The 60,948-nt window shown below is 38.7% G+C and overlaps 4 protein-coding genes across 6 annotated transcripts; 2 read left to right on the top strand and 2 right to left on the bottom strand.

Annotated features, from left to right (window-relative positions):
• The first annotated feature begins 9,310 nt into the window (after positions 1-9,310).
• LOC108705565 lies at positions 9,311-17,864 on the top strand. Its single transcript, XM_018242461.2, has 3 exons — positions 9,311-9,777; positions 13,284-13,595; positions 16,983-17,864. The coding sequence occupies exons 1-3, from the start codon at positions 9,640-9,642 to the stop codon at positions 17,133-17,135; spliced, it is 603 nt and encodes a 200-aa protein (XP_018097950.1). The 5' UTR covers positions 9,311-9,639; the 3' UTR covers positions 17,136-17,864.
• A 1,359-nt stretch (positions 17,865-19,223) lies between these two features.
• eif2b1.S (eukaryotic translation initiation factor 2B subunit alpha S homeolog) lies at positions 19,224-28,718 on the top strand. 2 transcript variants are annotated; one of them, XM_018242464.2, is made up of 9 exons: positions 19,226-19,745; positions 22,237-22,338; positions 24,094-24,233; positions 24,740-24,856; positions 25,423-25,532; positions 26,814-26,882; positions 26,965-27,040; positions 27,791-27,916; positions 28,536-28,718. In XM_018242464.2, exons 1-9 carry the CDS (start codon positions 19,733-19,735, stop codon positions 28,683-28,685), a joined length of 903 nt encoding a protein of 300 aa, XP_018097953.1. In that variant the 5' UTR covers positions 19,226-19,732; the 3' UTR covers positions 28,686-28,718. The 2 variants fall into 2 exon arrangements, with proteins under 2 accessions (XP_018097960.1, XP_018097953.1); XM_018242471.2 differs by lacking the exon at positions 24,094-24,233 and having other exon boundaries at positions 19,224-19,745; positions 22,237-22,343.
• Positions 28,719-33,609: 4,891 nt separating this feature from the next.
• ddx55.S (DEAD-box helicase 55 S homeolog) lies at positions 33,610-44,053 on the bottom strand. The gene is given in 14 exon segments (NM_001093139.1): positions 33,610-33,988; positions 34,897-35,186; positions 35,776-35,944; positions 37,101-37,215; positions 38,759-38,851; positions 39,012-39,143; positions 39,226-39,308; positions 39,487-39,676; positions 40,910-41,059; positions 41,409-41,471; positions 41,628-41,719; positions 43,179-43,265; positions 43,390-43,440; positions 43,909-44,053. Coding segments are annotated over 14 exon segments (1,785 nt in total). The 5' UTR covers positions 44,017-44,053; the 3' UTR covers positions 33,610-33,826.
• A 5,338-nt stretch (positions 44,054-49,391) lies between these two features.
• Positions 49,392-58,703, bottom strand: tmed2.S (transmembrane p24 trafficking protein 2 S homeolog). 2 transcript variants are annotated; one of them, XM_018242479.2, is made up of 4 exons: positions 58,351-58,690; positions 56,287-56,479; positions 53,347-53,454; positions 49,392-51,159 (listed from the first exon to the last, which is right to left on the bottom strand). In XM_018242479.2, exons 1-4 carry the CDS (start codon positions 58,528-58,530, stop codon positions 51,035-51,037), a joined length of 606 nt encoding a protein of 201 aa, XP_018097968.1. In that variant the 5' UTR covers positions 58,531-58,690; the 3' UTR covers positions 49,392-51,034. The 2 variants fall into 2 exon arrangements, with proteins under 2 accessions (XP_018097968.1, XP_041436283.1); XM_041580349.1 differs by lacking the exons at positions 49,392-51,159; positions 53,347-53,454 and adding an exon at positions 53,483-54,496 and having other exon boundaries at positions 58,351-58,703.
• Positions 58,704-60,948: the final 2,245 nt, after the last annotated feature.

Consider the following 60,948-nt stretch of genomic DNA (forward strand, 5'->3'; position numbering starts at 1 on the left):
TAAAATTCATTGTGGTAATGTACAGAACCAAAATTAGAAAAAAGTTGTCTCTGTCCAAAGATTTATGGACCTAAATGTATTAAACCCCGATGCTGTAAAAAAAATGCCCAATAAAAAAGTACTACATCTCACACCTGCTGAAATCATGTAGAAGTCAATGGCAGATGTCCAATTTACAATTGGAAGATTTCATGATCTGCGCAGGGTTTTCTAAAATATTCCAATTAATTTGTGGTTTTTGGGCCATAATCTGAAGAAATTGGAATTTTCGGGTGTCAAATCCAGGAAAAAAAAATCATACAATTCGGATTCTTTCCTGATTTTATCAAGTCTTTTCCAGCACCAGATTTTTTTGAGTTCATCTTTTAATAAATATGGTAAAAACATGCACAGGAGTTTGGTCGAAGTGGCTTTAAGAAAATAGTGAGAAATGTTGGGATTTTAGTAAATAACCCCCATAATGTGCAGCATTTATAGCCTTCTTTTTGGTTAAGCTTTAGTTCTCCTTTAACTAGATAACTCTCTTATTTTTAGCAGTCACCTCTTTTGCTTTAGTCCAATAGATGTTTTGCAATAGCAAAGGGTTTGGACATTTAGAAAACCAGAAAGTTTGGATATAAACCCCCCCCCCCCCCAAGAACCGGTAGAAAAAAACTTGAAAATGAAAACATTGAACACAAAACAGAACAGGCTGTGCTTTGACATAAAAACTGTTCTACCCAATATGGGATGTTCTTTACATGATATTTCACATATAAGGTGCACATTATCATGCTGTATGAACAAGGTGTACTCACAGATGAGAGATGTGCTTGAGAGAGAATGGGTTAAATTTGTACCCTGTACCAGAGTAAAACTTGTTCTGAAATTCCACCCTGTTAAAAGAAAAAAAAAAAAAGTATTATTATACATTTAACAATATAATGCATTAGCGAGAAATATATTATATGTAATGCAGACACATATAAGTTGCACAGATGGCATGTAAGATTAGCTGGAACACTGCAATCCTTTTGTTTAATCCCATTCCGGGACCCTGGAATTTGAGGGGGGGGGAGTCTACCATACAGCACACTCTGGGCTCCAGTTACCCTTGGAGCTCAGATCCAAGGTCTGGGGTCTGCTAGATGCTAGTTAATTAAATAAATTTCAGTTTAGTTAAAGGACTAGTAACATAAAATTTTTTTTAAAAAAAAAAACATTAGTATACAACGAAAAAAAAAACACAATGACAAATTAAACTTTGAAATCGCTAAGTCTTTATTAAGAAATAACTTGGCGAAACTCCGCTTGCGCTCCTCTTCAGAAAAGGCGACAGGGTGACGATCCATCATGCAGTGCTCCATTTCTCCTCCCTGGCTGTCTCCTATAAGGAAGACAGGCAGGAGAAGTCGAGCACCCCACGAAGGATCTGCGTTTCTGAAGAGGAGCCCAAGAGGAGTTTCGTTAAGTTATTTCTTAATAAAGACTTAGCGATTTCAAAGTTTAATTTGTCTTTGTGTTTTGTTTTTTTCGTGGTATACTAACAAATTTTTTTAAAAAAAAGTTTGATGATATTGGTCCTTTACGTTCATTCTATTGACTGAAGCTTCAAAAAAACTATTTTTGCAGCTTTGTATCTCCCACGTGTTTTACTTTGGAAAGACAAAACATAATTAAGAATCTCACTGATTTTCGGAATACCTGGTGCTCAAAAAAATATTTGCCACTGAAACTGGTCACATATTACCAAAATATGTGACCAGTTCAAAGTGATATCATATACACTAGCAGTTTATTGCCGCTGAAATGCATGTTCAAGGTAGACCTTGTTCAGACACACAGGCTCACACAAGCAGCATAACACATTGTCAGTGCAGTAAAATCACTGCCGTTGACCCAAACCTAATTGGTTTGACATGATGTGTGCAAATACATTTGATACAGTTCTTCAGTACTACTATTGCACCAACATCTGTCCCTAGTAATAATCTAAGTCAACTTAGGAAATGGACACGTTTCATGGCAGCTTCCCACTGCAACTTCCATGTCTATATTCTCTTTTGAGGCATTATATAAAGCTAATAACATTTTGCTGAAGTCTCAGTATTATCCACATCCCAACATATCGCTGTGTTGACAGAACCACAAGCAAATCTTATACTTGAAATCATAACGTGCTAGGAATAAGCAATAATTGCTTGAAACATCCTATCTTACATGGCTGGAAGTCTTGTCTATATTTACTTATCATTTCTGCACATACTGTATATTTTACTACATTTACTTTGACACCTCAGGAGAAAGTATTCTATATTCATTTTCCTTGTATTTCCTATAAGAGCAAAAAACAGGAGACATGGTGTTTGTTCGATACAACCCCATTTTCAAAAAAGTTGGGACACTGCGTATAATGTAAATAAATAGAATGAGATGATTTGCAAACCATTTAATATTAGATTGGGAATAGGGCAATGATGACATATCAAATGTTAAAAGGATACTGTCATAGGAAAAAAAAATTCAAAATGAATCAGTTAATAGTGCTACTCCAGCAGAATTCTGCACTGAAATCCATTTTTCAATAGAGCAAACAGATTTTTTTTATATTTAATTTTGGAATCTGACATGGGGCTAAACATATTGTTTCCCAGCTGCCCCCAGTAATGTGACTTGTGCTTTGATAAACTTCAATAACTCTTTACTGCTGTACTGCAAGTTGGAGTGATATCACCCCCTCCCTTTTCCCCCACCCAGCAGCCAAACAACAGAACAATGATGACCAGATAATAGCAGCTCCCTAACATAATATAACATAATAACAGCTGCCTGGTAGATCTAAGAACAACACTCAATAGTAAAATCCAGGTCGCACTGTGACACATTCAGTTACATTGAGTAGAAGAAACAACAGCCTGCCAGAAAGCAGTTCCATCCTAAAGTGCTGGCTCTTTCTGAAAGCACATGTCCAGGCAAAATGACCTGAGATGGCTGCCTACACACCAATATTACAACTAAAAAAAATACACTTGCTGGTTTAGGAATTACATTTTATATTGTAGAATGAATTATTTGCAGTGTAGAAATAAAAACCATCATAAACATTATGACAGAATCCCTTTAAAACTAAAATGTTTTTGTCCTATATGAATTCATGGATTGTATGGGGGGTACATTATTGCACATGCCATGGGTAGCTTGAACATTTGGGAAAGCACCATTAATTATGAACAATAAACATAAACTGTGGAATTAGTAAACAAAAAAATAAAATTTACTTATTTAATTGGAGTGCATGCAGAAAGGCAGATAAGCCCTCCATGACCAGAAGAATAGTCACTGTTAGCAGGGCCGTTCCTGCCATGGGGCAAGGTGAGCACCTTGCCTCAGGCGGCAGTGAACGGCCAGTTACAAGGGGCGGCAAAAAGCCGTCTCCTGTAACTTTAAGAGCCGAATTATCTGTTTTTTAGTGCAGAAAGCGTAGTATGCGCTCGCTGCGCTAGCAAAGCAGCCCCTTTTGACCCGCTCCAGTGCTAAACTTTTAAGCGCAAAGCGGGAGAGGGGGGCAGCATTGGGGTTGCTGACTCATGTGGCAGCAGCCCGCGGATTGCCCCTGACCAAGGCAAAGACCCCAACACTGAGTTTTACATTAAGACCTTTTCTGATGATCATTCCCTAGAGGACCTCTGAGAGCTCTGCAAAGTAATAATAAAAGTAAAGTAAGGATCTGTGGCACACTGATCATGTGGATACAAAATAATTAGAATGAAATCAAACCCACCCATTATGACAATTCTTGCTTAGGACATATTTCTTCAAGAATTACAAGTTAAAATAGGCATACTAGCAGTGGTGTGACTATAAAGGAAGCAGAAGGTCTGCTTCCTCTATAGCCACAGTAGTGGATGAAAAATGTTGCATGTGCATCCACAATGGACACGTCACTGGTGACCCGGTCGTAAAGAGGTCTAAAGGCTTGGATTAGACTGAGAGATCACGATACAACACTCTACCAGTCCGCTGATGGGAGCACCAAGATGGGAACTAGCACTCTCACCAACCTATTTACCTGTTAGAATACAGGAGTTCGGAGAACACACGCTGACTACCCACTGGTAAGCCTATAAAATATTTATTATGAACAGCATGTATGTGTGTATTTATTTTACCATCTTGGACAGTGGAGAGTGTTGGAACAAAGCAACGCTTGGTTAACTGAGCGCATGGGTAGCGCTAACATACAGCAACAGTTGAGCGCATTAACAACGGACAATGATCATGTAGATCTAAAAACGGAGAGGGAGAGAGAGAGAGAGAGAGAGAGAAAAGAGAGAGAGAGAAAAATTCTGGTTATTTTAAAAAATGAGCTCATCATCTTCTAGCCAAAGGGAGCTCCCCAAAATATGTATGAGACCTTACTGTCAAAATCTGACATAAACTCTTGCATGAATAGAGACAGATTGCTTATAGAGAGGAATAATGGAAACTAACTTCATAATTTCAGAAACAGTATAGAATTTTGCAATAGTTCCCCTTTAAAAGTATTACCAGAGACCCACACTTATGAAACTAGCAGAACACAACTTCCCAGTGACACTTTATAGGCACGAGGAAGCACAGGTTCAGTTTCTAACTACAGCCAGTTAAGAAAAAATTCACAAAAAGGGGTTGATTTATAAACACATCAAGTCACACAGGCAGTAACTCAGCAATCCAAACATTGTGTTTCATTGTTTTACCCTGCAGCTGGCTGAAGAAAAGCTAATTACTGATTGGGTTCTGTAGGTTACTGCCAAGATGCAAAATTGCCCAGTGTTGATAAATGAGTCCCATGAATCAATGTATGACTCTAATGCAATTGCAGTGCTCAACATTTGCCCAATATGTCTTGAGAGTTCACATACTCAAGGTCGGACTGGCCTACCATAGTACCAAAGGACCTCCCAGTGACCTAGCAGACCCCAGACCAGGTCAATTTCCATGATACCAATTAGTACTGTTGCAGCGAAAGTGGATCATGTGTGTCAGGTTCTCTGATGGTCCCTAGGAGACCCATTCCGACACTGTACTACAGCCCACCAGATACAGAGTCCAATTTATAGCTGTAGCAAAAATAAGGCAATCATCCTATCCTTACTAGGTTAAACTAGCCAATAAACACATTTTGGCATGTGATACAGATCTACTTACAAAATATCTGCACCCATTCACCCAGGTCATTGGCATTAGAGTTGCCTCTCATTGCTATGAGATCATAAAAATTAAAAAATTAAAGCCCCCTATTTGGTAGAGGAGGCTTGTAGGGTCTTACCAGTCTCTGTCTCATCACATGCAAGACAAAGATTTCTAGATGCTTAAAGAAAGAGGGTCACCAGGGAATTATGAAAGGCATTTAAAAACTTAGATAAAAATATCATTTTTAGGATTTTAATCCTCCCAGAAACCGACAAGGGGAGGGACTGCCTGATCAAGATCCTGAACTTATGGCAGGACTCACAAAAGAAACTGACCTTAGCTGTGTGCAGTTTACTTCATTCACTTTTAGAAGACACCCAGAAAAAGAATTCTGCCCAAACAAAACTGGTGTCTTGGAGGAACATTTATTATTCCCAACTGAAAGAAGAAGAAGAGAATAGTTAGAGACACGTAAAAAACACTACTCCACTGAAATGTTTAATTTATCAATGAAGCAATATTGTACTTGAAAAAATAATAATAATTAGTAGCCTAAATATATAAATTGTATTCATGTCTAAGAGGATTATAGGCAAAAATATGTCACTATTCAATCTATTATTGTAAAACGATTTGTCTTTGCATTGACTGGTCTTTGAACACTGCTCTGTGTTGCATACTTACCAGGTTTCCAAAGGTTAATCCCTGTTCTAATGAATGGAGTTGAGCTTCCATTAGCTGCTATTACAGGCTTGCCAACTTGGTATCCTACAAGATGATTTGTCTATAGTTTTTAAAGAGTTTTAAAAATATTCATAAAATAATATTAGCTGTATATTACAGTGTACAACAAAAATAGGGGGCTATGAATAAAAGCAATAAATCTCTATTCAACTATTCACAAACAATATTTCTGACTACCTGGCCTGTAAAAGGATCTTTGCTGACTGGCATTATTGATGCACAGATCTTGCTTTTTCATGACCGTGTGTCCAACGTGGTCCCAGCCTAAGATTTCAACTTGTAAGAAGTCAGTCTGAATGTGGTGGATTTACAAAACCACTATGGTTAAGTGCTAAGATTTCAAGCATTTTATAAAAACTAATTTAGATAACTATAAAATGTGGCTCAGAAGTAATGTAAAAAAAAAAAAAAAAAGCAGTACCAACTTTGGGTATCGTATATACTCGAGTATAAGCCGAGTTTTTCAGCCCCCAAAATATGCTGAAAAACTCTACCTCGGCTTATACTCGGGTCAAGTGCAAAAATGGTCGCCGGCGTCCAAGAATAGTCGCCGGCGTCCAAGAATAGTCGCCGGCGTCCAAGAATAGTCGCCGGCGTCCAAGAATAGTCTCCAAGAATATTCGCCGGTGTCCAAGAATGGTTGAGACGCCGGCACCTCCAATGGGAGCAGAAACCTTCAATTTTTTGATTGAAACTTACCAGAAGCTGCTGCATTTCTCACCCTAGGCTTATACTCGAGTCAATAAGCTTTCCTAGTTTTTGGAGGTAAAATTATGTATCTCGGCTTATACTCGGGACGGCTTATACTCAAGTACATACGGTATATCTCACCTGGATTTCCAGAAAGAACAGCTGCTGACCTGCTTCCATTAAGAAAAATTGCAATGAATCTTTGTGTGAATTGTGCTCCTGAAAGAGACAGATGGCAATATCCCTGTTTATTTTCATGTTAAGTTCTTACTTGTTCAAGAATTTTATTGGGTTTCACATAAACAAGCAAGATTTTAACAGAAGTCCAATGCTGGACTATGAAACAAGTCTATACAGTTTAAGGTGACTAAGGGGCAAATTTACTAAGCGGCGAAAATTCGTCAGGGACGGCTTCGCGGCAGCGCAACACTTTGCCAGGCGAAAATTCGCTCAGACAATGCTAATTCACTAACATGCGAAGTTGCGTCCAGGGCGCCGAAAAGCTGGCTAAGTAGCACTAGCGTTAATTCGGCAAGCAGATCGAAGTTGCGCTACCGTTGGTTAATTTGGATACGCCAGGAAGTTAAAGCGTTATTTGAGACTTAGAAAAATTTTCAACTAAATTTTGAGGAAGTCCTATCTACTCTATTGCACTTTGCCTGGTCTGAGGTGGTGAAGGCAAGTCTGGCGCAAGAGGTAACGTTCAGTAAAATCCGCATCTTATTGAATTTGCACAGTTACGTCCCTTCACCAGAGCGCAACTTCGCCTGCCGATTGAGTGCCTCTTTCGCTAGCGAAGTTACGCTTACACCTGTTAGTAAATTGGCAAAGTACCGAAATGATGTCATGCTGGCTAATTTTAATTTAATAATATGAGCAAAATATAGAAAAGATTGGTAAGTAGTGCCAATAAGTGTACCATTATTAATCAAGAGAGAAAATATCCAAGGCAATTAGTGAAAAAGAGAAAATACTCACAGTTCACCACAATCCACAGATGCAAAAGTCCAAAACAGCAAAAAGTTGTTGAGTTTTCTCCAAAAAGTAAAGACCAAGGTTATAAGTAAAAATTTAAATAATTTATTAGGACATACAGATAACCACCTAACGCGTTTCGTGCCTACTGGGGCACTTACTCACTAGCCTATGAGTAAGTGCCCCAGTAGGCATGAAACACGTTAGGTGGTTTGGTTACCTGTATGCCTATGAGTAAATGCCCCAGTAGGCACGAAATGCATTAGGCGGTTATATGTATGTAAATGATAAATTATTAAAATTTTTACTTTTAACCTTGGTCTTTACTTTTTGGAGAAAACTCACAACTTTTTTCTGTTTTATATATATATAATATATATATATGAGTGACAGTAGCAGGCAGTGCAAGCTGATATAACAAGTGTAGAGAGCCATGGGAAAAGTTTGTCCCACACCTACCCATGACCAGCTAGCTGCCCCACACATCACTAGTAGCTTAGTTAATTTGAAGATAATTAATTACTAGAATTAATACAGCCTTGCTTAATGGATTGACTGAATGCAGCACCAGATATCCATTACAAGAAAATGGCCATGGGAGCTTAGTCACAAGCAAGTCAAATTTACTAGCCTCATTAACTGTGAATTAGAATGTACTAAAGGATGGATTTATTTCCCTTGTTCAAAGAACTGATTGTTCATCTCCCGCAGAGCTATCAGTTACATGCGACGTCACTGACCAGTGAAACCACTTATAGGTTTTTGAAACTACAGGTGTAAGTGATGCACTGCTGCCCCCCCCCCCCCATTGTATTGAGTAAGACAACTGTTTCATGGCTCGCTGCATTCTATCTGGATCTCGTGTGTCCTCCTGAAAATGTATTATCTTCCTGTCTGAGCTCATCAATTATTCTTGCTGGGTTTTTATATCATGTGAAATTAGATACATTACATCAACACTAGGGCATATTTGGAACAGACTAGTCACTGTCATTTCAGTGCATGTATCTATTAATGTTATCTAAGCCTGTTCTTTTTGCTATTCTCATACAGTACAATATATAAGTTTCCAAATTGAAGTTAGTAAAAAACAGAATAAATAGTAATATATGGGGGAGGGGGTTACAAAAGTGGAGTAAAATAGAACTAAAGAATTCATTTGGCATCAATTTGTTGCTACTAAACCTGAACCTAAACAAATGACTAATTCTAATTTTTATTGTAATATTATTGTACTATGTAATGTGTAAATGTCTTATCATGACTTTATATATTGTACATGCAGTATATTGTGAGTCCGTCCCTAAGCTCAGGTAAGTGATAGCAGCACAGAGCTTGTGTAGTGAATCGGCAGAAAAGATGAGGAGCTACTGGGGGCATAAAGAAGATGGGGAGCCAGATCTGCTGCTAAAAGGCTGGGCTGGTACTGGACCCCTAAACATTCCGTGCAGCATTTTTACCCTTACTTTGGTTCTCCTTTAACACCTCTTTTGTGAATCGTCACACTGTGATATAAGGATAGTGATAGGAAAAAAAATTCTGCTTTAGAAACTGTTACAGATATCAGGAGCAACAAGTTAAATATATCACTCATTTTAGGATAACTATTAACAGTCTCTGTGAAGACCAGAGCATGAGAAAACACTGATTAATATTTAGCAGAGATGCACTGAGCACATCAGAGTATCGAGTTCATCCCTTGATGCACGGCTGCTGGGAAAGCTTCAGAAAGAGCCTTCAGTGAATGGTGTAACCCGTGAGATATCCATCTCCTCTGCTTCAGTGGATTTAAATGATTGTTCAACCACCCAATGACTGAGTAAATGTTTGGCCTGAAAATGGGAAAACCAAATCTAACAAGAATTTCCTGGGAGGTGATGCACAATTCAAGAGCTATAAACCAGCCCAGATAGAGTTTCTCACACCCCCACAGGAATAAGAAAAGCCCCAGCCTTCCTTTTTAGAAGTTATTGTGGGCTGGGAGACTTCCAGCTGATTCAGCCATAAGCACACGGAATTGTCACTTTTGCCAAATTAAGCGGTTGTATTTGGTTATCTCTTGCAATTGGACTGGGTATGGATTGTAATCCTAGAGTTTCATTGGCATTTCTGTACAAAAACGACCCGTTTTATTCACTTTGTCTGTCTGATTTAATGAGAGCTCCCCGGGGTGTGAGCAACCAGTTTATGAAAGAGCAAAGGAACCTAACAGAGGTAAGTGCTCTTTCGAATATAAAATATATTATATTATCTATTGGGAAGTTGAGCAAAAATCCATCAGTCCATAGTAAGGGGCAAATGTAGTAAGTTAATATATACAATATATTGATGGTAACTACATGATATGCCATGAGTGTTACATGGACTCATGTACTGGTTTTGGAAACGATACATGTTTTGTGTGTCCTCTCTGAAACCAAGGTACTTTTATATCCAAGAAAAGCTAGCAGACGTTTAGTTTAACATTAATTTACAAAAAAAAACCCAATTAATTTGAAACAAAAACTGCAACACAAAGATCACTGTACCCAAAATATAAATGTCTACACATATAAAAAAACGTTCATTCAAAAATAAGCTTATTTTTTAATCCCCTCTAATAAGATCAACCAGTGGGGGGGGGGGGGGTAATAACTTATGTTAATAAATACATATGATTAATTGTGCAGAATTGTTAAATCCATTCTACAGGTATGGGATCTGTTATCCAAAAACCCCGTTATCCAGAAAGCTCCAAATTACGGAAAGGTCGTCTCCCATGGACTCCAAATAATCCACATTTTAAAAAATGATTTGCTTTTTCTCTGTAATAATAAAAAATTACCTTGTACTTGATCCAAACTAAGATATAATTAATCCTTATTGGAAGCAAAACCAGCCTATTGGGTTTATTTAATGTTTTCATGATTTTCTAGTAGACTGAAGGTATGAAGATCCAAATTTCGGAAAGATCCATTATCTGGAAAATCCCAGAACATTCTGGATAACTGGTCCCATTCCTGTACTATGTTACTGAGAAAATGACAAATTTAACACTGTATTTAACTAGGGGATGTTCTTTCTTAGAACTTTTGTGTTTTTTGTGTTTAGTATCACCCACATACACATGGTTAACCCGTGGAATCAAACAGAAACATTTCCATACTTAAAAGTTCCCAAAAAGGTTTCATTCGTTTTTATTATTTTTATGAATGCCAAAAACAAGTGCAGCTGCTGGAATATTTGAAGTTATGAGGCAATTAACAGTGCACTGCAAGTCATATTTGTGCATTCTATCGATGTGACAACTCAGCTAATTTAAAATTTGGTATATATCAAAAATCCCAGAGAATTTCTAAACTGCTAGACCCCAAAAGCAGGGCTGATTGTGCCATTTCTTTTGATCTGCAAATGTATGTAACCTCTTGTATCCCCCCTTCCTGTGTGGTCCAGCACAACAATGTTGCCTACCATTTACACCTAAATGGTACCAATTACATATTCTATTTACTGTTCTTAATTCAGCTCTACGTTTTCTTTGTTTCTTTTTGCAGTTTACCCAATTTATACTTTGTCCCAATTCTAAAGAAGGAAGGAAGTTTGCAGCACTAAAGGGTATATACACAGTATATAATGTCCAGCTACTTAGAATCACAACTTTATGAAAAAAGTATCCTATTTATATAAAAAAAACCTCTCTCTCTAACTATAGATAGGTCGATATTTAAATTGATTCTTTTAAAAATATTTGGCTATATAGTTTATATAGTAGTTTATATAGTAGATCCATAGTGGGTAAAAGTATAATATAGGATTCAAAGAGCAGTTACTAGTAGCCTCCGGTGAAGCCACAAGAACTTTAACCGTATACTGTAATATACAAAAGTCACCTCTGTTTTACCGAACCTACAGACATTTGCTGTTTACAAATGACAATCCAACACAGGATTTACGGCCATACTGTGCATCCAGTTTTGTCTCAAGTGACTAGCTCTAACATAACATTGTACAGCACTGTGCACCATAAGCCACAGTTTCCCTAGATCAGAACTCACAGTGACCCAAAAGGTGCACAAGATCCTCAATAAAATGCCCCAAAACAAATATTTCGCAATGTGATATGTGTCTATACATTGTTCCTATAGCCCAAACCACCCCATATCTCTCTGTTCCCTCTGTATTATTGCACTGCCACAGCCCTCAGAAGCACCTCACTAACTGCCTTATTGGTGAAATGGCCCAATAAAATTCATGCATATCACTCATCTCCTAAGTAAAGTGCCCCAATAAAGTAATTACCACCCTAAATAGTGGGCAATGGGTCTTCTCTATTCAAAGACCCTGCTGACATGCTAACCCCAGCCCCATTCTCCTTTAAAACTGTAAAATTGTAGTAGTAATTTACAGGGGTAGTTGTGAACCCTACACTGCCCATGCACATCATTTGTTGACCCAGTGCTTACGGTTCCTATAACATTAATCACAGAACACACCAGGGTCACTTTTATCAGGAACCAGGAAACCAACACAGATACAGGGAAAACACACAGTCTACTTGCTGATAGTGCCCAGAACAAATAGACTTAGGGTCTGGCCACACGGGCAGATTCAGAGGGGATTAGTCTCTAGGCGACAAATCTCCTCTTCTTCGCAGCAACTAATCTCCCGGATCTGCCTTCCCCTGGCTAAAATCGCCTGGGGGCAGGCACACGGAGCGCTTTTCCAAGTCGCCCGAAGTTTCCTCGAGAGGCAATTACAGGCGACTTCAGAAAATGAAGCGTTTCATGTGCCTGCCCCCAGGTGATTTACATTTTAGCCGGCAGAGGGCAGGGGAGATTAGTCGCCACGAAGAAGAGGAGATTTGTCACCTGACTAATCTCCCCGAATCTGCCCATGTGGCCAGACCCTTAAGGACCTGCCGCCAAAAGTGTAATAAGCTACCATAGGTGCAATCATTTTCTTTACGAATTAGGAGCATCTGGCTTCTAAGTACACACTAAACAAATATGTAAAAACCTGTGTAATTTTAGAGCTTTTTTCTCATTCAAATAAACTCACATTAAAAAACCCCCACAAATGTTGTTACCTTATTAATAAAACAAAATCAAATATAAAAAAATTCAATTGAATAAAAAACAAATACTTCATATTTGTGAGTTTACAAGCTCAAAAATAAATGCAAAAAGTCAATATGGATAAACAGTTTTGCCTAGGACAAATCCAATTGACTTCAACAAGCTCTCGCAAGCTACATACCAACATTTTACAATGGTATATTTATCAAAGAGTGAAGTTAGCGATCACCCTAGTCCTCTATGTGATTTTGAAAGGCATATTTATCAAAGGGTGAAAGTTCATCCTTTGATAAATACGCTTTCAAAAATCTCATAAAAATGAATGAAGAGAGGTGTTATTTCACTCTAGAGGACTATGGTTATCTCTAACTTCACTTTTTGATAAATATACCCCAAGTCTTTTTTTAAAATTAATAAATACTTGATTTAACATTATAATTCAAGTTTGTGAGTTTTAGCTTAAAAAAACTCTAATTGCGATAAAAAACCTAAATGTAAATATTGATAAACCAGCCCCTAAGTGCTGTAAGCCAAGCGAACTATATTTTGGGCAATTTGGGTTGTACTGGAACTGGAATTATTAGTGGATGTTAACCTAGAATAACTATTTATATTTGCAATGCATTAAAACTATCTGTCCTAAAAATCTCTTTTATTTGTGTTCAGTCATTAAAGCGGATAGATTGTTGTCAAATGAGCAGAATAGGACAACTAAATGAAGAGAAGAGACAGTTTGCGATGCTGATGAAGAGAAGGCTGACCCCTAGAAGCAGCATGCTTGTTTCTCTGCCAAGAGAGAGGGACTCCAAAAGAACCTTCTCAACAAAGACTTTTAGAGACCTGACATCTGGAAAAAGCAGCATTGAAAGCTGTGAAACTGTGTCAACTGTTTCCAGTTACAGGACTGGTTCCACAACTTCAAAAAGCTTGAATAATTTTGAAGGGAAGAAACAGAGAAATCAAACAAGTCATCTCCCTGTGAGTTTCTGTGTTTGTAAAATCATAAATAATGTTTGTGTGTGGGTGTGTCAATGCCATGTAGCAAATACAGGTGCATATTCTAAAGATCTGTTCCTTTTAGAATTTATGTGAACTAACGAGCATGACTAAATTAAGGACATCTATCCCAAGACCATAATATACTGATACGTGAATACTTATAGCATTAGGACAGAGTGCTGTACTGATCAGCCAGGATACCAGGTAAAAGCAAAGTGGGCTCAGTCTGGGTTCCTTGAGTTGCAGGCTTGGATAACAGTTTATCACATTTACACATAGCAGACATTAGATATTAAGGGTTATCAATATTTTTCCTTTCTGGTTAGCCATAAAGTGATTTTGTATTAACTTTGCAGCTACAGTATTGACAAGGCCAATCTAGAACATTTATCAAATTGCATACAGAACTGGGAGAAAATAGTGGCTTATACTGATGATATGATATAACTCTCAGTATATACCTCCACAAAGCTTCCCTGTCTGATGGTAGACCAGGAGACTATTCGCCTGCAATAAATCTTCTCTTTTGCAGGCAGCTAATTTCCTACAAATGCTTTCCCACCGGGAAAATCACTAATGGGAATACATATGTATTGCTTTGTTTTCCCGAAGAAGCCAGAAGTTGCCTCGTGAGGAAACTTTGGACTACTTCAGAAAAACAAAGACAATCATTTTTTCCCATCTGCAATTTATATTATTGTCAGTAGGAAAGCATCTGCAGGGGATTAGTTGCCTACAGTAGAGCATTTATCTCTGACGACTCATCTCAACATGGCACATCTGAATGTGTGCAATAGCCTAAAGGGGTAGTCCAACCTTCAAGGGCACCTATCATCAAATAAATGTATCCTGCACTTGAGCTACATGCTAATAAAGCCCTAGAAGCCTGTACCTCCAGTGGGGGGGGGGGACAATTTTTTTTGACTGTGCCTTTTAAGTTAACTTTTAGTATGCACCAATTGGTGTTCACTTTTTATTAATTGCCTTGTTTTGCTGCCCATTCCAGGTTGCAAATGGGAGTTACTATTGCTATGCAAAGCTACATTTTTATTGTTATTCTTACTTTTGATTACTTATCTTTCTATTGAGGCCTCTCCTGATCATCTTCTAGTCTCTCATTCAAGCCACTGCCTGGTTGTTAGGGTAATTCGGACTCTAGCAACCTGTTGGTTTTACTGATTATTTATAGAAATAGTGTAAATTAATACAGGCGGTGATATTCCTCCTTTAACATTTTGCATTCAGCCAGTATAAAGGGCTTTATCACATATAAAGGATATGGCCCCTGTACACAGCATAAGTGTCCTTTTTGGTGCACTATTGTGACAAATATTTACACTCCTTCATCCACCAAATAGTCTCATATGTACCTTAGGCAATTCAATAAATTTCCACAATGGCAAATGCCTAAAATGTCCAAAATATCTGAAATGCCTTAAGTGGTTCAAACAACAAACTGTAGCACCTACAACAATCCTGAGATAATACTCTATAGTACTTCAGACAATTCTATGGGGCAGATTTACTAAAGGGCGAAGTGACTAACATTGCAGACAATTCGCCAGCGTTACCACTTTCAGGCACTTTGCTGATTTACTAACGGGCGCAGACGTAACTTCACTAGCAAAAGAGACAGACTCTAGCTCTCAATCGCACTCCATCACCAGGCGAATTTTCGTTCTGGCGAATGGACGTTACTCCGCAAATTCACTAAGATGCCGATTTTACTGAACGTTACCTCTTTCACCAGGCTTGCCTTCACCAGCTCAGACCAGGCAAAGTGCATTGGACTGCATAGATCTTCCTCAAACTTCAGATACTTACATCATATTTTTAAAGACGCTGGTGTCTTTTCCTTTTTTCAGAGTGATAGCCTGCAAAAGTCCTTACATATTCTAACTATACAGTGTCCTCATGTGTACGGCATTATAACAACTCTATTTTTTTTATTAAGGTTCCCTGGATTTGTGTAATGTAATGTATTTGCTGCAACATATATGTCCATTCAACTTTATAATTTCCTGGCGTATGCAAATTAGAGCGAAGACCTCTAAGGAAGTTTTGCTAGGCATAATTGAACACTAGCGCATCTTTGCTTTGATTGCCGAAGTAACGCTTGTGAAAATTAGACAGCGTTCTGCGCCCTGGATGCAACTTTGCATTCTAGTAAATTAGTGTTGTCTGAGCGAAGTTTCGCCTGGCGAAGTGTAGCGATGGGTGCGAAGCTGTAGCTGGCGAATTCTCGCAGGTTAGTAAATTTCCCCCTATGACTGTTCACACACAGTTCTTGTACAATGATAATTCTAAGACAACACTTGGGAGCACTTGCATTGGTGTAAAGACAACAAGAGATGTTCTGTATATATATATATATATAAGAACACTCATAAGACTGTAGTTGGTACTGTTTTGTGAGTCAGTTCGAGTCTAGAATTCTGTGTGCACATTCTAGATAAAGACATACAGACACCAGAAATTCAATCTTTTTTTTTTTTTTACGTATAGCATAACAGTGCTTTTGGATTCTATTTATAATTTTGCCAAAAAAGTATTTGCCCAATGCTTTTAACTACCTATATGATCCCCCATGTTCCTCTATGAGGGGGGCTGCCATATTTGTTTAGTGGTCTGTTAGGGGCCGATTCATCAAGCTCGAGTGAAGGATTCGAAGTAAAAAAACGTCGAATTTCGAAGTGTTTTTTGGGCTACTTCGACCATCGAATGGGCTTCTTCGACCACAACTTCGAATCGAAGGATTCGAACTAAAAATCGTTCGACTATTTGACCATTCGATAGTCGAAGTACTGCCTCTTTAAAAAAAACTTCGACCCCCTACTTCGGCAGCTAAAAGCTACCGAAGTCAATGTTAGCCTATGGGGAAGGTCCCCATAGGCTTGCCTAAGTTTTTTTGATCGAAGGATATTCCTTCGATTGTTGGATTTAAATCCTTCGAATCGTTCGATTCGAAGGATTTAATCGTTCGATCGAAGGAATAATCCTTCGATCGTAGCATTTGCGCTAAATCCTTCGACTTCGATATTCGAAGTCGAAGGATTTTAGTTCCTAGTCGAATATCGAGGGTTAATTAACCCTTGATATTCGACCCTTGATGAATCGGCCCCTTAGTATTAGAAACTGTAATGCACAGGTTGAGAATGGACAGTCTGGCAAAACAGTTCAGGAAAATCAAGTAATTACTTACAAAAGCGGCCCTATGAGCGTAAAATGATCAACATAAACTATAGGTAACTTTTAATGAACATTCATATTTTGTGAGTATTCTTTAATAAGTTGCATCAACAGGTTAAGGAACTGTTTTCCAATGCTGTAGGGCTGAAAATGCTAACCCTTTTATGTTTTATCCAGGTACGTAGGGAGTACAGCACCAATATATTACAGGAAAAGAGATGTCAGTATGGAGAGACTGCACAACTCCTTGTAAGAAGCGAGAGCTGCTTCCCTAGACTGCCATCAAAAAATATCAGTGAAGCCTTCCTCACAACCAGGGGAAATTCATGATGTCTACTTGTTTACTTTGTACCAGTATGCGGCAAAACACACACATAACCAACATAGGGGTATATTTATCAAAGAATGAAGTTAGAGATCACCACAGTCCTGTAGAGTGAAATTCCCCCACTCTCCATTCATTTTGATGGGATTTTTAAGAGTATTTATCAATGGGTGAAAGTAAAAATTCTTTTGATAAATACCCCTTTCAAATTTCACTCTAGAGGACTGTAGCGATCTCTAACTTTACTATTTGATATATATACCCTATAGAGTGAAAGAGGAAAAAAATACAGTTGGTTAAACTGTATCGAAAGTGTGCAAATTCATTTCTTGTGTCCTGCTTGTCTTGTACTGGTCAGAATGATCACACAGGGGGTCCTCAGAAGATTTTTTTGGGCAAAATACTGAATTGTCTGACCAGTTTAATTTTTATAGTGGGGGGGTGGGTAACCAATTTATTTGTAATTTTTATTAATGGGGTAGCTCAAAGGTGAACTTTTATTGTGTTATACAATGCCCTAGATATTTGTGCCATACAGTAAGATCCAAGAGGATCATTTTGTTACTTTAAATTAGTTTTATTTACATTTTTATTTGTTGTTATCTTTCTAGTCAGGCCCTCTCCTATTCACCTTCTATTCTGTCATTGAAACTACTGGCTGGTTGCTAAGGTAAATCTGACCGGAGTAAACAGGTGCTATATATCTATACTGAATAAAAAGCCATAAAAAAACATTTCAGAATGTCATTGTTTTTGTTAATTAAAGGTAACACTTTTAAGCTGCCAACCCACAGGCTGAGCGAAAGATTAGAAGAGTAAAATGGTCAATCAAAAAATCCAAACTGCACTAGTACAATTAATAACCCTACACAAGCCTGATTGTTAGGTCAGTGGTTGGCTTGGGTTTCTGTTTAGGCCGCTTTAGTCCTAACAATGGTAGAACAGCTAAACTGTGACAAATGTGCAAAGATGATCATGCTGTATGTGCTAAGCATATGCCTCTTCTGTTGTCCACCTCTCGTCTGGGCCCTGGTTGCCCTGGGGTCCTGGCACAGTTTACTGGGCAGTAGAATTAAACATAAAAATTATTAATTTTACCTGAGAAACTTTTATATCTACCCTGTACTCAAAAATATTTAAAATCCTTTGGGATAAAAAAAACTGCATCTTTTATTACATTAACCTCACCTTTTTGCTATAAGTTCTGCTGTGTTCAGCCATCTTTTATCTGTTGTCTAAACTCAATCTTATGTGCTCAGTGGAGCCTTTGGTTAATATCCCAGTAGGCACAAGTGTGTTGATTGGAGTTGTGGAACACTTCTCCACTTTCCCATTGTGTTTTTGGGCCAAAATCCACCACATGTGATCAAGAGAGGCTGAAGGAATTACTGTGGGCACAGGCCATGTTTTTTCCTATTATGGCTAAAAGTTATCGAAGTTATCTGCCAGATGGGGCTTAAACACTGCAAGATGTCGGTTTTTCATCTACAGCACCTGGTTCAATGTCTAATATACCTACGGTGTCCACCAGCGATGCAATATCTCTTTGGTTTAAAAAAAAAAAAAAAAGTGTATTGTGCTAATGCTTAAAGGAATTAAGTATAAAAATAAAAACTGGGTCAATAGGCTGTGCAAAATAAAGTATGTTTTCAATAGTTAGTTATAAAATAAAAAATTTAATGTATAAAGGCTTGAGTGACTGGATGTCTAACATAATAGCCAGAATACTACTTCCTGCTTTGCAGCTCTCTTGGTTTCTCAGTGACTTAAGGGGGGGCCATATGGGTCATAACTGTTGCTTTTGAATCTAACCAGCATGTGGAAGATCAATTACAAACTCACTGAACAATTATGTCCCATTTGGCCCCCCTTCAAGTCGCTGACTAACTCAAGAGTTAGAGAGCTGAAAAGCAGGAAGTAGTGTTCTGGCTATTATGTTACACATCCAGTCACTCCAGCCTTTATACATTACATTTTTTGCTAACTAACTATATTAGAAACATTTTTTTTATTTTGCACATCTATCCTATCTATCTGCCTATCTATTTATCCAATTTTTTTTTTTTTTTTAACTGAACTTTACAACATATTTAGCAAAAAGACTCTGTTAGCATATGATTCTTCCAAATGAGTCCTGAAGAGTAGAAGGTGCTTTGACCACCTGTCACCATTTCTGTCACTAGCCGGCGGGAGTATTTAGTACAACCCGGAAGTGGAAGGATATTACAGTATCTATATGTGGTGGTAGCTCCTCAGAAAGAGTGCGCACAAGGCTTGGTAGTCAGTGTAATTGTTCTAAAGTCTCCCAACTCCAACCATAGCCTTGTAGTCTTGTCACTGGCTCCCCCACAATTGCAGAGCCACAATCATAACAGTCCCGGCACCTCGAGAACTCGCCAGAAGCCATTGCAACTCTCCCTCTCGCAGAAAAGCATCCGTCGCACTCCGATGACGTCTGTCACGTAAGGGCGTCTTCTTTCACGTCGTCATGCTGAGATTAACTGTGTCCTTGCCAGAGGGTAGCGAGCCGGCGTGGAAAAGCTTTGGGGTGGCAGTATAGCAGCGACTTTCCTTCCCAAGTTAGGAGGGAGCAGACAGAGCCATGAACGAAGAAGGTGAGGACTGGAATCCAGGGTCCCGCCATATAGATACAGACAGGCCTGGCGCCCCAGCAATACACTCACGTAGGAGATGTTCAGGCAAAGCTACATGTAATACAGTGATGAAGTGATCTCCAAACTGTGGGCTCCCAGCTGCCATTGAATCTTCTAACCTGCTGCTGCTGATGATGATGATGATGATGATGATGATGATGGCAGGGGCTCCAGAGCAACAGGCTTGACACACTGGAAATATACGAAATACATCATCTTTATATATAATATATGTCCCAGCTAGTGGAACCAATTGACATGTAGAACTGAATGAGGTCACAACAGTCTCTGATGCGAATGATCCCTTATATTGTACTATAACACTCGTAATCCTCTTGTCAGTATTCTAGCATACAGCTGATAAACTATAATATTATATGGCCATTCTTCTCAGAGTAGTATTTGCTGTCTGTGGAAGCTATTAAGGAGGAATATAGAAAACAGCTGTAGAAATAAACGAGAAAGTGATGAAAGAACACGGTTACTTTAATAGTAGTTTTGATTATAGAGTAGAACAAACATTCAGCGACAGCTATATATCATTTCAGCACAAGCCCAGTGCTGTGCGTTCATAGCCAATTCTGCCATATGTGTTAATAGAGAATTCAATTAAACAGTAGAGACCTGTAAAATAATGTGTGCTTTGTAAAGCTGGCCATAGACGCAACGATCCGATCGTACGAATCGCGGATTCGTACGATTTTCGGACAATGTGTGGAGAGTCCCGACATCAGTTGTTTGGTCGATCGGACAGGTTAGAAAATTTCTGTCGGCTGCCGAAAATATGTCTGCGAGTATTGCCGATCGTACCATTTTCAGTGGGAGACTGTCACTAGCTTTGTCTATCGTACGATTGCTGTCAGGGGCAGAACATCGGCCAATCTGTTCTTTAACTACTTTATTTGGTGGGAATGGTAAGACTTTGATCGGAATGGTTAGTGACAGGTCGGGAGATGGGAAAGTCCGATCGTATGATGATCAGTACGTTCGGATCTTTGCGTCTATGGCCAGCTTTAGGGATAATTAGGAAGAACAACTAAAATGGCAGTACTATCTGCAGAACCTAGCCCTGCCAGTTATAGTTTTTTATAAAGAGGAGCAATGGCCCAGGGTTCCAGACTATAGGGCAGATTTACTAAAGGGCGAAGTGGCCGTCACTACAGAAAATTTGCCAGAATTCACATCCGCAGGGACACCGCCAATTTACTAATTTGCATAGAGGACAATTTACCAGCAAAAGAGACCCTCGCTAGCGCAGTTTCGCGTTCTGTCCCTCAGGTGAATGATTGTTACTTCACTAAAGTATTCTAGTATACTATGCTAAAGTATACTAGTACATGTATGGCATCTGTTATCCAGAATGTTCGGAACCTGGTGTTTTCCAGATAACAGATCTTTCCTGAATTTAGATCTTCATACCTTGTCTACTAGAAAATCATGTAAACAGTAAATAAACTGAATAGGCTGGTTCTGTTTCCAATAAGGATTAATTATATCTTAGTTTGGATCAAGTACAAGGTACTGTTTTATTATTACAGAGAAAAAAGGAAATCAATTTTAAAAATCTGGCTTATTTGATTATAATGGCATCTATGGGAGACAGCCTTTCCAAAATTTGGAACTTTCTGGATAGCGGTTTTCCAGATAACAGATCCTATACCTGTAAACTAGAGTTCACTAAATTCACGTGCAAATTCAAGTGTAAATTTTACTAAATGTTGCCTCTTTCGCCAGAGTTTCCTTCGCCACCTTAGACCAGGCGAAGTGATAAGATGAAGCAACATCCTCCTCAATCTTATGTCAGTGACATCATATCCTGTAAGTCATAAATGTTCTAAAAAATACTGGCTTTTTTTTTCATATTTTAAAGCAGGATTGCCCTCAAAAGCCCTAACTATTAAAGATTTTTGTGTTAAAGAGTTTTTTCCAACCATTTGATGGGCATGCCACATTTGTTTTAGGGTGAGCTCATGTCTAGGGCATTAGAATATCTCTTTTGTCTTTATTTTGCTTCCTTGGACATTTGTAATAATAAGTGGCCACTTCAAGCATTTGCAGCAACATCTCTAATAAAGACATATGTATGACCCTTCCTATTCAAAATGACTTGAATGAAATGCTCACGCTTACAAAATAACGCTAGTTTGCCAGCGTTTGAGATGCAACTTTGCATTTAAATGAATTGGCATAATGGTAGCAAATTTACGCCTGGCGAAGTGTGGCGGATCCTTCGCTGGTGAAATTTCACCCCTTAGTAAATTTGCCCCTATGAATTAGAAGCACTGGGCTTAGGGGAGCCTGACATATTTGCTACCCCTAGTGATTTTGAGTTTTATTGTTCTGGAAAAAAAAAGAAAATATAAGTATCACTTTAACTCATTTGCATCCTTTTATTAATCTCTCTCTCCCTCTCTCGCTCCACCTCCCATTGGTTACATATTATCCTGTGTAGAAATTGTACAATATTTCAAATGTCAACTGCAAGAAGACACCAATGTTGCCACTGCTGTTGCTGCAATCAAAACCCTGCTAGAGTTTCTGAAGAGGGATACAGGTAAGGTAATAATCTTTAGGAACAGTTTTATTCCCAGAAATTAAAAATACTAACTAAGAGATACACAAATACCATGGACAACATATGCATGCTGTGTACCAATGACAACTAGCACAGTGATGCTTGCATTGCACATCCTAGACATGTGGGGGAGACTTCGGCACTTTATCTTGCATGGCTTAAGTCTGCAGTACTCTGTCATATATTAGACTGAAGGGAGTCTTCACCCAAGGTTTTTTGGGTTTTTTTGCATAATAGAAAAAATGTAAGTGTAAGGAGATTTACAACATATATTTGTTACTAAATTTCAAGTTATTTATAAAAATGTTTTAAGCAGTGTCTGTCTGTCTGTCTGTTTATATTCTATGGTTCTGGTTCTGACTACTGAAACTATGTAGCCTGAAGAATAACTGACGATGCTACATTGTTTTAGTAGGCAGCACCAGACACCACAGAGTGATTTATACTGACACAACTACCTTTATAAATAACTTTTAAACCATTAACAATGTTTAATTAACTTATATTGGAATGTTACTTAGGATTGCATTTTCTTTTAGTATGCAAAAAAGTTTTTCTTTGGAGTTCCCCTTTAAAATAACTTTTGTTTATAAAAGGCTTAAGTTGCCCTTTAAAATGCTTTAAACATGTGTTTTGTAAAATGCATGAACGACTTATAGACCATACTTATAGGATCTATTCTTTCTCCATTGCCATATGTTCTCCACTCACTTGCACGTCATGCTGTTTATGTCACATTTAACTGAATCAGTGAAGGAAAAAACTCCTAGATACAAGTAAAATTACTGCTACTGCTACTACTTATTGTAATAGGTTTTGCAATCCATAAAGGTAGACTGTGACCCTCCAAGGTGTAGCTATTTGTAATTGAACAGCACCACTCATGATAAAAATGCCTTTATTGCAGACTTCTGGGCACTGGGGAACCTGCACCACAACTTAAAAGAATAAAAAGGTGTAAGAAGTCGTGCTGATTGCTCTTTCTACACCTCCAAGGTGTAGCTCCCAGGCTGTTTAAAGGGATTCTTTCACTGGAAAAAATGTTTTCAACAATGTGCATCAGTTAATTGCTCTACTTCAGCAGAATCCTGAATTGAAATCCAGAATTTTTTATATTTAATTTTGAAATTTGATGTGATGTGAGCCCGACTTCCGGGCTTCTTTTAGAAGGTCGTGGGCGCTACCCGGGAAAGGAGCGTGCAACGTCGGCCTAAACCCGCCCCACCCGTGGGTATCGGGCCAGCCCACACATAACTAAACCGCTCCCTCTTAAATGCTCCCAGTGGTAGATATGAGAATAACACTCAATAATAAAACATCCATGTCCAGCCATGACTCCTTCAGTTGCATATACAATAGCAGGTGAAACAATAGCTTATCTGATAGCAGTTCCATTATAAAATGCTTGCTCTTTTGGAAAGCACAGGATCAGGCATAATCACCTGAGGTGGTTTCCTACACACCAGTATTGCAATTAAAAAATACACTTATTAATTCAAGGATAACATTTTAGAAAAAATTATTTGCAATGTACACAATATCATTTAGTAATAAAAACTTCACCATAAAAATGATGACAGAATCCCTTTAAGAACTCCATAGATCATAATTTTAGTATTAAAAGGCACTTAGACTGCATGACAAATAATCAGCACTTTGCTACCATAAACTATTGGTCATGTTTTTGTTGAGTCTGCAACATTAGCACAAAAATAATGTACTTCTTCTGTGCAGGTGAAACCATACAAGGTCTCATTGGGAGTTTAAAAGATGCCATTGGCACCTTGTCTAAAGTGGATTCATCGGTTTCTGTTTCTTCTGGTGGGGAATTGTTTTTGAGATTCATAACATTTACTTCTGAATTGGAGCATTCTGTAAGTCACATCCCTATACACATGACTGCACAACAGGCACACTTCTTCCCATCTCACTGTTAACAAATGCTGGTGTATATAGTATGATCATTGTTATAATGGATGGAAAATAGAGGTTTCTCCTATCCTTAGGAATTAGATAGCAGATACAAATTGGCCTTTGAGGAAGAAGTAGGAATCACCTAAATGTTCATTATTATAAATAAAAAAAAATCATAAGTTAATGTAATTTTTTCCTCATATCTCCTTGGGGAGGCACAGGGAACTTTGGGTAAATTACAGTTCTTTAATATAATGTAAATGATTAGTGAAGCAATACCTCTACCAGCCATCTCTTCTTATATGCAGGCAGATATTGGCTCAGCTACTGTTGACATTCCAGTGGCCTGTTATTTTTATAAATGTTTTACGATTTTCTTAGCATCCGTGGGGGTTGGGGGGGTACGTGCTTTTAATTACTTTCTCTAGCCATTAGCGGAAGTTAATTTTTTTATTTTTACCCTCAGGATTATGACAAGTGCAAAAAAATGATGAGTGAAAGAGGAGAACTTTTCCTTAAGAGGATCTCCATGTCCAGGAACAAGATCACAACACTTTGCTGTCCATTTATAAAAGATGGAGCTGTAAGTAAGAGAAGATTATTGATATTGATCCAGCAAGTTGATTCTGAGCTTCATAAAATGTTTATTTTTGCCTGCAGTTTCCTGGTGGAAGTAGTGACATCAATCCAACTGAAAAAAATGTCTCTATGGAAAGTCTATAGGAAATTAGTAGTTAAGATACACCTGCATATTGTTTTGGTACCTAATTCCGTGAAAAATGTATGTAAATAATAATGTTGGAGACTAATGAGAGCTCTGCAGATAAACATACCTGTGGTTTTTGTTTCTTAATAGCCTTAATAAAAGTTAGGTAAAGGGAATGAATATTGTGCCTGTAAATACTTAAATTGTAATCTAAATAAGAGCACATAGCAAGGGCAGGTATGTGTATGTTAGGGGCTACCAAACAATGAAAGGCAAGGCATGATCAATTAGTACAATATATATCAACACTAGGAAAACATTATAATATTAAAATATAAGTAATTTGTTTGCTTTCTGTGTGTTACCCAAAAACCCTATGCAACATCCTGTTTGTAATGTTATTTTAATAACCTCAATCTCTGTCTTTTCTTAATGCTTCTCAGAAAATATTAACACATGCTTACTCTAAAGTGGTCCTGAAAGTCCTGGAAGAAGCTGCTGCAAGTAAGAATTTTAGTGTCTACGTCACAGAATCTCAGCCAGATCTCTCAGGGTAAGGAGGCGGCTACTGCACAAATCTTTCAAACATAGCCTATACCTGTTGACAAGCAAACAATGCCAAGAAAAGTGGGTCAAACTGTGGGCCAGTGTTTTCTATTGGTATACAGATGTGTGTGCTTCAACCACCTCACAAAAGTCCCTTTCGGTCAGAGTGCAGAGCAGTGCACAGACCCTTGCCATGAGCCAAATATACAGCAGAAGAGAGAAAAACTGCAGCACCTCTTGTTTGCAAAATGTGAAAATTTATTTCAATTGGTCAGTAATCAACAGGCAACGTTTCAGGCCTGGTCTTGCCCTTTCTCAAGTGTTTTCTAAAGGTGTCCCCATATGCTTATATGCTGTCAACTAAAATGCTGAATTTTATATGCAAAGGAATTTCATCTACTGTTGTAGATATCATTTTGCCTACTGGAAAAGACTCCTCAATCCCCCATTTTAACAGTGTATGTATGGGCGTTGTCCTAAGCTATTTTCCTTTTGGGGGTCAGAAAAATATTTTTCAGTAGGACAGCTCATCAAGTTTGATCTTAGCTCACATGGCAGTATATGTACTGTAGATGGCATCATTTAAAAGAACAGTTTAGTGTGTACTGGTCCAGTGGCACTGCAATAAAATCCTACGCTGCAAATTTGCTGCCCTCTATCATAAACTATGGTATAAACATTACCTGATGATTTAAAATATGTGACATTTTTAAAAAATTCAAGTGGACCTTTCCCAACATACCCACCTGGAGGTATAACAGGGATACACTGTCTGTATTTTCTGTTATACATCAAGGCAGGCATATCGGAAAGATCCACTCATTTGGCGACACTGTACCCTCATCTAGCCTAGAATTCCGGCACTATATTATACTTCCACCTTTTATAGGGTACCTGTTGGCTAAACATATTATCCCCAACAAAGGATGCGGGTTAATAGAGCGCTTTAAGTGCAGTACTTAGTGCCACATCTCTAATTGTGCTGACTCCTGATCCCACCCATTTGCCCATTTTGTGTTTCATACCTTCTTTATTATTTAAATGGTAAGCTCTAATAACCAGGGTCCTGTCTCCTGTATCAGTTTTTGCATGTAATTTGGATGTTTCATGTATAAACCCTTCTAATATACAGCACAGAAAAATATGTTGCTGCTTTATAAATGTTTTTATTAATAATCTGATAAATCTGTTGGAAACCAGAAAATATTTCAGAGTTATAAGCCCTGCAGTAATCATTAGATGTGGCAATTTGTCTATGACCTCTGTGTTTAATTTTTTTTTTCTTTAGAAAAATCATGGCGGAGGCTTTAAGAAATCGGAATGTTCCAGTAACGCTGATCCTGGATGCTGCTGTTGGGTACGTTTAAAACCAATTGCAGGTACCTAAATGAATGTGGAAACTACGTTTTGGCCTAAGTCATTTTTTTTTTTCTGTTCAGTTACATAATGGAGAAGGTGGATCTGGTTATCGTAGGGGCTGAAGGAGTAGTAGAGAGTGGTGGAATCATTAACAAGGTAAAATGCAACTAAGCTCATTTACTTTCATCTTAAATAGATAAATAATGATCAATAATAACATGGTCAATAAACGGATAAAAATTGCATAAACCACTGCAGCCAAGTCAGCCCACAGCTTCACCTACTTGAGCAAGAGCTGACTACTAGTTGACCTTTAAGGGAAAACTATACCCCCATAATTAATACTTAAGCAACAGATAGTTTATATCAAATTAAGTGGCATATTAAAGAATCTTATCAAACTGGTATATATATTTAAGTAAATATTTCCCTTTTATATCTCTTGCCTTGAACCACCATTTCATGATGGTCTGTGTGCTGCCTCAGAGATCACCTGACCAGAAATACTACAACTCTAACTGTAACAGGAAGAACTGGGGAAGCAAAAGACAGAATTCTGTCTGTTAATTGGCTCATCTGACCTAACATGTATGTTTTGTTTGTGTGCACCGTGAATCCTAGGATCCCAGAGGGCGGCCCTTATTTTTTTTAAAATGGCAATTTTCTATTTATGATTACCCACTGGCACATATTACTAAAAAAGTATATGGTATAAGAAAATGGTTTATTTACATGAAGCAGGGTTTTACATATTAACTGTTTTATGCAATATATATTTATAGAGATCTACATTGGTTGGAGAGTATAGTTTTCCTTTAAATACATGCAATAAGTAGGCATGTTATTAAATGTAATATAATGTCAATTCATTGCTCCATCACCCTGGTTTTATGTTTGTCATCCTAGATCGGAACAAATCAAATGGCGGTATGTGCAAAGGCTCAAAATAAGCCTTTTTATGTTGTGGCAGAAAGTTTTAAGTTTGTTCGACTCTTCCCTCTCAACCAGCGAGATGTTCCAGACAAGTTTAAGGTGATTTTTTTTTACAAGTATTCATAATACCAAAGGCACTGCCTTTAAAGGGGACCTGTCGCCCAGACATACAATGCCATATAATAAAAGTCCTTTTCAATTAGACATGAAACCTAAATTATTGACATCGATACCTGTTAATTTGTTTAAAAATCTCAGCTGTCAATCATATATTGCCTGCCTACTTTCACTTTCCATGCTGCAATTCCAAGCTAAAACTGCAGTCCCTATATTCCCCCTCTAATTGTGTAGCCAGTACATGGGCATCAGGTGCCCCATTCTGGCACATAAACAAGAGTTTGATGCAAAGCTTGTCTTAACACTGTCCACAAAATGGCGCCTTCCGGCTTGATATGATTGTGAATTCCAAAATATAAATTTAAAATAGTGTATAATATAGTAAGTTAAGTTTATTTTATTGGCTAACATTATCAAATAGGATTTGGAATTATTTCTTAGGGTAGCAGGTCCCCTTTAAACCTGATCACCAAGGAGCATCACACTGAAATTAAGCTTAAAATATTCAGACAGGCATATTTCATGCCAAAGTTTTCTTGCTATATCACATTTTAACCGTGTGAGATTGTTATAGAGTTACTAATGCTGTCTTTTCTATTAGTACAAAGCAGACACACAGCAGCAGGACCTTCTGGAGGAGCATCCATGGATTGACTACACCTCCCCCTCCCTGATTACCATGCTTTTTACAGACTTGGGGGTTCTAACCCCATCTGCTATTAGCGATGAACTCATCAAACTATATTTGTAATTTTATAAGCACTATTAAACTACTAAAACACAAGCCTATGTTGTTGTGGATGATTGGTTCCAAATGTAGCCAGTATACATCTAAAAGACAAAATCTGTGTATCGCTGTTCAGCGCTGGCCCGTCCCCATCAAGACTCGCCACACTTATTCTTTGGAAAGCGGCTTTTATTCAGCTTGCATAAGTGATAACAGGCAGTGGGTAAGTGGTGCGAACTAACGCGTTTCGTGCCCTCTCTATTGGCACTTCATCAGAGTTCCGATGCACCACTTACCCACTGCCTGTTATCACTTATGCAAGCTGAATAAAAGCCGCTTTCCAAAGAATAAGTGTGGCGAGTCTTGATGGGGACGGGCCAGCGCTGAACAGCGATACACAGATTTTGTCTTGTAAATGCCGGCTTGGAGCTGCCGGAGTATCGCGAGAGCTGCGGCCGAGACGCCACAAGGAAGGGTGAGCTCCGTTCATTTCATTCACAACCCGTGTTTCTCCAGTATACATCTAAAGAACATATATTGAACTCACTTTCCCTTCCATGCTATAAACAGGGGCATTTCTTTAAAGGAGACATTTTATTTAAAAAACAAGAATGTACCAGTGCATTTTACTCTTTTAGATATGGAAGGAATGTGCTTAAAAATTAGTGTTTCTGGTTATTTTATTGAAAATGTCTGTAAAATCCCTACTAGTCCCACCCATCTGTTCTACTTCTTGCCCACTGGCTGTGCAGGGGAGCCAGTTGCACTCAGCCCACAGCACTGTAGTATAGGAACCAGCAGCTAGACTGACCTGATAGGGAACTGGGCTGTGGGCTTGCAGGGCTGTGATTGGTTATCCCCGTCCTACTGTGCTCCTGCAGTGACTGTCCTCCCCTCATTTGAAACATTTGACAGGGACCAGTGAACATTTATAGGGAGCTCCAATAAAGGGGCTATTTTTAAAGATATTACTTTTTAGCACAGTGTTTAACTAACACCATATATTATTCATAATTGCCTAAAAAAATTGTATTATTCCTTTGTGTTATTCATATGTGTCTTCTAATTGTAACAGTATCACAGGTAACTTTAGATTTCTTTGATCTTCCTGAAGTTGATTATTGGCTGAGTCTTTGCCATTTTGGCTATCCTTCTTTACTCAGATTTTTAAATAGAAACGCACTATAGGTAGCATGCACAAAATTTGCTGCCTTTCCGCCTTAAATTAGGGCCGTAATTGACACCTATAAAATTGTTAAAAAGAAGGGCACATACCCTTGGTAGAATTTTGTTTAAAAGTTTTTGGCTTTATTAGAATAAAATGCACTTACAAAATTGTAGGCATTAGAAGGCTCATCAATTTATAATAAAATCCGCCCAGTGCGTTTTGTTACGATCCGTGACTTTTTCAGGGGCACACAATCAGCAAGAGTCGTGTAAGGGAACACACCCTTCTTTTTAACTATTTTATGGATATACATGAAAAGACAGCACCCGAAGATCAAATGAGTGCAGCTAGACTAAATGCCCATTGTTTATTGGGACTTTTTGGACTATACATCTATTGAATAGACATTTCCCATATTATAACAATTTTGAATTCTGATTATTATTTTTGTTTTGTCTTTTCTTAATTTTATTTGTGGATATTCTTTATAATTAAATTTCATTTTCACTTGTATAAGCCTCACTGAAGCATTACCTTAATATAGATATATATTCTTTCATAATGGAAACCTGTTTTTTCACAGAATGAATGATCTCACTAATTGAACTTCACACTGCTAATCATTTTGAACAAGCCTCAATTAATGATTCAATTACACAGAATCAGCAGCATGCATGTCATGCATGCAAAAATATCATTTCAACCAAAAACAGTGATTAGGTTAGTGATGTCGGACTGCTATTATTCTGAACACAACTGGAAATATTACAGCTGGAGAAAGGACACAATAAGGGGCAGATTTATCAAGGTTTGAACAGTAAATTCAAATTTTAATTTTTCAAGGGGCAGATTTATCAAAGGTCAAGTTGAATTTTCGAGTTTTAAAAATTTGAATTTCAAGCTATTTTTGTGTACTTCGACTAGGGAATAGTCCAAATTCGAATATCAAAATTTATCATGTACTATCTCTTTAAAAATTTGACTTCGACCATTCGCCATCTAAAACTTGCCAAATTGCTATTTTAGCCTATGGGGGACCTCCTAGAACCTATTTGGAGTCAATTGGTGGACTTTGAAAAATAAAGTTTTTTTTGGGGAAAAACTTCGAATCTAATTCGATTGAATGCGCTATTAAATTGATACATACGATTCAAATTCCGGCGAATACGGACCTATTCGATCTAAAAATGACCTATTCGACCAAAAAAAATGTTGGTTGGTCTTTTTGAATTTGAATTTTGAAGTTTTTTCAATTCGAAATTCGACCCTAAGTGTTAGCATTCACACATTCAAATTGTAATCCCTTTATTCAAATGTAAATTTGAATGTGAGATTTATCACACCTTGAACATGGAAACAGTCATAATTCGAATATTCGCCACCTAAACCCTGCCGAGTTCATGTACAAGTCAATGGCAGAGGTCAGTTGAGCCATTTGGAGATGTTAATAGTCTGTCCGTTGTTTTTTTTTTTTTTTCAGAGAAAAACTTGATTCTTATGAATCGAATACGAATCAAACAGAATTCAAGGTCAGAATAATTTGATCGAATATAAGACAATTTTTTCTTAAACAATCTCCAAGTCGAATTGCAAGTATATTTGAATTAAAATTCTAAATTTGACTTTTGATAAACCCTCTTAGTGGGTTGTCCTCTTTCCTTTTTAGAGGAAGAGTAAAGAGTATTCGCTCTTAAACGCACACCAATATAGCGCCATTGACAGGCCTAGAGTCGGCCTTTGAGGAGCTACACAGGGCAGAGATTGGCACAAAACCGTGATTGTATGCATTTTCAAGCCAATCTCTGGTCTGATTAGCTCCCCACAGGCTTACGCTGGGGCTGTCAATGGAGCTACAGGGGGGGGTGTTGGTAAGCAGAAAGACAATTCACTTGGTGTGCCCTTGTCCTTAAAGGTTGTGACTCCACCTGCCCAGGGCTGCATCCCCTGCCTGCTTCCCTCAATTCCCAGTTTCAGAACCAAAGAAGGCAAGGACAGCCCAGAGAAGAAAACCAGAACCTTGAACAGAGGAGAGGCTCCATGCCCCAAGCTTAATGATCAAAATACCCCAGGCATAATGGACCAAACATTAAAATATATAAAACAGAAAGTAACTTAAGTGAACCAATATGCCGATAGCAAAACAATAACTCCTAACCAGTTTAGGAAAAGAGAAAAATATTTATCAGTAAAGTACAAAAATCCCATTTTCTCTTCCCTAGATTTGGGGTACACCGGCACCATAAGTATGTCCTAAAGCAACCCATGAGAGCAGGTTCTAGAAAAGGGCTGCCAAGACAACAGCAACCTGTAGCTCCTTCCTCCCAAAGCTAGTGTTAGCTGAAGCCTGTGTGTGCAAAGCTTGGAGAAGATATAAGTGGCCACTGCACACTTCATCTTCTGATGTTTGGTGTCTTACTGCCAAGGATATTGAGAACAAGTAGGAGGAGTCCGGACATGAATGGCAGCGGTCAGTACTTAACCACATGTACCCTGAAAATGGTGGATCAAACCCATTTTGCCAGGGTTGCCTTGGAGGCACATTAGCTTTGCTTAAGTCCATCCCAAGCCCAGACTGGCCTTCGGGCTGTCTGGGCAAATGCCTGGTGGGCTACTCCATTTGTGTCCCGTTGAAGTGGAGCCAAAGCTGAACAAAAACAAAGACGTTGAAGAGGAAAATGAAGAAGCTGCTGACACCTCGGAGGAAGAAGACAGCCCAGGTATGTTTCCACTGAACTAGTTTTATGGCGAGGCCCTGACCATCAATATTTTTTTTTCAGCTGTATGGGGGGTCCTGACCATCATTTTTTTCCAGTTTTATGGGGGGCCCTGACCACCAATGTTTTTTTTCTTACTTGGGACTGCCAAGGCTCTGGACAAAAGGAAGGCATAATGATTTCCTTGTTTAGGTGGTCGGATACGACCTTGGGAACGAAATTTGAAACCGGCCGTAAGACCACTTTGTACATGTGATAGGCCAGAAAGAGGGACCTGCAGGACAGTGCCACAAGATCAGGCACCTTCCTCGCCAAGGTGATGAGAGTGTCTGTTCCTATTGCCTGGCTTTGTGAAGAACAGTAGAAGTTTTTGATTGCAGCGGAATGCCATGATGAAAGACCTTGGGGTTCGGAGGCTTTACTCCCCTGATCCAAAGTATCGTGTGTAAGAGTCTGCCTGCCAATTTTCCACTCCAATGTGAAGTACCAAGATGGCACCAAAGTGACCTCACACACCAGACGAACAAACAGAATGAAGCTGCAAGCAGATGGTGAAGAAGCAGAAGATCCCTAACAGAGGCAATGATAGGGCAAAATGGAGGGTGTGACAGAGCAGAAGAGGCCCAAAGGCAGGTGGGTGGTGCAGTTCCAGTACTTACCAGTCAGCCCCTTTGATCTCCAATAAAGGCAATACGTTTAGACTAGAGGGGTGGGAATCACCGGCACAAACCTTGGAAAACCGGGAGATTTTGTTTTCATAAACTATTGGAACGTTGCCAGGGCTCTCCCTTCCCCAAAGGGCTGAACCAACAGTATGGGGAAATAAAAGGGTTTTGTGTTTTATGGTTTTGACTATCGACTTGTTTCATCTGTGCCATGCCAACTAAAAAGATGGATCAAGTGTAGAAAGTAAAGCTTATAAAGTATATAAAGAAACAGCATCATTATATTGGTCAAAACAGGGTCACTTTACAACCCACTAAACTTTTTGGGGGAACAAGACCTTAGTACAAGGTTCTCAGGTTATGGGGATCTAAATAAAAAATAATAATAGCCGAGCTAGATAAAATGTATATTTATTTTAAACAAAATGAAATCCGTCCAGAACCATGCCTTTTGTTACTTCAGGAAACACATGGTATGTTTATTTTATGTACAGTTAGATGTCTGCTGTGCTTTAGTGTATCGCAACATACTACATCCCTCTTACGAGGCAATGTAAATGGATTAGCTTTTGTGTACACTACAGATCCACTTTTTTCACTGTGTAAATAAGCATAAGATCAGTTCGAGTCCTCAGATCCTTCTTCAACTTCACTTTTTCCTCCAACTGCTGTCAGCTGTTTCTCAAACTCCTCCTCAGTAATTTTGCCCTTTTTCAGTCTCTTCAATAATCTAGTGTCTTGGAGCAATTCATCCACATCACCCTCATCTATATCGGATCCCTATAAAACACACGTACACACCAATATTTTAAATACAGCGGAACACTGGTTTTACACAGTAAAGATATGTACATATATCAATGTTCATGAAAGCAGAAAATTAAGCAGGTTAAACATAATAATCTATGAATTTACCAAAACGGTTTCTTTAAAATGTATACAGTCTGCAGCAAAAGTGCCATTAGGGTGATGCCTTAGGGTAAGGCCAGACGAGGAGATTCGGGGAGATTTTGTCGCCTGGCGACTTATCGCCACGTCTTTTGCGCGACTATCTCCCCGAACTGCCTCAGCGTTTTTTGCAACTTTGGGCGACCATTGAAAACGCATCGCTGCGTGTGCATTAGCGCAGGCAATTTTGCGCTGTAGCCTATGGGGAAAAAACGCTGAGGCAGTTCGGGAGATAGTTGCGCAAAAGAAGTGGCGATAAGTCGCCAGGCGACAAAACCTCCCCGAATCTCCTCGTCTGGCCTTACTTTTACGCTGAGAGCCCTCTGCAAAGCAACCTCAGCAAGTACTTGAATGTCATTTTGGTCTGCTCATTCAACCTCCACCTTTGCCTCACTGGGACCATTTCTCCACACTCATTTAGCTTCCATTCATCCCCTTTATGACTTATTCTATGTTGGAAGATTTGTATTCAGGGACCTGAAATCTCTCTGCTTTCCACAGATTTTTTGCACCAACCATCATCAGAGTCTCAAAGTGCATCACTTTAACATAGAAAAGGGTACAGGAGGGGTTAAGCCTACGGTGGGGGGTGGAGAGGACGGTACCAGTGAGTCAGACTATCATGGCTCCCCTCAATATGAGGAATCATGCTTATGCCTTTGTAGTACAAGCTACGGTAAAGGTAAGGTAAAATTGACTGGGAGATGGCCTTCGGAGCTGACAAATATCTCAATGTTTACCTCTTCTTTTTTCCGTTTTAGTGCTACTTTCTGTTTCTTTTCCTTCCTGGCTTTCTGCTTGGACCATGCCTTGTTCTTTGCAAAATGTTTCCTGCCTTCGGTCTCCAGTTTTTCTTTTCGCTCTTTCAGCATTTTCTGCCTCTGTTTTTCTCTGTTCTTATCTTTGTATGCAATGGAGTCTGTATCAATTAAGGTGGAAACAAAGTCTGAGAAATTCTTTCCTTTCAATTCCGGCATCCGGGGCATCCTCAGCAGGCCAAATCCTCGGGCGAGAGAAGAAAAATCCAAATCTGAAAGTCAAAATAGGTCAAAATTAAGAATTATTTTGCCATGAGCTACAGCAAGATGTTAGAACCACATGATTAGCTTTGCATTGTGTGAGGGATTTCCAAGCAATGATTTATCTGAACATTTAACAAATACTAATAATTTAATATGGTTGGCTGATAGAATGCAGTAGATCTAAAACCTCATTCCTGCATCTAGTGCAAGTCACCCAATCAGATTATATGGATATGTGTGGCCAATTTAAAACATTTATACTATATACAGGCTGAAAATAAAATTATCAGATTCCAATGGCAAATTGTCTGGCAAATCAAATTCAGCAGCAGTGGGCCATACACAAGTTCAGTCTTGTTACATATAAATCTACAGGTCCATAGCAAAGCTAGAATCAGAGTGGTTTTCTCAGTAATAAAAACTCACACTGTCGTATTTGAGAGGTAATTAATTAGACTGTTACTGTTGCTAAAGCTAAGCAAACCGTCTAGAAGTGAAATAAACATATTAAAGGGCCAGGCGCACTAGTCAGTGAAATGTCTGTCTGTATCATTGGTTACCAAATAATTCATTTGATAGATTATACAATTAAAATACCTTTTACCCTGAAGATTAAGTTGCACTCATGCTTAGCATACGCTTGCACATAGGACACAAATGCTTTCATTCCCTTCTCAAACACAGCGCGGTCAGTCTCTGCCATGGCTTTCAATTTGGGGAGAAGATCCACTGAAATTATTAGCTCTGTCATTTCTTGCAGTGGGCACTTATCCAGAAAAAAAAAACAAACAAGTGTTATTTTACAAGGTCAAGTATCTTAAGTTGGGGGTATGGGATAGTTGGTAAGTTGTTTAAGATGATGGCACATAGGGGGGTGTGGGGTACATACTTGTGATTACATTACCAAAGACTGGATGACACTTATAAGCAATGCAGCTTTTCTACAAATTATAGCAAATCAGAATTTGTACAAAGACAGAAATCACCAAAGCTCAGTGTCACATACCCTGTAGCAATCACCAGCCACCAGAAGTATGCATATGCCAGCACATATGGGTTAATATTTTTGTGAGGGGCGAAAGTGTGCTCTAGCTTTAATTTTTACTGTTGTGTGCATTCGATGGCTGTGTAAATTTCTGATGGCTGTTCATCTCCAGAGTGCTGGGGACATAGGAAAATAGACTAATGCTATTAAACTAACACGACAAAATGCCCATGAGGCTTACCACTGCAGGGCAAAAGTACATTATATTGCTATTCCTTTCATTTTCTGTTGTCACTGTTTCTTTAAGGGATAAGTACTTATTTCTCTTTTTCTCTGAGGCTAGGGGCTTACCCAAGCTTTATTCCCACATCCACAAATCAAAAGAGAGGTAGATTAAAGGGACAAAAATATAATCACAGCATATAATGTCCAAGAAAAATGAGGCTTTGAGATTGAACCAGGAAACAATTTCTCTAGACCAATCTCTGGACTTCACCAAAGTCATCCTATACACTCTGCCACAGGTACTCCTAATGAGTGTCTTATAAATAATGGGTAATATATATATCTCTCTGGTAGATATATACCTGCCGCTATTTAGGTGAAATCTTTTGTAAAATAAATGGTAAATAGATGCCCTTGGTTCAGAAGGAACTGCCTCCAATTTTAATTTTAAATTTAATCTTCAAATGTAATTTTTCTCAGTTATGGCATAAGTAGCATGCCATAACTGTGACATACCAAAGGGGTTCCTCAGACATTAACCAAGACACTAAATGTTGGCAAAGTATGTACTGAAGAAACACTAACTGACTAAAAGAAGTAGCACTTGGCTAATAGTCAGATGCAATTAAAGTAATTAAATGGAACATGATCACATTACTATAAACCCTAGTTTTAAATCCATAAAGAATAAAAGTGCAGGAAACAAAGTCACCTTTTGGTTTATTGAAAGAAAACTGACGTATGATTCTTCCATGGGAAGCAGAAACACAAGTGCACTTCCATGATGACCTATCCGGGCTGTACGTCCACATCGGTGAACAAAGGCACTGGAAGAAAAGAGTCGTATTATAATCTGCCTGCGGTGCTGGTCATGCCACCAGGTACAGTAAGCTCCAGATTTCAGTTATAAAGCTCATTTATGCAAGTATTATATTACATAGTTAAAATGGGCAACTAATTGCACCCTAAATGAAAAGCAAGATATAAATATTAATCTTGGTTATTTTCCTTTTGTGCTATCTCTGTTCCCAAAGTTGAAGCCTTGCATGTATACAAGTTAATAAACCAGCGCACACAACAAACATTTTTTGTGCACATGACCGGAAAATAAAAAATTAGAGAGGACTATGGGGCAGATGTACCTAAGGGAGAAGTGACTAACGTTAGCAAAAATTTGCCAGCGTGACGTAATTTCGTTACTTCGTCGATTTACTAACAGGCACCGGCATAACTTCGCTAGCAAAGGAGATAGACTCTAGAGGTAATTCGCTCCCTTATGCTTAGCGAAGTTGCGCTCTGGCGAAGGGACGTAACTACGCAAATTCACTAAGATGCGGATTTTACTGAATGTTACCTATTGCTCCAGACTTACCTTCGCAACCTCAGACCAGGCGAAGTGCAATAGAGTAGATAGGATATGAAGTCCCAAAAAACGCTGGTGACTTTTTTCAGGGTGATAGGCTGCAAAAGCTCGTAAATTTTTTCTGGGGTACCCGGCTTCCCCCTACATTTACTAACATATGGCACATTAACTATACACTGGGATCATGTGTAGGGCAATATAACAACTCTATTTTATTAAGGTTTCCTGGGCTTGTGTAATGTAATGTATTTGCTGCAACATATACGATCATTCAACTTTAACTTCCCGCCATATGCAAATTAGCCAAAGCTAGCACAACTTCGCTTCACTTGCCGCAGTAACAATAGCGCAACTTTACCAGCGCTCGGCGCCCTGGACGCAACTTCGGATTTTAGTGAATTAGCGTTGTCCTGGCGAATCTACGCCTGGAGAAGTGTTGCGATGTGAGCGAAGTGGACGCTAGTGCAAAATCGCCGCTTAGTGAATCTGCCCCGATGAAGTCACCCAACAATGCTGAAACATTTCAAGAGCAGTCTGAAATAAATGAGAGGTGCTTAACAGCACCATGAAGCCTGATCTCAACACACTGTTGGCAGTTGTTGTGTCGATTAATCATTCACTTTAGTAATGGGGGCTCTGGGGAGGTCAAAACATGCAATTAGTGCTGGGTGACTTATAAAAGAACAAAAGTGCACTGAAATGCTGCCGCTTCCTTAAATGGACTCCAAACAACTAACACAGCTAGAATAGAATATATATTATATAAATATTATTATTGATGTGCTTTCTATATCAAGTCTTGATTAGATATCACGTGAAGCTTCACTGAAAACAAAGGTTTTTGATCTATATTTAATGATAATTTAATTATTGGAACAAAAAACCGTACAATATCTTTACAAAAAAACAATTTCCATATACTATTGTACAGTGGGCTTTAAAGCCATTAACGCATAAATAATTAAATCCACTACCAAACTATTTCACCTCTGCAAAAGAGGACGTACCTGGCACTACTAGGGGGATCATACTGCACAACCCAATTTACTTCATGAATGTCAATTCCACGTGCCATCACATCTGTGCAGACTAATATACCACTATATAAGAGGGGAGAAAACAATTGAAGAAATATGAGAAAAAAAGCTCAAACAACAAAATAATTATAGAAGGGTATTTATTTCACTTTACAATAGTGATGTGTAACCAGCTGCAGGAAGAGCAAGAAGCTCATGGAATATCTCTGTTGGGTTCACTCACCTGTTAATCTTCCTGAACTCTGTAAAAATCCGGTTGCGCTTATGCTTCATTTTTCCATGAATACACATCACTTTCACAGGTTTTAAAAGCATTTCTAGTGCTTTTCCATAATATTCCACACAGGCACATGTACTAAAATAAAAAGTCAGAAATATATTAGCAAGCACAGCAATGGATCACATGGTTAAATCTTTAGCTAAAAGGAAACACCTACCTGAAAAATACCAGGTGCTTTTCTTGTTTCCTTTTCTGCAGAAATGCAATGAGTTTGTTGAACTTTTCATCTGCCTTGCAGATCTATAAAAAAAGAAATTGTGTTAAAAAAAATGTAATGAGTTTATTCAGGCTTTTACTTCATTTTATAAGGTTTTATTTCGAACTGTCTAGCTCCATTCAAAGCTCCATAATATACATCATATGGAAGTCACCTATCTCAGGTTTATTGGAAGGACATGGGCAATTTGAGAGTCCTCACCATGTAGTAATTCTGTAGACGTATAGGTGTTTTCTGTGTACTGGTTGCTGCTACCCCCTTCTCCTTCACAGCGATACGGACAGGATTCCTAAGCCCAGCTCGCACCAGATTCTCTAGCTCTTGAGTTTGTGTTGCTGAGAACAGACCAGTTCTTCTCTGTTTTGGCAAAAACCCTAATATGGTATTTATGCTGAAATTACAAAATTATAACAGCTTAATGAATGTAAGGAAAATAAGTGATTGACAGAGCAGAAGATAGAGAGAATAGAGCAACACCTTAAAGATGGCGTTTAGAGCTTTTGGCAATTCAAGGAATGTGACATTGTTTAATGCTTGGCTTTCACCATATATAGTGTGCTAACTGATAAGATTTACTCAATGATGTATTTTAACCATATATAGCATGCTAAGTGATAACATATATGCAGTAATGATGTATTTTTACCATATATAGTATTCTAGCTGCTAAAATGTATATACTTCTTATATTCTTTGTGGAGTAAACATATAAAGCTTCATTTGTGGGGAGGCTCTGCGACTTCTGCCTGGTTATGTTGGAATTGCTGCTGAGCCATTTTATGGAGGGGTCCCTTAGTGACTGTGCTAAGTATTAATTCATCTCTTATGTGTGTGTCAGTTTAATCATTCTACAGACGGAACAAGAGCCATTCTCAATACAACAAATAATATGGTCAAGGAGAAATTAAGACTTAGCAGTGCAGAGGTAAAGAAAGGTACTCAGGCAACACAGAAGCCAGGTGATTGCATAGGCAGGGACTGTTCCATCCTAAGCCTATGTGTAGAGTGGAATCTGCTATAACCAATGCATGCTTACACTGGCATTAGGTTATTAGTTAACTTAATGTCAGTAAAACTGGAGAAGCGAATAGGGCTTTCATTACTATGCCATTGCCATGTTCTTTCTTTTTTATTTGCTGAAACTGCAGCATTAACAAGGCTATGAAAATCACCTGCAAACACCAGTACAGGTACCTATTAGGGGAATATCTGAAAACCTAACATTTCCAGGTGATCAATGCCTCTGCTGGTGCTTTCAATCAAGTGTGCATGAAGGGAATATTTGGGCAATTGGACACAGTTTTTTCAAAAACTGCAGGTAAATAGCGACTAATAACAAGCAATGATGGTAATACTAACTACATAGTGCAGACTTTGCACTGTGAAGTATGTAAAAGTCAAAAAATAAGCAGGTTTTTTTTTTTATTTGAACACTAGCCACTAGTAATGATGTCATGAAGAGGGAAAATTGAAAAGCACTGTAAAACTATCGAGAGCTAGCTTCCAGTATAAATAACTGAATCTCTACAATAATTTAAAAGCACGAGTAAAATAGCAATTAACGATAAAAAAAACACACACCCTTATTGACATTAACAATTTAATATCTTGTTTTTAGACCTACCTTGCTTCAAATCCCATATCCAAAAGTCTATCTGCTTCATCCAAAATTAGAACATCAAGGGTTTTCACACAGATGACTAAATCCAGTCCATCAGCCTGTCTGCGGAACATATCCTCCAGTCGTCCCGGTGTGGCCACAATAATGTTTCCACTGAACAAGTATTAACACAGCGCAATGTCAGTTCGATTTGCATGGCATAAACCAGTATTTCTCAGCTGTGACATTCACTTGCAATTGGTTTTAGTTTTCTTAAAATCATAAGAGTAACTTTCTCTCATTGCACTAAAAGTAGCTTATTACCCCTAGATTTATCTTAGATTGGGGAGGAGGGGGAAAATACTTTCTTTTGTATTGGGGAAGAGGGGGAAAATACTTTCTTTTGTATTTACAACATTAGGTTGATGACTTTGTGTAGAGGCAATATTAAATGTATATAACAACAAATGTTTGGCGGCACTTGTATCTCTAACAGTTGGTTGTATGTATATAAGTCACTTACCCATGTTCTTTAAATTTTCTTACATCATCCACAGGGTTACTTCCCCCAATTAGGAGAATCTGACTGTATAAATAACAGATGTAAAAATGATTATACACATTAACAAAAGGTGTGCACTTAACTCCAGAAACATGTATCCAACTGTAAACAACTGCTACATCTTGCACCCTCAAATGTAAAGTAATATAAAAAAAAAAAAAAAAAAAAAAAAAAACTTACCTAAATTGTGGGAAATGCTTTGTGAAACATGAGAGCACCTCATCAATCTGCACTGCAAGTTCACGTGTTGGGGTTATAATTAAAGCACCAACCTAAAAATGCAACATTTGAAAATGTATTTTATACTGCACATGACTAAAGGTACTCTTAAAGGGGTTGTTCACCTTCAAACAACTAGTTGTTTTCAGATAGATCAACAGATACGACTTTTTCCAATGACTTTTCTATTTGTGACATTTGTCTAATATTGAAGTGTAAAGTGTCATTTTTCACCGACCCTGTGAACTGTTCTAAATGGATACATTTAGTTTTTTTTACATATCTTTGTCCCTGCTGAACAGAATCTCTGGGTTTCATTACAGGCAGCTGTTAGAATTGATACAATAGTTGCTAATACTCCAGAGATGCTGCTGAGAAAATGTATCAACTAAATGTTGAAAATTGTAACAGTTTAGAGTCTGCACCTGAATTACTGAGCTGCCAGACTGAAACACCAGACACAAACATTCAACTTTAAACTTCGATTTTGGAAGAATAGTAAAAAAATAAATAATGGAAAGTAATTGAAAAAAGTCTTTATTTCTGGGGAACAACACCTGAATTGAAAAAAGTGCTTGAAAGGTGAACAACCAATTTTATTGCAAAAAATAGAAAAATAAAAACCCTAACTACAAAACGGTCTATTACATTGAGTAGAACTCCTTTAATTACATAATCGCCAACTTGTTACATTTTTTACTTTTTTTTTTTCAAAAAGTAAATGTTTTTTTCTGCCAAATCAGAAGCTCGCATTTAATATTTATGCACTTGTTGCATAAGACTGAGCTCTTATTGCATTCATAGCTAAATTAGAGAAACATTGGTTATACATGTAGAATACTCTTTTTTTTTGGCCACTCTTGATGAAGTCAGCAACTTTTGTTTCTAAAAATATGGTCTCCATGACAAATATCAAGTAGGGGTTCAGTAAGATACCAATCAGCTTGGCTTTAAATCGTCATTGTGCAAGGACTGCATCAGGTCGTGGATTGAGATTTGTTAGCCAGATCTGCACTTGCTCCCATTCAGGGTGATCTGGCCCATTAGCTAGCAAAGATATTCTTGCCTGGCAGTGATTTTTGGCTCTGTCAAAGTATGTGCAGCAAAAGAACACACCATGCAACAGTTTTGTTAAAGGGGGTGTAACCCACACAATATATTTTTGCCTACTGAAAGAAAATGTATTTCTTAGCTAATTTTCAGTAGGCATCAGTACTCTCGGGATGAAACAAAGTGATATTTATTTTACATGTTGAAACAGCATCATAATCTAACATTTCTGTTCCCACTTGGGAACCTTTTTCATGGATATACATTATTAATAACTTTACAAATAACTTTCCATTAAATCGCTGCCCACAACTATTCTATTGTACATACATTGCTCAATGTTCTCATATATAAATAAGTCAATAAACAATCAATCATTCTCAAGATGGTTTTTGAGAGGATGTATTGACACTGTATTTTTAAACACATGGCTGTTCTTCTGTAGTGCTTTCATTTACCTACCTGATTTTTCTTCAACTTTTCTTCTCTTTTCAGGAGAATTTCCAAAAGTGGAATGACGAATGCCAGTGTTTTTCCGCTTCCAGTTATCTGCAGACAAATATATGTTAACTTCAGAAAACAGAATCATTTTTCCATTGATGCAGATTACCAATAAGTGACTTCCAAGACAATTTCTTTCTTTCAAAGCAGTATGTAGATGCCATAGACTCACCGCTTCTGCCGCAATGTCTTTGTTGTTCATAAACAAGGGGATTGTTGCTGACTAGATAGAAACAAACAAAAAATAAGTTCCACTGGACACACTTCAAAGCAATATTAACAATTTTAATGTAACGCAACTACAGTAAATAACGAATAACTGAATTAACAACAAGTCAAAATGGATGCCTGGATGTACAAGTAGAAGAATATTGCTACTTAACACAATTTAAATAAATAAGAAAAATATGGTACAGTATTAACCTGGACAATTATTTCCCGAGTTATAAAAATAGGAAACATAGCAAATGCATAGGATGTAACCAGTTTATAGGTAAAGGATCTAAAGGCATCCAATACCAAGAGCAGATGTTGTTACACACTTATTTTTACAGCTGTTTCACATCTAATGACGACAGTCGGGACTTGCTCATGAATATACTAAGGAAAATAAACAATGTCCATCTCAGCAAGTCAACCATCACCCACCCTACCCCCCGCCAACTTAAGGAAACGTTCCACGGATTCGTACTTGCACCGGGGTCATATGAGTGAATTTTAATTCCTCCAGAGTCCGCCTGATACTGCCATTTAATTTCTGAGGCAGAGAGTCCCACGTCCCTTCAGTAACATTCTCCATCTTCCTGCAACTACATCAGGCACACGTGCTTCCTGTCCTGCGCAACTCGTTCCCCCTTGCAACAACTGGCGTAAAGAGAAGGTTCCGGTGTTGCCTCCACACTTGGGGGCGTTTCTGTAAAGTCGAGTTTGACAGATGTCACTGAGTCGTTTCAGTGCGGTTTCTGTTATAAGTACGTGAGACCCTCCCACCGGTTTTTGGTACGGAAGACTCTGTTTGCTACTTAGAGGCTTCGTCCCCCTGTAAAACAATGATGCTGAAGAGCCTTCAAAATACAGTGTTTCTGTTATGATAATGTAAAAAATGTCTTTAAAGTAACAGTTCAGTGTAAAAATAAAAACCTGGTAAATAGACAGGCTGTGCAAAATAAAAAAATGTTTCTAATATATTTAGTTAGCCGAAAATGTAATGTATAAAGGCTGGAGTGTGCAGATGTCTAACATAACCAGGGTCGGACTGGGGGGCCGGGGCCCACCGGGACTGGTGTCCAGGGCCCCCCCCACCTACTTGTAAGGTGAATCGCCGCTCGGCATAATTGCCAAGGCGGCGCATCGCGCATGCGCAAACGGCGCTAGGCGCGCATGCGTAAACGTTGCGCATGCGCAAACGGCGCTGCGATGTGCCGAATTTTTTTTTAAAAAACTGTTTGGGAGAGGGAGTCTGGCCCGGCGGGGGCCCACTAGGGTCGGGGCCCACCGGGTATTTTCCCGGTATCCCGCCGGGCCAGTCCGACACTGAACATAACAGTACAGAACACTACTTCCTGCTTTTCAGGTCGGCCGATAAAAGCTGCCGACAGACCGAGTTGGCAGTTTATTGGACTGTCTATGGGGCCACCCGAGGGGCTTCCCCAATCGAGATCTGGCCGAAAGTCTGCCAGATCTCGATCGGATGGAACTAAAAATCCCGTCCGATCACAGCCGCATCTGTTCGTTGATGCGGTCCTGCGATCCGACCGCCCGTTCCCATTTGTTAGGATCCGATCGTTGGGCCCTAGGGCCCACGATCAGATCAGCCCGGTATTGCCCACCTCAAGGTGGCATGGACCTCCAGGAACCCTTCCAACGATCACATAGTCTTCTGTTCCAGGAACAGTAAATGGCCTTAATTTACACACCTACACACAATAACATACATTTACACTCTTAAACACACATTTTAGTAAAGATTCCTTTTTCTTTTGGTTTGTTTACATTTTTTTTAGACATATTTACCCATTTTGGGTTTGAGGTAATGTGTATTATATGACTTTCTGGGGTTTGAGTACTTTTTTGTAACTTTACCCTACATAAAATTCAGTAAATGTTTTGATTTTGCAGGAGATGGAAGGACAGAAATGATAGCTAATATGAGGTAACTACATTTTGGGGATCCTACAGGCCACATACAGTACTTTGGTAAACCTATGCATATTGGGCATCCTACAGGCCACATACAGTACTTTGGTAAACCTATGCATATTGGGCATCCTACAGGCCACATACAGTACTTTGGTAAACCTATGCATATTGGGCATCCAACTGTTCAGCAGACACCTGTCATTCATATTTAGGATGATTTATTGTGGGGCAACCCACCTATCACAGAAGCACAAGAAAATATTCTAGTCATTCAACAAGTCACAACTAACGTTACCCTCAGGAGTCATTGAACAAATAATTTTTTTATTCTTATTATTAATCTACAATACCGATATTGCAACTGAATGAATGGGTGGGCTGTATCCAGAGTGAGTCACTTTGTTTTCTATATATTTTTTTTTGCAAGAACAATTTGATAATGTGAAATCCTGTCCTTCTTTTGACTTAAATAACTACAATGAGAGAATCACAGGACAAGAAGTCTTTGTTATGTTTGCAATGCCTGTGTTAAAACAGAATAAAAACTATTTGGAAAAATAAAATTGGACATTTGTAGCAGAGCTTATATGCAGGTGATGGATGAACAAAAAATTTAAATGTAAAAACAATATTTTCACTTTGTAGGATTATTGGTCTTATAATTGCTTCAAGTTATAGCCATCCTTTATTATGAACAGAAAGCATGTACATAGATATTACATTAAAAAGCTGTATTATTGCTCAAGGGGAATGGGCTTGCCCAAGCATAACATGGTAAATACTGTAGCTAAGTTTCTTTCATGCATTGTCAGCAGATTTTAGCTCTATGAAAGCATTAACAATATAAGGGATGCTTTATATGTCTGGCGCCTCAGCAGCAAAGCTACTGCCACCTACTACCACCTTCTAGCAGAATACAAAATCTTAAAATGTCTGTGAAAAGTATAGAGACTTAAAATGAAGGAGAAAAATGCCTGCTCCCATTCCGGCAAGAAACCAATATTTATATATCTATAGAGGCTACAGAAGCCAGGCAGAGTAAGATTGCAGGCAGAAGGGAGAACTCAGCCCGAACTCCCCCTGTGATCTTGAAATCCAATGCGAATGCCAGCTTGAACTCGTCAACCCATGGGTTTTCTCAACCCCCCCCCCCCCACAGGTTATAAAAAGCTATTGATGGTCAGAGCCCCATTATAAGTAAAAAAATAAAAATAAAATAAAAACATTGGCGCCAGGGCCCCCCATAAAAGTTTTTTTTTTGAAGAAATAAAAACATTGGTGCCAAGGCCCCCCTTAAAAAGTAAAAAAAAAAATTGGGGCCCAAAAGAATATTTTTTAAAAAAAACCTTGGTGCTAGGGACCCCCTTACAAGTTAAAAAAATTGGGGCCCAAAAGAATATTTTTTTTAAAAAAAACATTGGTGGCAGGGGCCTATAGAATATTAAAATAATAGGTGGCCAGGGGATTAAAAAAACACACAAATTGGTGTTCAGTAGAACTGAACTCAAGGCTTCAGGACTTCAATTTCGCCTCCTTTCGTAGCTTTGGCTCTTTTCGCTGCTTCGTGACTTCGGCTTCGGCTGTTTTCGTGACTTTGGGTCCTTCGGCTTTTCGGCGCTTACGCATTTCGGGACTTCAAAAATGCCCGCACGGCTTTGGCACTGTCAAGGGGGGCCCGGCTCTTTCAAAAGTGCAGCACTGCCTGGCCCCCCTTCATGTCCGGGCCACTTGTCCCCCCTAATGGCGGCCCTGGGTTTTCAAGCCGGCTCATACATCACTATAGTTTAGGGAGGAAGACCTTTAAAAGAGAAAAGATTCAGGGGCAGATTTATCAAGGGTTAAATAGTAAATTCTAATTTTCGAGTGTCAAAATTCACACATTCGAATTTTAATCGCCCTATTCGTATGTAAATACAAAGGTGAGATTTATCACTTCTCTACTGTGGAAAAAGTCCTATTTCGAATATTTGCCACCTAGAACCTGCAAGTCAATGGCAGAGGTCCATTGAGCAATTTGAAGATGAGGAGGCTTCCTGACATTCAAGTTTGATTCATTTGATTCATACTAATCGAATACGAATCAAATATGATTCAAATTTTTGGGTCGGAACCATTTAATCGAAGAACAGGACTCTGGAAAAGGTTGGCGAATTGCTTGAATTCTCCAAAATCGACCCACGTACACCACTCTGGGGCAATGCTAAATTCCAGCGTATGGCACATATTACTCCACCAACATGCTGGCTAAGCAAGGGGTAAAATCTATAGTTGATGTGTGGGAAAACGATGCTCCAATATCCTTTGAAGATTTGGCCCGAATGGGCAATGGTTAACATATCAGCAAATTAAAAGTGCTCTCAGGCAATCTAGGTCCAAACCAATACATCTATCAGTGTCGCTGCTAATGGTGTCCCTCCAAAAGCCAAATCAAAAGGGTACCCTCTCTGGTATCTATAAGAAAATACAGACAGCATTAAATAAAAACACTCCAATCCAGAGCAGGGACCTATGGGATAAGGATCTAAACTATATAACAGACAGTCAGTGGGTTGAGGCCCTCAGGGCTCCTATACATGTGTCTTATAATTCTAACAATAGCCTGTTACAATTGTACATGGTGCACAGAGCCTACTACATGAGGGCAAAGCTAAACAAAATGTACCCCAATGTCTCTCTTATATGCCTAAAATGTGCAGCCCACCATGCCACCTTACTGCACACCATGTGGCAATGCAACAAACTCACAACATACTGGGTAACTGTAGTAAAACACTTGTCACCGATAGCAGGAGCAGCCCTACCTAATGACCCGGCTCTTTGCCTACTGCGTATTGGGATAAAGAACATGTCCCCATAAAGTATAGACAGCTGATATCTAGGGCTTTGTTCCAAGCCAGACGGCAAATCACCTTAAAACTGGAAAAACATCTCCCCTCCATCACTTCAGCTATAGGGTCAAGCAGTTACCTCCGTGTGTAACAAAGAGAAAATTATACTTACCAGTAAGTAAGCGGGCGGTCTAATGAATGAATTTGTACATGTTTTTTACCTAGGTTAAATAGAAGACAATAGGTGATAGTGGTGCATTACCAGTCCAAACAGGTGCACCAGACCATACTATAGAAAGTGGTGTGTAAATGGAACATTTTTTTAATTGGACCAGTGTTGTTAGTGTACCACAGTGTGTTGGGAGTTTCCTTAACTGAAAAGGATCTAGGGGTTTTTGTAGATAACAGGTTGTCTAATTCTAGGCAGTGTTATTCTGTGGCTACTAAAGCAAATAAATACTGCCTTGCATAAAAAGGGCATTAACTCAAGGGATGAAAACATTATTATGCCTCTTTATAGGTCCCTGGTAAGGCCTCATCTGGAGTATGCAGTGCAGTTTTGGACTCCAGTCGAGCTGGAGAGAGTGCAGAGACATGCAACCAAACTGGTTAGAGGGATGAAAGACAAATTATGAGGGTAGACTGTCAAGGTTGGGGTTGTTTTCTCTGAAAAAAAAGGCGCTTGCAAGTGGACATGATTACACTTTACAAGTACATTAGAGGACATTATAGACAAATATCAGGGGACTTTTTTAACCATAAAGTGGATCACCGTACCAGAGGCCACCCCTTCAGACTAGAAGAAAAGAACTTTCATTTAAAGCAACGTAGGTGGTTCTTCACAGTCAGGACAGTGAGGTTGTGGAATGCACTGCCAGGTGATGTTGCAATGACTGTTCAGTTAATGCCTTTAAGAATGGCTTGGATGATTTCTTGGATAGACACAATATCAAAGGCTATTGTGATACTAAACTCTATAACTAGTTTAGATATGGGTATATAGAATTTATGCGAGGGTTTGAAGGTGTGTATGGTTGATGGGTTTAATTTTGAGGGGTTGATCTTGGACTGTCTTTTGTCAACCTGATATAACTATGTAACCATGCCCAGTTGCAGCCTACCAAAGTCTTCACAGTAGTGATAATATTACCTATAATGTCAAAATGTCAAATGAATTGTATAGTAAAAGAACACAAAAACAATTCACTTTTTTTTATAGAATGTGTGTTTATTTTTCATTGAACTTGGGTAATATTTTGACAAGCATCTTCCTTTAAAATGTACACCTTAAAAGTCAATTTACATTTGATGTTCAAACAATGTTTGGCTGTCAACAGTCTTAAAAAAATGAATTCCATCCTTTTAAAAACTGCTGCATTTAGAGGTTTTGCCCAAAATGTTCTTTTAAACATGAAAACCAGTAAGAAAACTTCTTAACTTAATTGTACAAAACAGTTGTTACTGGTAAAGGTTGTCTGTGTAGAGAAAAACAAGAGAAAACAGGAAAAAAAATATAACCCACTTACATCATTTATTATGTAATCTTGATTTGCACCAACACCGGGACCCCATTTGTTTCAAGAACCACTAACGAAAAATGGGGATGAAAGATAATTTGGCTCTGCACAAAAAAATGGCAAATCCATAACATAAAAGAATAAAAAGTATTGAAGACAAAAGGTGCTGGCATAAATTGCAACAAGCAAAGCAAAAGATGCCATAAGGAAATTCTGTCAATGTCTCCCAGATATCCCAAGAAAACTGTAAGTATCCTTCATCCAAACACTGCAGAAAATGGCCTAAACATGTAGCGCTGGAACTCTCCCCTAGTACAACAAAATTAACACATACAAATAAAAATATAATCCAGTGGACAAGGCAGACGAATACAGACCTATAAGCGTTCTGTAATTAAAGATTTGCAGGTAATCAAGTCTTTAATTGGACCACAGAAGTCTTTAAGCATAAGTTAAGGACAATTATATGGGATCAATGGAAGGCATCCTGCAAACACCTCCAGTTTTGTTTTCTAAATAATGGACTGCTGTAGCCTTTTACCAATGTAGACACAGCTAACAATAGAGGGATAAGATTACTTCTCGGGGTTCTTTGACCCATTTATTATAGTGGAGGATGCTTCCTTCATTTTGCCTCTCACTAACCAACCGCACTTAGAGTAGTTGGTTAACAGATGATTCAGGAGAGAAAACAGGAAAAATGGCTTCCATTACTGTGTGAGAGAAACCAGCAATGTTTTACTCCGTGAGTGAAAATGTGGATGACTTGACTGGAAAAAGATAATAAAAAACTCCTCTTGTTGTCTTGGTCCAGCTCATGGTCACATTTACCTTAAACTAAACACACCTTTTCCAAATATAATCTCACAAGTTCAGTTGATGAAACTTTTATTTGTAATGTGGAAAATTGCTTCATATTTAAGTTACGCTTTGCTCCATTTCTTAATCTAATTTTATGAAAACTTCTTTTTCTGCTTTCCTCCATAAACATCACTGTGTGGGCTAGCTGGTAGGACATAAACAGTATATAGATTCCCATTTTGGATGGGCACCACAATACATATAGCATCTTAGATTTCCCTCTCAAATGTCCTTTTATTTAAAAGAGAAAAAAAAACCTGTTTTTTTCTTCTTGGCAAGTATATTTACAGTTTACCAATCCTACAGCTGATCAGAGGCAAAATGAAAAAGAGGGAAATTTAAAAAAAAAATCCACTTTTTAGGGAGACTAAACTTCAGAGATTTGTGACCATGTAATTGACGGTATGAGGAAACACAAAAATTGTTGATTTGTGTCTTCTCAGCAAGGACAATAAAACAACTTTGCTTTTTCTTAAACCACTCGCCGCACTTCAAAAAATCTCTTTAGATAATAGATCTGTCCCAGTGTCATAGCAACAAGTACAAGGGCTTCAAAAAACGACCAAAGCACCACTCTGCTGTTTGTGTTGTCATTAACTGTTGAGAAAACATAAGAAAGTCAATTGAAGATGTTAATTACATTCAATCTCAAAGTCATAATAACTTTGTAGTTCAGTTCCTGCCACCAGCATAACCCAATGTCCTGATAAACACTTATTTGGTAGTACAGTCATTTGTAATTCCAGACACAACACACATGGTATTGGTCCATTTTTTAAATTAATAAAGTAAAAATGTGCATGGGAGCTTAGTCAGTGTTTTTAATAAAATATGGATACATTTTTGTATTTTAGTAAAGAACCCCACAGATTTCCTACAGAATTGGTCAGTAGGCCAACTTCCACTGTTCCAATATTGAATCAGGACTGCTAGTACTAATGTACTGCTGAATAAATGTGGTATCCCTAAGACTTCTGAAAATGACAAGAACAGTTTAAAGTCAGAACCACTCTGCAAGTGATACCATTCATCTGGATTTATTGTTGTTTCTAGTTTTCTAGAGTTGCCCTTAAGAGTAGGTACCAGCCTTGATGGGGACAGCTTGGGAGCACTTTTTTATAGAATAAATAGTTCAGTATAAAAATTAAACTGGCTAAAAAGATAGCCTTTGCGCAATAAAAATATGTTTCCAACCCCTCCCCCCCCCCTCAAGTCTTTTTAGAACGCTGGACTCAATGATAAAGGGATTTCTATTGCATGGTGAAAGACTTGCGTTTTCAACTCTACAAGCCCCTGCAAACAGAGGTGGGCTAGCACTTCCCAACTTTCTCATGTACTTTCTGGCCAGCCAACCGGTGTTTGCACACTGGTGGATGTCGCCTAAACTAGATAACCAGGCCCTGATTCTTGAGGCCACAGTAATAGGTTCCCTCAAAGCTTTAGCCCATTTACCATATAGCGGCAAATCTCCCCACTATGACGACTACCCCCAATGCAGCTGGTGGTGGATTCTTTTAACGAATCTCTAATAATAGCCCAGGGCAACAAACCGGTATGGTCCACTGTGGGGAAACAAGCCCCTACCACACTTTCACTCTGCAACAGACATAGCCTCATGGCAAATGCAGGAATCAAACATTGTTTGATATAACTACCGAAGGGCATTGCAAACAATTCCAGGCCCTTAGGAATGACTACCCAATTTTATCTAAAATGCACTTTTCATATTTACAAATGTGCCATGCCTTCAGATCAAAATGTACCTCAAGGCCCCTTCAAATAACAAACTAGTTTGAAGAAGTATCTAAGAAAAAAAGAACCTACAAAAAGTTATATGTATGTCATATTGATGGGGGCTAATCCTTCTACACTAAATAAAGTCAACAGTGGACTGAAAATATCACAGAGCTGGATGAGGACATGTGGGAGAAGGCTCTAGACTTGGTTCCCCAACTCACAATATCTGCTATAGACAGATACATCCAAATTAAATTCCTCCATAAAGTGTACCTTAACCCACACAAGATAGCTAAAATCTACCAGGGAGCATCAGATGCATTCCCAAAATGTTTAAGGGATGTAGGTACCTATTATAATGTATTCTGGGATTCCCCCACATACAGAGCTTTTGGAGGGAAGTGTTAGCATATATAGAACACACATTAGATCCACCCAATATCCTGTCTCCCCGCCTATGTCTTCTGGGGATAATGGAAATACTACCCATGTGCAATTACACAAAACCTTGCTACCTACAGCTATTTTACTTTTCCAAGAAAGCAGTATATTATTACAATGGAAGTCCGTATCATCTCGCTCACTGGAAAAAAAATGAGTTAACGAGTTCTTAGCTAAACAAAAAAAAATTGTTTCCAATATAGCTGGTTAAGCAAAAAACTGCCTTTTTCCCTGATCTGCATGCTCCAGAAGAGAACATTGGAAGTGTAATAAAGATAAGGCAGTTTTGAATATATATTTTTTAAGCAGGTTAAACCCATTGGGAAACCCTTCCCAAATATCAAAAAACTGCTACAGTAACCAAAGTACAGAATTAATAAAATTATATTAAAGGAAATGCTGAGGCAATTATGCCAAACTTACAGACAGAAGATAAATGGAAGTAAAAATAGACAGTCTGTATATTCCATTTAAAAAACTGGTTGTTTGGCTTAATTGAATGAACCCTTGTTAAGAAAAGAAAGCTAGTCTATGAGCATATGATTTTACAATCCCATTTTCTCACTATCCAAATCTGTAGTAGTTTTACAGAAAAAGATTACTCACTTGATCTGTGTATTCTTTCTCGCACCTCCATGTATTCCTGTTCATGCTTCACAGCAGTCATAGCTACAGCCAGTTCATTGATCATTTCTTCTAGCTTATTCTGATGTGCTGAAGAACACGAATAACAAAATTATGGGCTGAATAACGGAATATGTCCATGTGTACAGCTAGCTAGTTATGTGGGACCTGTCTCTATGGCCTGAGAAACAATTGGGTGAATACCGTGGAAGGTTGCCCTGTGTAGATCATCCTTATGGAAGGACACTAATAATCTGCAGTTTTAACATCTATAGATTTGTAGTATGTTCTAAACTAAAATCATGAATATTAGATCAATATCACTGTTACAACATAGATCACACTAGACATTTCACTGCCAATCTTACTGTTATACTGAAAAATCCCACCAGGTAGACTTATTTAAGTCTGAATTTCTAGAAAAATTGGCCTTTCAACAGAAGTCCAGAAGCAGCCTCCTATCTTTTAAACAAGAAGAGTAAAAAGGTAACGTGTTTCCATTGCACAAAAGAGCAAATTCTAATTTGTATGCGATTTAATTAATACTGTAAGAATGTCAACTTGTGTTGAAATGCTGCAGGCAAAGTTTAAAATGCTGCCCCCTGTATGCAAAAAAATTTTGAAATAGAAGAAATATGCGGTGATTAAAAAAGGTAAAAAGGATATATATTTTGCACTGTAATAATGCAGTCGTGAAATATTTTATGACCAGTGAAAACAAGCTCAAATACAGTTTTTGATATCTAGCTTAAAACTAAATATCAAATTGAATCAAAGTAAAACTTCACAAGTTATCCATAAATCACACCCATACAAAGGTAATGTTTCAGAAACAAATCGCCATGCCCATGGCACAGACTTGCATACTTGTAATTCAAGGAGTACATATAACTCAAACATCTATGCCCCAATAGCATTTTTGCCATTAACAATACTTCCAAACACCATGCCACAGCTCTTCTAAATGCAGCAATGTTAGGTTTGTTAGCGGAGTCACCAACTCTCTCAACACAAGCCAAAACAGAAAAATGGATTAGGAAAACAGATGTAAAGAGGGTTATTCTCCATTCAAAATAGCAAGCAAAGGCTATGTTGCCTGCAGCAAACCTACCATCCCATGATTCTCCAAAGCCTAAGAGAAGTGGAAGGCATTAGAAATGTAAAGATAAAGATCCAGTGCATTCATTAAAAAAAAATTATATATATCCTACGAGGAGCACATCAATGGGCTGACATGGCCCTCAACCACAGGATTTGAAAAAAAGCGCATCATGTCTGCCAATTATATAGTAATGTGTGTTTGCAATATGTATTTACTGTAATGAGCTTTGCAATATACTAGCTGGAAATAGTATATTTTTATTACTACATACAAACTTTATGAAATAGCAACTAAAAAATTGTCTGTTTTTCTTTCTGCCCATAGCCTGTAATTGTATTCAGTATATTGCAGCAATATATTGTACTGTAATACAGATATGGGATTCGCTTACCCAGAAAATAAAATAATTTGATTTTTTTTTTAAAAAAAAAATATATACTTTTCCCCTGTAAATTTAAACTGTACCTTGTACAGGATATTACGGTAACTAAGCTCTTTGATTCTATGTTGGTAGAAAAACATTCCCATTGCCCTACTGAGTTTATTTAATGTTTTAATATTATTACTGGACTGACTGTATGGGGAACCAAATTACAGAACAATCCCTTTTCTGGAAAACCCCAAGTTCCAAGCATTCTAGATAATAAATCCTATACCTGTACTTACATAACAGCATTGGGTATTGTATTTATTAAAATGAAATGTACAAACATTCCAATATCTAACCGATTATATTAACAAATTAGCAACACCTTATAATGTACTAAGTGAATATGTCTGCAGAAGTAACATTAAGGCCAAAGGCAGACAAAGCATTGGCACTGCTGCTCTCAGCCTGCAAATTTTTTTTTTAACGACACGCAGAAAGAAATTGCCAGCGTTCGGGCCCCATCTCCATGGAGTTGAATAAGATCTGTTTGCAAGTAGTCACACGCAGTGGAGGTCGCCCTGAAAATGCTTGCTTTCACGTATTTAGGCACAGCTCCTCTCTGCTGCATGTGCCTGAACACAGGCAGAAGCAGTTCATTTCTATGAGAATGGGGCATGGACCAGATCTGCTTCTCTCAGCCTGAAAAAGATACATAGGCTGAAAAGATACATAGGCTGAGAGCAGTGTTCCGTCTGCCCTTGGCCAAAGGTGTTGTTTTCAGAAGCAAACAGTGAACAGGCAGCGTGAGTGTTCAGGCACCTGAGGCTGCAGCTGTGTGAATCTCACTATTCCCACACCACCCATAACTGCAAAATCTTAAAGTGCCATCTGGAGTATGAAATCTCTTAAAGGGTTTGTTCACCTTTATATTAATTTAGTATGATGTAGACTAGAGAGTGATATTCTGATACAATTTGCAATTGATTTTCATTGCTGATTATTTGTGTCTTAGTTTGTTAATGTTTTATTCAACAGCTTTCACCAATATGGTTGCTGGGGCCCTAATTACCAGATCAACCATGCATTGATTTGAAAAATAGACTGGAATACGAATAGGAAAGGGCATGAATAGAAAGATGAGTGATAAAATGCATCATTAACAATATATCTGTAGCTTTACAGAGCATTTGTTTTTTAGATGGGGTAAGTGACCCCATCTGAAAGCTCGGCAGAGTTAGAAGTAAAATAATTCAGAATCTATAAAAAAGAATACCAATTGAAAAGTTGCCTAGCATGGCCCATTTTATAAAATTAAATTAAAGGTGAGCAACCGAAATATGCTTTCCCTGTTGCTAGCCAAGAAACCGCTACCTATATAGCCTACCACATACCATCTCTGAAAAGAAAGATGGACAGTCACAATATTGCCATGCACTGAAACAACCCCCACCTTCTGTTTCCATGTCTTGACCTTTTGGAGCTTCTCCTATATCAATAGTAAACATTACAATCTTAGGAGTCATGGTGGACATCCTATTGCTAAAACAGAATTTGTAAGTTCCATCCATGTGGGCTGCAAAGGTGTATTTTCCACTGGACTCTCGGTCTCCTTTATAGATGTCTTTGTTGTCTGGACCGGTTATCTGGAGGAGAAAAAAATGTAACTTCAGTAAATTCCAGAAACTCAATAAAAGTTTGCCACTGCACACTACAATTAAGTGTCGCTGTTTTCATACCCAATCTGGGCTTCAATACAAAATAGGCCCTGGCTTTTCTAGTACACAGAAGCCCAAACACCTCCCACATGTTCATAGATAGTGCCGCCTTACAGCAACCCGCAGACCATACCTATATATAAGGCAAATAGTAAATGTTGAATAGTGTTTTTACTAGGGCTTGTGACACTGTGACAAAGGATAAGACAGATGCGTCTCCCAGTATTTCAGATGACCTACCTTGAGCAATGAAAGCAACCAATCTGATAACAATCCATAATAAGTGATGAAACAATATCTGTGATTCAATATTTTGTTCAACAACGCAGGCATGAGAAGAGGGTCCAGTTAAAGGGGTGGTTCCATTCAAAGGGATCCTGTCATCGGAAAACATGTTTTTTTCAAAACGCATCAGTTAATAGTGCTGCTCCAGCAGAATTCTGCACTGAAATCCATTTCTCAAAAGAGCAAACAGATTTTTTTATATTCAATTTTGAAATCTGACATGGGGCTAGACATATTGTCAATTTCCCATCTGCCCCTGGTCATTTGACTTGTGCTTGCACTTTAGGAGAGAAATGCTTTCTGGCAGGCTGCTGTTTTTCCTTCTCAATGTAACTGAATGTGTCTCAGTAGGACATGGGTTTTTACTATTGAATGTTGTTCTTAGATCTAACAGGCAGCTGTTATCTTGTGTTAGGGAGCTGTTATCTGGTTACCTTCCCATTGTTCTTTTGTTTGGCTGCTGGGGGGGGAAGGGAGGGGGTGATATCACTCCAACTTGCAGTACAGCAGTAAAGAGTGATTGAAGTTTATCAGAGCACAAGTCACCTGACTTGGGGCACCTGGGAAATTGACAATATGTCTAGCTCCATGTCAGATTCTGTTTGCTCTTTTGAGAAATGGATTACAGTGCAGAATTCTGCTGGAGCAGCACTATTAACTGATTCATTTTGAAAAAAAAATGTTTCCCCATGACAATATCCCTTTAAGGTAACTTTCAGTATGTTATAGAATGGCCAATACTAAGCAACTTTTCAATTCGTTATCATGATTTATTTTTCGAGGTTGTTTGCCTTTTTCTTCTGACTCTTTGCAGCTTTCAAATGGGCATCGCTGACCCCATCTACAAAAACAATTGCTCTGTAAGGCTACAAATGTATTGTTATTGCTACTTTTTATTACTGATCCTTCTATTCAGTGCCTCTGCTATTCATATTCCAGCCTCTTATTCAAATCAATGCGTGATAGGCCCATAGCTACCAGATTGCTTAAAATGCAAACTGAAGAGCTGCGGAATAAAAACCTAAATAACACAAAAACCACAAATAAGATATGAAAACCAATTGAAATTTGTCTCAGAATATCAGTCTCTGCATCTACTGAAAGTAGAACTCAAAAGTGAGCAACCCCTTTAAAGGCCAATTGACCATTATGATGATATATACATATGATCACAGGCTGGTGTAGAACTGCAACTCTCAGGAAGACCTCATTTATTGAAGGAAAATGGGAGGTGCAGTTCATATAACTTGCTCTATGTTGAAACAGCAAGCAGGTGATGAAAGATGGCTGACAGCTTTCATTTGATATTGGCGAAAAACTGACAGAAAATTCATTCATTCAGCGATGATCATTGTTTGTTGCAGGTACTTTATTCTTTGCCCTGTTACTATAATGATCTTGCAAGACAGAGCAGACCAAATCCTGACATTAAAGCTCATAATCCGCTCGCTCACCATTTCTGACATATTTATGCGGAGAAACTCTGCCTCTACATAATGGCGGCCCAACCTTACCTCAACGTCGATGTCCAGAAATCCCCCCTCCGCCACCTCAAAAATAAGGCCCATTTTGGTCCCCGAAGTGACCTGCTCGAAGAAGCATTCTTCCGCGTGAGCGTCTATACTGACAAAATAACCAGACGCCGTGGCGGAAAAGAAAGCGAGCAGGGTTACGAGTTCAGAAAGCGTGAACATGATGACAAGGAACTAAGAAGTCGGCGGTCTGGGATCTGGGCCTCGCTCCGAAAGAGGCGTCACCTCTCCAGGCTGCCGGGGTGCGAGCTACGACTGCCACGTAACGCCTGTACGGCGGCCTGACAGGAAGAAGGCCACATCCGGGTAACAACCACTGAGGGAGACCTGGCAACACTAGAAAGCACGTTACACGTAGCTCTACGTAAGGAAATTCGGTAGCCATTTATGTTATGGGCAAATTCTAAAGCTAGTCATTATTATGAAAACCATTACATATTCACAGCAACAGTAACATAAAGTTGGATTACTTTTACTCACAGAGTATAAATAGCTGGTTGTGGGAAAAAAAAAAATCCAAGACAGAAAGAGGTTTCCCTAAAGCCAAGCTGCCCATTACATCAGGTGTCCCCAACCTTTTTCACTGGGCCGTGACCAACATTTAGATGTAAAAAGAGTTGGGGAGCAACACAAGCATGAGTTCCTGGGTGGTGCCAAATAAGGGCTGTGATTGGTAGGGTTGCCCCCTTTTCTGGAAAAAAATACCGGCCTTTCTATATATTTATCTTTTTTTCCCTATTAATAACATTGGGATCAACCATAATTTGTACCGGCCAGGCCGATAAAATACTGGCCAGGTGGCAACCCTAGTGATTGGCTATTGATAGTCCCAATGTGAACCTCCAGCTAGGGTTGCCACCTTTTTTAAAATTCTTTAGCGGCTGGTGTGGGGGCGGGGACACAAAGGGGCAGGCCGTGTCATCAAAATGGGCGGGCCGGACCACGGACACTTAAAGAACCAAAAGAAAAGCTAAATTCCAGGAGATTGGGGGCAGGCCGAGGGCTCTTTTTATAATCGTATTACAAATTTACCGGCAGCTACATTGCCGGTAAATTTTTAATACTGGCCCCGGCCTTGGCAGGTATTTTACCGGCTAGGCCGGTAAAATACCAGCCGGGTGGCAACCTTACCTCCAGCCTACAGGAGGTTCTGTTTGGCATTACACCTGGTTTTTATGCAACCAAAATTTGCCTCAAAGCCTGGAATTCAAAAATAAGCACCTGCTTTGAGGCCACTGAGAGCAACATCCAAGGAGTTGGGGAGCAACATGTTCCTCGTGAACTACTGGTTGGGAATCACTGCATTACATAGATCTCTCTAACATCTTCAGATGGGAATGGGGTCTTTGAAAATAGTGTATAGAGAAAACAATAAAGTTGTACATGGTTGTAATCTCTGTATAGTGTTTTATTTTATATTTAGCTTGTATAAAACAGGTTGCCTCCTGGCTGGAAACAATTGTGTTTGATTCCTATGTATCAATAAGCAGGGGCGATTCTAGGCATTATGCCGCATGAGGTGGCCTTCTTTTGCGATCCATGTCACTTAGTGCAGAGAGCGCAATTGCACTCTTTGCACTAGAAGAGCCATATTTCTGGGTTGAAAACCGGAAATTCGGCTCTTAGTTACCAGGAGCAGCATTTTTGCCACCCCTGGCAACCAGGGGGCAGCGCCGCCTGAGGCGTGTAGCTCAACTTGCCTCATTGGTGGAGCACCCCTGTCAATAAGAAAAAAAAGATTAAAGTATAGGAAAGGAGAGCTACACTGCAGTTGATGTTAAAAGTTCCTGTTTCTGGTATTTCAGTCTGGCAGTTCAGTAATCCAGGCACATAATCTGAACTGTTACAATTTGCTATGTTTAGTTGATACATTTCTCAGCAGCATCTGTGGGATATTACAGTAGCAACTATTGTATCAATTCTAACAGCTGCCTTTAATGAAACTCAGGAATTCAGCTAAGCAGAGACAAATATACGAAATGTAATTAAATCCCATTTTTACTTTCTTTAATGAAAAAGAAACATATATCCAATATACTTTAATAAAAAACATTTTTATTAAAAAAAACCTTTGTATGCAGTGAAATTCCACCTTTGTTTTACTTGTTCTGATTACTGCAGATGCAAAAACTTTGTTGCAACGAGGACCAGATTTGGTGAGGTGCAAATGTGTGGGGGCCGACCATTCAACTAATTTAAACAAGGAATTGCGTAGCCGTAGCAGTAATATTTTGGCACACAAGTGAAATGATTTGCCACTTAGTCTATACTGCTGCCTGTGTGCTGAAGGTGTTAGGAATAGACACGTACTGGCACATGGTGATGCGACGCTCTTGCATTTAGTTTACTGTACTGGCACGCCAGTACATCTATTGCACCTTCAGCCCTAAAGAAGTATGCGAGAGCGGCGCGTCACTACGTGCCAGTATGTGTCTATTACTAACACCTTCAGCACACAGGCAGCAGTATAGACCAAGTAGCAGATAATTTCCCTAATGTGTCCAAACATTACTGCTACGCGATTCCTAATCGCACTATGCTGGCGGCCCGCATTATTTTTAATTTCACAATGGAGACTGA

The sequence above is a fragment of the Xenopus laevis genome, chromosome 1S (genome assembly GCF_017654675.1).
Source record: "Xenopus laevis strain J_2021 chromosome 1S, Xenopus_laevis_v10.1, whole genome shotgun sequence".
Taxonomy (NCBI): domain Eukaryota; kingdom Metazoa; phylum Chordata; class Amphibia; order Anura; family Pipidae; genus Xenopus; species Xenopus laevis.

What these genes read in the sequence shown, in the direction of transcription:
- eif2b1.S (XM_018242464.2), top strand. An exon ending in GTTTCTGAAGAGGGATACAG is followed by an intron (nt 22,339 to 24,093) that starts GTAAGGTAATAA and finishes TCTTCTGTGCAG; the next exon opens with GTGAAACCATACAAGGTCTC. An exon ending in GTGGTGGAATCATTAACAAG is followed by an intron (nt 27,041 to 27,790) that starts GTAAAATGCAAC and finishes TTGTCATCCTAG; the next exon opens with ATCGGAACAAATCAAATGGC.
- LOC108705565 (XM_018242461.2), top strand. Translation starts at nt 9,640, where the DNA reads ATGGATTGTAATCCTAGAGTTTCATTGGCATTTCTGTACAAAAACGAC. An exon ending in AGCAAAGGAACCTAACAGAG is followed by an intron (nt 9,778 to 13,283) that starts GTAAGTGCTCTT and finishes ATTTGTGTTCAG; the next exon opens with TCATTAAAGCGGATAGATTG. An exon ending in ATCAAACAAGTCATCTCCCT is followed by an intron (nt 13,596 to 16,982) that starts GTGAGTTTCTGT and finishes TGTTTTATCCAG; the next exon opens with GTACGTAGGGAGTACAGCAC.
- tmed2.S (XM_041580349.1), bottom strand. Translation starts at nt 58,530, where the DNA reads ATGTTCACGCTTTCTGAACTCGTAACCCTGCTCGCTTTCTTTTCCGCC. An exon ending in TTCTGGACATCGACGTTGAG is followed by an intron (nt 56,480 to 58,350) that starts GTAAGGTTGGGC and finishes TTTCTCCTCCAG; the next exon opens with ATAACCGGTCCAGACAACAA. An exon ending in TCAAGACATGGAAACAGAAG is followed by an intron (nt 54,497 to 56,286) that starts GTGGGGGTTGTT and finishes CACTTCTCTTAG; the next exon opens with GCTTTGGAGAATCATGGGAT.